General features: G+C 38.8%; 2 protein-coding genes across 2 annotated transcripts; both read left to right on the top strand.

Annotated features, from left to right (window-relative positions):
• The first annotated feature begins 31,488 nt into the window (after positions 1–31,488).
• Positions 31,489–37,209, top strand: LOC110558948 (prolactin-inducible protein homolog). The gene is made up of 4 exons (XM_021654132.1): positions 31,489–31,577; positions 35,961–36,072; positions 36,678–36,792; positions 37,085–37,209. The coding sequence occupies exons 1-4, from the start codon at positions 31,489–31,491 to the stop codon at positions 37,207–37,209; spliced, it is 441 nt and encodes a 146-aa protein (XP_021509807.1).
• Positions 37,210–60,617: 23,408 nt separating this feature from the next.
• Positions 60,618–66,238, top strand: LOC110558943 (prolactin-inducible protein homolog). Its single transcript, XM_021654128.2, has 4 exons — positions 60,618–60,712; positions 63,649–63,754; positions 65,671–65,782; positions 66,101–66,238. The coding sequence occupies exons 1-4, from the start codon at positions 60,618–60,620 to the stop codon at positions 66,226–66,228; spliced, it is 441 nt and encodes a 146-aa protein (XP_021509803.1). The 3' UTR covers positions 66,229–66,238.
• The last annotated feature ends 5,851 nt before the right edge of the window (positions 66,239–72,089 follow it).

Genomic DNA, 72,089 nt, shown 5'->3' with positions numbered 1-72,089 from the left:
AGTGAATAAATTGTAATAAATAAATAAATAATTATATATATATAAATCTCCCAGTTTGTGTTCTATAAAGCATAGTGTGGAATGCATTTCATTGAGTACTTACCTTTTTCTTAATTTTGTCAAATTTATTAATAAATTTTATTACTACTAATTGATCTTGAAAATTTATTTTGAAATGTATTATTCTATTGAGTTAATATTCACTGTTTGCTAGTATAAAAGTTAAGGAACAAATATAGTTATATAATAATAAGAGAATATTTGTTAAATTGTCATACATAGCCGGAAGATGAATGGCCACATGAGTGCAGGAAACCTGGAAAAATATGTAGCTACTTAGTCGAAGGACAAGAGAAACCAATGATGCAGTAGTCTCAGAATGAGTCTGAAGGCTTGGAGACCCCATGTGGAGCTAGAGAAGGAGCTGAAGTCTGTTAACTATGGTTCACAACAGCAGAATAAAATCACACGAGCTCAAAAATCTTCCCTTTTCCATCATTTAAAAAAAAACTGTTTTAAATGATTTACTTATTATTTTATGTGCATTGGTGTTTTGCTTGCACGTATGTCTGTAGGAGGGTATAGGATCCTGTGAAACTAGATTTACAAGTAATTGTGAGTAGCCATATGGGTACTGGGAATTGAACACAGGTCCTCTGGAAGAGCAGCCAGTGCTCTTAACTGCTGAGTCATCTGGGCATGGTACTGTATACCTTTGATCCCAGCACTCAGGAGGGAGGCAGAGGCAGGTGGATTTCTTTTGAGTTCAAGGCCAGCCTGGGCTACAAAGAGAGTTATAGGATAGTCAGAGCTGTCATACACAGAACCCCAGTCTCTAAAAACCAAAAAGCCCAGGTGCTTTCTCTGGCATGAACTCAGTGGGTAAGATGATCAGTCCTCACTTAGAAAGACAAATGGGATGTGCATTGGACTTATGACAGGAATCTACCGCAGAAGGCATCTGAAAGACTCTACCTGGCAGTGTTACAAAGCAGATACTAAGATTCATAACCAAAACTTCATCAGAGTGCAGAGAATCATATGAAAGAAGGGGAGTTACTATGACATGAAAAGGATAGGAGCTCCACAAGGACCAAATATATCTGGGCACAGGGGTCTTTTCTGAGACTGACATTCCACCAAGGACCATGTATGGATATAACCTAGAACCTCTGCTCGGATGTAGCCTGTGGTAGCTCAGTAACCAATTGGTTTTCCATAGTAAGGGGAACAGGGACTATTTCTGACAGGAACTCAATGGCAGGCTCTTTGACCTTCCCCCCACCCCCAAGGGAGGAGCAGCCCTGCTATGCCACAGAGGAGGCTTTTGCAGCCAGTCCTGAAGATACCTGATAAAACAGGATCAGATGAAAGGGGAGGAAGTCCTCCCCAATCAGTGGACTTGGAAAGGGGCAGGGAGGAGATGAGGGAGGAAGGGTGGGATTGGGAAGGAATGAGGGAGCGAGATACAGCTGAGATACAGAGTTAATACAATGTAACTAATGATAAAAAAAATAAAATTTAAATTAAATTAAAAACAGAAACCTTCTCAGAAAGAAGTATGCTTTTCCAGTTGTCCAGGTATTTCTCAAACTACTCTAATTAACAATCAAGATTGTCCATGACAGGTATTCCAGCAAGGTCACAATGAAGCAATGGAGCAGAAAGAAGGACAACTCTGGGGTGCTTTTCTAGATGGGAAAGGTTTCCATGGGATATGTATGACATATGAAGCATGGAAGACAGTGAAATCAAGGAGCTGGAGAGATGGTTCAGTGGTGAAGGCATCATACTACTCTTTGAGAAGACCTGGGTTTAGTCCCCAGAATCTGTTGGGTTTCTCACAACCACGTCTAACTCCAGCTCCGGGAGATCCGATGCCCTCTGTAGTCTCTTTGGGCACCTGTACTCACATGCTCACATGTTCACATAAAGGCACAGCACACAATTAAAAAGAAAGTAAATATTTACAAATTTTCAAAAATGCTAGAGGTGTTTCTTGTAGAAGTCCAGGTAAGTAAACCTTTTGTTTTATACAATTTAAAACTGAACCAAAAAAATATTCATTTATTCCTTCCACTTTAATTCTATGGTGAATGAGGTATTCAGAAGAGGAATCTAGTCACCAACTACTGATTTAAATAAAATCAGTAATTTTGAGAAAATAAGGAGGATAAATAGAAACTCAAAAAGATACATTATCATTTACCATAATAGAAATTGACTAAAAGCTAGCTAAAAGTAATAAATCAATCAAAGGAATATACATTTATGATTAAAACACATAAAAAGGGACTAAGAAGAGAACTCAGTGGGTAAAATGCTTACACCCAAAGCATGAAGTAAGTTCTACCCAAAAGAGCCTCATTAAAAAAGCCTGGCACACACACACACACAATATTCTTTTAAAGAACTTGAAAACAAACCTGGGTCCAGGGAGGCCTGCAAAGACTGATGCATCAGCCAAGGACCATGCATGGAGAGGACTAAGACCTCCTGTTCAGATGTAGCCCATGGCAGCTCAGTCTCCATGTGGGTACCCTAGTAAGGGGAACAGGGGTTGTCTCTGACATGAACTCTTTTACTCTTTCTTTGACCACATAACTCAGATAGGACAGCCTTGCCAGCCACAGAGAAAGAGGATCCAGGCAGTGTTGATGAGACTTGATAGGTTAGGATCAGATGGCAGGGGAAGAGGGCTCCCCTTTTCTGTGATCTAGGTGAGGGGGATGGGGGGAAGATGGTGGGAGGTTGGGACTAGGAGGAGATGAGGGATGGGACTATAATCAGAATATAAAATGAATAAATTATAAAAAATAAAATAAAAACAAATTAAAAAAAAATAAGGACTTGAACATAACATAACATAGCATGCCATGCCTGGCATGGTGGCATGTGCTTGTAAGCCTAGCACTGAACAGGGAGAGACAGACAAGATTCCAGCTTTGCCTACCCAGTGAGCTTTAGACTCTTGATATGTCTCAAAAAAGAAGGAAGATGGTTAAGGGAAAAACACCCAAGGTTATTCTCTCACTTCCACAGACTCATGTGTATATACACACATACATACATGCATACATATAGACACACATAAATAGACACAAATACACAACTACATACACACATACACAAAGACACACCAACTCACACATTCACATGCATATACACACATGTGCACACACACATACATGCACACATATATATACATGATTACATGCACATATGCACAAACATGCACACAGACACATATGCACACACATGCATACACATACATATACATACACTTATACACATATACACATACACACATAAATACGTATATAAATAATGTGATTTAAAAAATTTTTCGAAGACATAACATAATTAACACTATGTGAAAGTCCTTCCATTAAGGAAGGAAAAGCTTCTAAATGTCATTAAAAGAAGTGTCCTGATGAGAACATCACTTTAGAAAAAATAACATAATAGTAGCTTTTATGATTGCTTGAATTAAAGAAAAGAAAAGCCCAGGGCTTTGGACAGAAAACTGTTGTGACAAATGCTATGGAGAGTTGAAATGGGAAAATTATTAACCAAAAAAAAAAAAAAAGAAAAAGGAAGAAGAGCAGAGATGGACTGGGAACCATCTGTGATTTGGTTAATCTCTGAGGTCTATTTCTGAGGCTGAATACAAAGAAAAGTACTCAAGATTTCATACCTGGGAGATTAAAGAAATGATAGACACAGGATGGGGAAGGGGTTTCTTGAATATGTTTTGAATTCATTGAGTTAAAATGTTAATGTGGTTTTTAAATAGAAGCAAGCAGCAGGGCATTTCAATGAGTGTAAGAATCTCAACTTAAAATGGCGAGCAGGCAGAGAGGTGAATTAAATTGATCCCTGACACAACACCACTTCATGATTAAAACTAGAAAGAACACCCTGTCCTCTGCCTTCTGGGCAGTTTCCTGGCATGTACATTTGTGCAGACGCTGTGGGCAATTCCTGTAGAAGCAGAATCTGCCAAAAAGCACATAATGGAAGCATGAGACGGCCTGATGGCATGCCAACTGGCCTGAAGGCACTCTTGATCTTTTATCTACATCCGGGTCACTCCAGAAACCCCACTGCCAAAAGCAGACTCAGTCAGTTCAGCACACTAGATGAACCAAAATCCAAGGGTGTTAATCCTAACTTTTATGTGCGGAGGTTTCCACAAAAATAAGTTGGAATTTTTAACTGGATTAGGCACTGTGCTATAATAAAAGAGGTTTCATTTTAAAATTAGGAAGACCTAAACATTAATTTTATCTGACAACTTAATATTTGTGTCATCCATGGTGAATTAATTTCTATACTCCTTAATTTTCTCTCTCTCTCTCTCTATATATATATGTATGTATGTATATATAATTTTCTTATTATATATATATTTTTTCATAGGGCTTAAGTGTGACATAGACAGACCCACATGAAACAAGGACAGTGTATACAAAATGGGGATCTCTGTCTTCTTCCACCACATTGTCCACTCATGTAAATGACTGTGCATATGATATAGTGTATTGGTTTCAAGGAGATTCTATTTTTTCCATCTTCCCCATAGACTTTTATGCTCAAATAAAGTTTCTGGCCCCTACTATATTGTGAAGGAGTGCTGAAATATGTTTATTCTAATAGCAGGAGAACATGAAGCCAATTCTACCTTGGAAATATTTTGGCTCAAAAGTTTTTTTTTTTCTTTAAGGGATTTGGATGATTTGTTCAGAAAACAAACTCTTTCTCATGTATCAGGTACTGAGACCCTTTGATGAAAACACACCAATCACCTTCATGGCTCTGTCTCTCCATCATTACCTTGCTCATTTTGTATATTGTAAACTCACCAGGAATACAAAAATCTCTAGTAAAGGCTTTCACAAGAGAAGGATAGCACATTTTTAGAAATTACATCTTAAAGACTGCCCCCCCCATGAATAGAAAGTTACAGGAGATGGAGGTATCAATACAGACAGTGGTGAGCTGTCATGTGGGTACTGAGAACCAAACCCAGGTCCTCTGCAAGAGCCATGAGAAAATTTAACTGCTGATCCATTTCTCCAACTCCTTGAGATATTTTAATTCTGGAGAAAGTTTACTCATTTTGTTACTTTCTTCTTTTATTTTTTTATTTTCTTTTTTTATTATTAGTTACATTTTATTAACTCTGTTTCCCAGCTGTATGAATGAGCTGTATGAATGAGGGAGCTGACTATCTGCTCCCTCATTCCCTCCCAAACCCTCCCTCCCTCACCTCCTCCCTGCCCCTTTCCAAGTCCATGATTGGGAAGGACCTCCTCCCCTTCCATCTGATCCTGTTTTATCAGGTATCTTCAGAACTGGCTACAAAGTCCTTCTCTGTGGCCTAGCAGGACTGCTCCTCCCTTGGGGGGGTGGGGAGGTCAAAGAGCCTGCCATTGAGTTCCTGTCAGAAATAGTCCCTGTTCCCCTATTACTTTCAATAAAAAGTTTGTTGATTGACTATTATCTTAGATATAGTGTTATATGTCTTAATGATAAACAGGAGATGAGATATGAAGTTCCCCACCCTCTAAACTTACATCCTGTTGGAAGGATTGGCAACACAAAACACACAAATAATAAATCCTAGTATATGCCTATAATCCTAGAACTTGAGAAGTGAAGAAAAGAGGAACATGATCTCAAGTTCATCTTTGACTATCTGATAACTTTAAAGCCAATTTGGGGTACACAAGATCCTTTCAAGAAAAGAAAGAGGGAAAGAGAAAGAGAGGAGGGAAAAAGAGAGGAAGGAAGAAGAAGAGGCAATAGTGTAGGAGGAGAAGTTCAACAGCATATGTATGGTAGTAAAAGAGGTAAACTGAAAGCAGTACAATATTAATGAGCTATGTAGGCATTTCCTTTCTAATACTGGAGATGCTGAGTCCATTATGCTAACATTAATTTCTATACAGAAGTCATTGTGTACTTTGAATGTGCTTCTTTTATACAACCCAAAGGAAGAAAACAGTAGCTGAGGTAGCTAGTTGTGTTAAAAGTGGTATCTACCAAAAGTATTGGATACATAAACACAGTAATGGAATTTTTGCAAGATTTATTAAATGCCTTTATTTCATGGCTCATCTCTTCAGAGATAATAGATTAAAAGAAGTTCAAGAATATGCCACAATATTCTAGAGGTCGGCAGAATGGAATAAATGAGGACATAGTACAAGCTCTGGGGGAAGTCAAGAGGAAGCCCAGGTTAATGGTAGTAGCCAGAACACTGGTGCCAGTGGTAAAGGCAAAAGACCCAGTATTGATCCAAGAGCTTTACTGGAGACAAAAAAAACCTTTGTGAGCATAGCAGTAGCAAAGAAACACGTGCATTCTATGTGGTCCTCAAACACAAATGTCTCCAGTTGAAACAATAAATAAGAAAGAGAGGAAGGAAGGAAGGAACAAAGCAAGCAAGAAAGAAAGATTGCTTACTGATAAAAAGCTACTCAACTTCAACCAACATTCTCTGTATATTTGATGGCTCATTAAAATGTGCTGGAAAGCTTTGTAAAAACAAGTTCTTATTTCATTTTAATAAACTCCTGAGTCTAAGCCCATAAGGACAACACTCAGTATTCTTTGATTTGGATCTGGTTACAGACAGCCCAATATAATACCCACAAGCTTCTACTCTGGTTTCAAAGTCAGGCAAACTTTATTTCTTCTGGGCCCAAGCCAGTGGGGCTTCTTCCTCCTCGACCTTTCAGTCTATTTATATTTTAACCTTTTGCTTCAAGTCCTATTATCTGATTCCCATCCCCACAGAAAAATGTAACTCTGAAGTACGATTCTTCCATGACCAAACACCTTAGAACTCAATGTTAGGAACTGTGTCTTTTCAAGTTGGTAGAAACTAAACTTTCTAAAGAATAACTGATATAAAATATACCTATGGGAAATATCTATATTAACTTCAATTTTGAGTACTATATCTTTGGAGCTGATGAAACTTAAGAGAAATTTGAATGTTGTTAAATGATCTATGTAAGCATAATGGTCCAGAAGAAGGAAGAAAAAAGCTGGCCAAAGGATACAGTATGTTTGGCCAGATGTGACACTAAGACTGTATCAAGTCCAGCTAACTTTTGCATCACCAAGACAATAATAACATTATTTGAGCAGAAACCATAATTATCCTAAGGACAGGTCATGTAAACTTAAAATCATCCTGAGTTGAAGTGTGACATTTCAATGTTCAGAGAGGGATGTATGACATTCTGAATCTTTGGGCTTGGATAGAATAATTTTCTAACATAGATCTCTACCTGTCCTAAAGTATCAATGTCAAACAGTGCCTAGATTTAGCCACCTATTCTGGGGAACCATCTTAGCTAGGCTTTCTATTGCTGTGGTAAACACCATGACCAAAAGCAGCCTGGGGGGAAAGTGGCTTATTTCATCCTACACTTCCTGGTTACCAGTCAGTCACTGAGGGAAATCAAAGCAGGAACTCAACCAGTGCAGGTGAAGCAGAAACTTCTGCAGACACCATGGAGGAGCATTGTTTTCTTATACAATTCTGGACTACCTTCCCAGGGGTGGGACCGCCTTCTTCAGGATGGGCCCTCCCACCTCAGTCATTAACAAGACAACACCCCCACAGATTTGCCTCCAGGCCAATCAATCGGTTTTATCGGTTTTCTCTCTTTTTTTTTTTTTTTTTTTTTTTTTTGAAGATATGTCTAGGTTTATATCAAGTTGACAAAAAATGGCCAGCATATGGATCTCATAGTATTTATGGATCAGGTCACATTGTGAAAAGCAGTGGCCTCTTCTCCTCACCCCCACCCTAGGAAATCCATAGAAAAAGTCATAAGTGTTTATGAAAACACAAAGTTATTTTTGACAAGTAACACACAATTTTATTACCTAATAGTATCTCCACATTATTCAGGCTTATGGATTCCTCCCTAGCTTAGTCACTAACAAATATCTGAACAAAAACATAAGAAAGACTCTAAAAATTAATTCATCATAATAACTGTTCTGGCCGCAAGTATAGATAAGTTCTCTTAAATACACTTTGTTTTTTGGTGTGTGTGAAAATTATGGTAGAGTTATAGGGTGAGACTTCATGCTGCTGCCTAACAGAGTACTAAGACTGAGCAATTTTTTTGAATGTTTAGTATGAAAGAAAATTAGCATAGAGATACCAGGGAAAGAAGCATGAGGGGTAGCAGTTCTAGGAAAGCCTTATCTATGTGGAACACCATTTCAAAAAATAATAATAAATAAATAGACAAACAAACAAATAAAATGGAGTGCAAAATTGTACCCCTAGAGAATAAGCCAGGCTTTAGGAAATCTACCTTATTTCAGGACATGTGCTCTTTTTAATTTTATGGTTTATGGGAAAATCGTGAATGCATTTATTATGTCTTGATCTATTTACATACTTTTGAATGATTTAGTCATATTAATTGACACAATTACTATCTTGCTTATTATTTTAGGTGGAGAAACATTTGAAATTTACCTTTTAGTTGTTTTGAAATATGCTGTTATTCATTGCTAACTGTAGTCACTCTGCCATGCGGTAAAATCCAAAGTACACTCCTTCCTATTTAACTGCAAATACTGTGCCTTTAACTAGAGACTCCTGCCCTAACTGAAGCCTCTGGAAATGGCCCTTCTTGCTCCACATGTAAGATACTGTGGTGTTTTCCTATATATGGCTACCTAATTCTATTTTCCACCAGATTCTTTGAGTTCATCAATGTTGATACAAAGAGTAATTCAGTCATTTTGAATACTACAGAGTATACAGTGCTTATATGTCCCAGTTCTTTCCTCTCTTCCTTTCTTCTCACATACATGACATCTCAACTGCATTTTCCTCCCCCTCCGACCCTCCCAGTCCCTTCTCTGACCTAATCTTCCTGAGATCCACTCTTCCCCTATTTCCCTTTAGAAAAGAGCAGGCCTCCCACAGATGTCAACTGAGTACAGCATAACAAATTACAGTAAAACTAAGCACATTCCTTCATATTAAGGTTGCATGAAGGAAGCCGGTAGAAGGAAGAGAGCACCAAGAGCAGGAAAAATAGTTAGAGACAACTCTGACTGTTAAGTATCCCAGAAAACCACCAAGCTATCCAACCATAACATGTATGCATAGTACATAGCTCAGACACATGCAAGCTCCATGATTGTCTCTTTAGTCTATATGAGCTCCTATGAGAATCAACTGATTAGTTGATTCTATCATTCCCATGTAATAGACCCTTGTAATAATTCCATATCCTGCCTATAATGAGCATAGGATTGGCCATTACCTTTGGCGATTTTTCTGAATGTTTGTTACTGTATAAGGGTATGAAATATATACACACACAGCAGAAACCATGCTTCACCTTTTGAATTTTGATTTTTTCTCAAATTAGTCATATGTTTACATCTTAATGTCACAAGGTAATCAAAAGAATAGCAATTGATTGTCTCTAGTAGACTGTGCTGCCAAGAATTGTTTGGATGCAAGTCTTCAAAAGATTACTTGATATATTCAGCACTCACTGATGACTGTGTTAGATGGTGCTGCCTAACTTTACTTTACATATAAATAAAACATTCAAGGTATACTATGCTGAGCTGCAATGCTTGCTAGATTAGCATAATAAGTACACCTTTACCCTTGGGAAAACAAAACAAAACCTCTTATTTGATGTATCCTTGAAATTAGCCTGCTGATAATTTGTTTAAACTATTGTCCCTTCTTTCATAAGAGAGATTTTTTTTTCTCAGTGTCCTTGTTTGGCTTTGTATTTGGGAAATTATAGCTTGATAGAAAGACTTTGAAGTACTATATCCACCTCATGGTTTTCAGAGAGTTTGGGAAGAATTGACATAAGTTCTTTACTCTTAGAACTCATATTTGAAACTATCTGCTCCCTGGCTTTTCTTTTATTGTACACTTTGCCACTGACTCAATGTCATCATTTATTGTTCATCTAAGGTGAGTTAGTCTTGGTAGATTCTATATAAGAATATGAATTTATTTATATAGTTTATATATACATATATAGTAATTATTCTATTTCTTTAAGAGAATCCAATTCACTGATACATAATTGTTTATAGTAGTTTTTTAAGATCTTTTGGATTTCTCTCCTGTTGGAATGTTTTTTTTTCTAACCCTAATTTTATTTAAGTATATTCTGTCTTTCCTTAATTAGTCTTACAGTTTGTTGATTGTGGTTTTCCTTCTAAAAAATTTAATTTATTTTTACTTGCATCTTTGTTGTATTTGTTTATTTTATGGTTTTTTTTTTTTTTTCATTTCTTTGTTCCTCAGTTTGGGCTGAATTTTTCTAGGTCCTTGAAGTTTTTTGTTTACTCTTTTTTTTTCTTATTCAGCATATTATGCACATTGATTCTTTGGGAATTTCACAATATACTACTTGATCACACTCACTCAACAGCCATCAATGTCTGGCTCAGTTATTGTGTTCTTTATCTGTTTGGCTATGATTGTTTCAGTTTGTTTCTCTTTGTCAAAATTTTTACTTTGACAAAAAGGTTTTATTTTCTAGACTTAATTTAATTTTCTATCTGTAGCTTCTTCCAACTCTCTGAATTCCATTCAGGATTCTTCTAAGCAGTAGTTACTTGATCCTCAATATTGGTGCCTGTGCTTTTTGCTGTAGCTGCTTATTTTGGCTTTCACTGGTATTATTTAATGAAAATTCAGCCCTTCTAGATAGTTCAGCTTAGGGTACTAGATGGATCAGCTGAGAGCAGCTCCAAGCAGAGAAACATTGCTGTAAGATTTTCTAGTGTCATTAGGTTACTTCCTGAGCCCAGAGATACTTCAGAGTCAGATAAGATCACTAGCCAAATTGTAGGCAGTCATTGCTCTACAGGCAAGATGAGCTCTGCCATATCCTCTGATCAAACTAGTTAAGACTGCTTCCTCTGATATGGGAGGTCCTCGAGCCTTTCCATCTGACCCTAGTCTATCAGGTCTCATCAGGACTGGCTACATTTTCTTCCTCTGTGGCCTGGTAAGGCTGCCCCTTGCCTCAGGGGTAGGTGATCAAAGAGCCAGCCACTGGGTTCATGTCAGAAACATCCACTGTTCCCCTTACTAGGGTACCCACTTGGATACTGAGCTGTCATGGGCTACATCTGTGCAGGGGTTCCAACTTATCTCTATGCATGGTCCTTGGTTGGAGTGTCAGTCTCATAAAAGACCCTTGTACCCAGACTTTTTGGTTCTGTTGCTCTCCTTGTGGAGCTCCTGTCCCCTCCATGTGTTTCTATCTCTCTTTTCTTTCATAAGAGTCCCTGCATTCTGCCCAAAGTTTGGTGATGAGTCTCAGCATTTGCTTTGATACCCTGCTGGGTAGAGTCTTTCAGAGGCCCTCTGTGGTAGGCTCCTTTCTTGTTCCTTGTTTTCACCTTCTTCTGATGTCTATTCTATTTGCCTTTCTGAATGAAGATTGAGCATTTTACCCAGGTTCTTCCTGCTTGCTTAGCTTCTTTAGGTATACAGATTTTAGTATGATTATCCTATATTTTATGTCTAATATCCACTTACAAGTAAGTGTATACCATGTGTGTCTTTCTGCTTCTAGGACACCTTATTCAGGATGATCTTTCCTAATTCCCACCATTTGCATGCAAATTTCATGAGAAGAGAGAGTGAGGGTGGGATTGGGAGAGGACAAGGGAGAGTGCTACAGCTGGGATACAAAGTGAATAAACTGTAATAAATAAAAAAAGTTTAAAAAATAAAAGACACACCTTCAAAAAAAAAAAGACTGCTTCCTCTAACTGGACAGTAAAGGCTGTTTGGAATCTGTAGTGGGGAAAGTTTTGAAAGCAATACCAAGGTTCTATTAGATCTCTGAAGTTGTTGCTAAGTTTCCAAGGATGAAGTAAGTGAGATATTCCAATCTGCTGATATCTGTCCACCTGCTTTGGCATTCCAACCTTAAAAACACTCAAGCAGGGCCAGATGAACTGGATGAACTGCTACTGAACCACAGGGGTTGAGTGAGGCCATGAGTTCCTATTTGTATATATTGACAAACCCCAACTTGTCTCCCTAACTCAAATAATATTTCTCATCACTGTAACCAAATATCTGCCAGGGCAACTTAAGCCAGACTCTACTTTGACTCACAGGTCAGAGGATATAGTTCATCATATTGAAGAAGACATGACAGTGGCAGGAGTTTGCATTAGTGGCTTTGCCATGTGTCTAACGAGGTGAGAAATGCTACAGGTCTACAACTCTCAATACTCATCCCAGATGACCCACTGTTCCCAGAAGGACCTCTTTCCAAAGGCTCTACAACCATGCCAAACAGTGCAAAATGTATTTAAACACATGAGCCAGAGCAGGAGAATCTCATTTATAAACTATAATCTTAAAAAACACCTCAACAGAGAACCAGGGGAGCAGGTCAGGGATTTGAGCCTGGCAGGTTGGTAGAGTTTGCCTACGGTAAAACTATGCTGTTAGTAAGTTTCTCAGAGCTCTGCCTCCATCAGTCAGAATATAGCATCACCAACCACTTCCACACTGTTCTGTGAGGTGTTCCATCCCTACTCTGGAGTCTTGAAATGTGCACAAGGGTCCTCTTGTCTACTGTTACATGCAGCTCTGTGGTGGAAGCTGAAATCATCTTTCCAGTATTGCTTCCTCAAGATGTTTTTGATTACTCTGATACTTTTTGGATAAAAGAGAATATTTAGTTAATTGTGTCCATAATTGAGCACATGCAAATGGGAAGTAGGAATGGGAAATGGCCTTATTATCACTAGTTTTTGTGTAAATACAAATCAAAACTACAATGATATTCAAGTGCATACAGGAATACGCTGAAAGAAGCGAGAGTGGGGCTGGAAGGAGCTGAGGGAGGGGACTTCAATCGTGATATATAATGAATAAATTGTGAAAAAAGCTAAAGAAGAAGAAGAAGAAGAACAAGAACAAGAAGAACAAAAACAAGAAAAAGAACAAGAAAAAGAAGGAGAAAGAAGTGGACACATGCCCTCATCCCTAATTCAGAAGCAATCTCCAATTGATAACTACTTGCAAATGAAAATTTAGTTTCTTCCAGGGAGTCACACATGAGGAAACAAACTTTTCTTAAGGGTAGGCTGTATGATTAGCAGTATATGGCCAACAGAAAATTAATTTAGCAACATTCTTGGCAATATCTTGATTCATAATGTCATGTCAGGGCTTTTTATTTTTAAATTTTTTATTTTATTATTATGCAGAGAAGCCTTTTTTTTTAATGAGAAACTGAAAAGTGTTGGATCCAGATTGGAAGGGGACTGGGGAGGAGCTGGGAGGAGCAGAGGGAGATAATATCATAACCAGAATATAGATTATTTGATAAAATATCTATTTTTATATAATAGGGAAAGCAGCAAAGAAAAGAGATTGTCAAAGTAGAGAGCTGGTGAAGACGTGGCTTAGCTGGGCTTCAACTGCTGTGCTTGCTAGGAAAAAACTGGATATTTTGTTAGCAATAGCTAAATTTGAGTAACTGGTCTAAAGAATGTTGACTATATCCGGGCAGTTAGTTCCCTTCTAAAATACAGTAAGCTCTGTCTTAGCACTTGTTTTGAAAACTCCAAGTTGGTACAGTTGATTTATTTCACCACAATGTAAACCTCACATCTCTTCTTTAAAAATATTTTTGTTGCTTTTGAGGTAGGTCATTTTCCCCTCTCCTTCATCTATATCCTCTTAAATACCACTTTCTGATCTCTTTCAAATTCATGGCCACTTTTTTATAAATCACTGTTGAGTGCATGCATGCATGTGTGTGTATGTGTGGGTGTGTGCAAGAGTAAATATATGATCACAACATTCTCAGTCTGTAAAATATTAGATACGAGTATGTCACGTTTCTTTTTTTATTTTTATTTACTTTTTTATTAATTACACTTTATTCACTTTGTATCCTCCCATAAGCCCCTCCCTCCTCCCCTCCCGGTCCCATTCTCCCTCCCCCTTCTTCACGAATTCCCCTCCCCAAGTCCACTGATAGGGGAGGTCCTCTTCTCCTTCCTTCTGATCTTAGTCTATTAGATCACATCAGGAGTGGATGCATTGTCATCTTCTGTGGCCTGATAAGGCTGCTCCCCTTTCAAGGGGAGGTGATCAAAGAGCAGGCCAATCAGATTATGTCAGAGGCAGTCCCTCTTCCCATTACTATATAACCCACTTGGACACTGAACTGTCATGTGCCACATCTATGCAGGGGTTCTAGGTTATCTCCTTGAATAGTCCTTGGTTGGAGTATGAGTCTCTGAGAAGTTTCCTGTGTTCAAATTTTCTGGTTCTGTTGCTCTCCTTGTGGGGTTCCCATCCTCTCCAGCTCTTAATATTTCCCACTTCTTACATAAGGTTCCATGCATTCTGCCCAACCGTTGGCCATAAGTCTCAGCTTCTGCTTTGATAGTCTGCAGGGCGAGGTTTCCAGAAGCCCTCTGTGGCAGGTTCCTAGGTTGTTTCCTGTTTTCTTTTTCTTCTGATATCCATCCTCTTTGCCTTTCAGGATGGGGATTGAGCATTTTAGTCAGGGTCCTCTCTCTTGATTAGTTTCTTTAGATGTACAGATTTTAGTAGGTTTATCCTATGTTATATGTCTATATGAGTGAGTATACACCGTGTGTGTCTTTCTGCTTCTGGGACAGCTCACTCAGGATGACCTAGGTCCCACCATTTACCTGCAAATTTCATGATTTCCTTGTTTTTCATTGCTGAGTAATACTCCATTGTGTAGATGTACCACAATTTCTTCATCCATTCTTCACTTGAGGGGCATCTGGGCTGTTTCCAGCTTCTGGCTATTACAAATAAAGCTGCTACAAACATGGTTGAGCAAATGTCCTTATCGTATACTTGAGAATCTTTTGGATATATGCCTAGCAGTGGTATGGCTGGATCTTGAGGAAGCACTATTCCTCTCTGTCTGAGAAGCACCAGATTGATTTCCAGAGTGGTTGTACAAGTTTACATTCCCACCAGCAGAGGAGGTTTCTCCATAACCTCTCCAGCATGTGTTGTCACTTGAGTTTTTTATCTTGGCCATTCTGATGGGTGTAAGGCGAAATCTCAGGGTTGTTTTGATTTGCATTTTCCTAAGGCTAATGAGGTTGAGCATTCCTTTAAGTGTTTCTCTTCCATTCGATATTCCTCTACAGAGAGTTCTCTGTTTAGCTCTGTTCCCCATTTTTATATGGATTACTTGGTTTGCTGCTTTTCAACTTCTTTAGTTCTTTATATGCAACAACAAGAAACCCAGAATTGCTAAAACAATCCTCTACAATAAAAGATCTTCTAGAGGTATCTCCATCCCTGATCTTAAGCTACTGTAGAGCAACAGTAATAAAAACTGCATGGTATTGGCATAGAAACAGAATGGTGGATCAATGGAACTGAACAGAGGACCCTGAAATAAACCCACACAGTTATGGACACCTAATCTTTGACAAACATGCCAAAACCATACAAGGAAAAAAGATAACATCTTCAACAAATGGTGCTGGTCTAACTGGATGTCTACATGTGGAAAAATAAAAATAGATTCATACTTATCACCCTGCACAAAACTAAAGTCCAAGTGGATCAAAGACCTCAACATAAAACTAGACACATTAAATCGGTTAGAAAAAAAAGTGGGGAATACCCTTGAACTCATTGGCACAGGAGACAACTTCCTGAACAGAACACCAACAGCACAGGCTTTAAGAGCAACAATCAATAAATGAGACCTCATGAAACTGAAAAGCTTCTGTAAATCAAAGGACACCGTCATCAAAACAAAACGACTGCCTACACATTGGGAAAGAATCTTCACCAACCCTTTATTTGACAGAGGACTGATGTCACATTTCTTTACAGGCAGTTTCATCAGGAATAGATACAAAATGAAATAAAAACTATACAGTGGAACAAATTTACATAGAAAGATACAAAGCTATTGTGTACCTCAAAAATCAGTTTACTGGTTAAATTGACCTATAGGATTTATTTTTGTGCTTCTATTTCATGTAATCAAAAACTTTTGATACATAAACAAATATTCATTAAACTCCCGAAACACTAGTACCTTTTGTACTAATTCAAGATGTCAGACAGGGGCAAAAAAAAAAAAAAAGAGAGAATGAGAGAGAGAAAGGCATAGGAAGTTTAGGTGAAGATCTTAAATGAAAACTAGCAATTCCTACTAAAGTGGAAACTTTTATTGTTATTAGGTCAGTGGTTACAAAATCATTATAATTTCTCAGGTTTTCAGATTTCAAATAAAGTCATGAGCATAGATTAGAAAACCCCAGAATTCCTAGCAGTGATACATTAGTTGAAAACGTTACATAATTGATCAAGAAAAATGGCATTTAAAATAAATCACTCTCAGTTATAAACCTCAAAGAACATAGATTTAAAAAATTAATCAGAGAAAAGGGAAAATATGCCATTTTATATAAAATAAAATAAAATTATACTTTAATACATACATAAAATTGATTATGATCATATTCACTCCTCCTAATAGCACATCTTTTCCACCCTCTGATGTCTGCTGACATTGATCTTTTTTTCAACTAGTCCCTTTTCTTCTTAAATGTCTTCTATGTGTGTTCAGCTTTTGTGCAAGTGGCCATAGCTACAATAAATAATGACTTCCCAGATCATGTCATGTCCAGAGGACAGATTTCATGGCACCACTCCTTATCTTCTTGCTCTTACAATCTTCACAACACTTATTCCATTGTGTTCTCTAGGCCTTGAAAGGAGGACACATGTTGTGGTTAGTGCTGAATGCTCCACAGTCACCTCTTCTTCTGAATCTGAGTGGCAATGAGTCACTGCTTTACTTTGCCAATGACAAAGAGGAGGTTCTCTGACCAAGGCTGAAAGCAATACTGATCTATGGGTATAAACCTAAATATTTAGAATGCAAATTAATAATATGTCCATTTAGCAAAACATCAGCAGCTGACTCCTCCACAGGTCTTGTAGCCTTCACAGACACAAGATTTTCACAAGATTTACAGTACCTGGCATATATTCTATCACACAGATAAATCTAATCAGAAAAAAGACTGGTAACTTTTAGAATATCAGTGGCACTGCTGTATCAGTAGGAAAATCTTGTACAGTGGTACTATGGAATGCAGGGGCTACAACAGTTGTATAGGACTGTTGATGTCTTCTCTCACAACAGACTTCACAGAATCTTCTAACACTATGAACACTAGCCAACATGGAGAAAGTGTCCAGTTCATTTGTGCTTTGTTATCTCTATGTCTAGTATCCAAAGTGTATGCTGTGCTCAGCAATATTATCTGAACATATAGTTCTAGTAAGTGACCAAAAGCAATGGCAATAACGTGTATTGTTTTATTAGCCTCTCAGGAATGACTGTCAAACAACCCATATGAAGTTGTGGTTTAAAAACCCAGGCAAGAGATAGAGAAGGATACTTTATACTCATCAAGGGAAAAATCCAAAAGGAAGACATCACAATCCTGAACATTTATGCCCCAAATGCACCCACACTTGTAAAAGAAACTTTAATAAAATTCAAACCACACATAGACCCCCACACATTAACAGTGGGAGACTTCAACACCCCACTCTCAACAAAGGACAGGTCAACAAAACAGAAATTAAACAAAGAAACAATAACTCTGACAGAGGTCATGAATCAAATGGACCTCACAGACAACTACAGAACCTTTCACCCAAACTCAGAAGAATTTACCTTCTTCCCAGCACCTAATGGAATCTTCTCCAAAATAGACCATATAGTTGGTCAAAAAGCAAGCTTCAACAGATACAAGAATATTGAAATAATCCCTTGTATCCTATCTGATCGCCATGGACTAAAACTGGACCTCAATGACAAAAATAGCAAAAGGTCTACACACACATGGAAACTGATCAACTTGCTTCTAAATGACAGGTGGGTCAGAGGAGAAATAAAGAAAGAAATTAAAGTCTTCCTAGAATTCAATGAACATGAACATACCAAAACTTATGGGACACAATGAAAGCAGTGCTAAGAGGAAAGTTCATAGCACTAAGTGCCTTCAAAAAGAAATTCGAAACATCTCATGCAAACAAATTAATGGCTCACATAAAAGCCCTAGAAAAAAAAGAAGCAGACACACCAAAGAGGAGTAGATGGCTGAAAATAATCAAACTCAGGGCTGAAACCAATCAATTAGAAACAAATAAAACAATTCAAAGAATCAATGAAACCAAGAGCTGGTTCTTTGACAAAATCAACAAGATAGAAAAACCCTTAGCCAAACTAACTAAAAGAAAGAGAGAAACTATCCAAATCAACAAAATCAGAAATGAAAAGGTGGACATAACCACAGACATTAAAGAAATCTAAACAATAATTAGGTCTTACTTCCAAAGTCTATATGCCACAAAATTTGAAAATCTAAATGAAATGAAGAATTTTCTTGACAGATTCTACATGACAAAGCTGAATCAAGACCAGGTAAACAAATTGAATAGTCCTATATCCCCTAAGTAAATAGAAGCTGTCATCAAAAGTCTACCATGTAAAAAAAGCCCAGGGCCAGATGGTTACAGCACCGAATTCTACCAGACCTTCAAAGAAGAGCTAACACCAATACTCTTCAAAGTATTCCACAAGATAGAAACAGAAGGAACACTACCAAACTCATTCTATGAAGCCACAGTCACCTTGGTATCTAAACCTCACAAAGACCCAACAAAGAAAGAATTTCAGACCAATCTCCCTTATGAACATTGATGGAAAAATACTCAACAAAATACTTGCAAACCGAATACAAGATCACATCAAAGATATCATCCACTATGAACAAGTAGGCTTCATCCCAGGTATGCAGGAGTGGTTCAATATACGGAAATCCATCAATGTGATCCACCACCTAAACAAACTGAAGGAGAAAAACCACATGATCATCTCCTTAGATGCTGAAAAGGCATTTGACAAAATCCAACATCCATTCATGTTTAAAGTCTTGGAGAGATCAGGGATACAAGGCACATACCTGAACATAGTAAAGGCGATATACAGCAAGCCTATAGACATCATCAAACTCAATGGAGAAAAATTTATATCATTTCCACTGAAATTAGGAAGAAGGCAAGGCTGTCCACTCTCTCCATGTCTCTTCAACATTGTTCTTGAAGTTCTAGCTAGAGCAATAAGACAATTAAAGGAGATCAAGGGGATACAAATTGGAAAGGAAGAAGTCAAATTATCACTGTTTGCAGATGATATAATGATATACCTGAGTGACCCAAAAGTTCTACCAGGGAACCCCTACAGCTGATTAACACCTTCAGCAAAGTGGTAGGATACAAAATTAACTCAAAAAATCAGTAGCCTTCCTGTATACAAAGGACAAACGGGCCAAGAAAGAAATTAGGGAAACAACACCCTTCACAATAGCCACAAAGGACATAAAGTACCTTGGTGTGAACCTAACCAAGCAAGTCAAAGACTTGAATGAAAAAAATTTCCAGTCTCTGAAGAAAGAATTAGAAGAAGATGTCAGAAAATGGAAAGATCTCCCATGCTCATGGCTTGGCAGGATTCATATAGTTAAAATGGCCATCTTACCAAAAGCAATCTACAGATTCAATGCAATTCCCATCAAATTACCAACACAATTCTTTACAGACCTTGAAAAAAAATTCTCCCCTTCATATCGAACAACAAGAAACCCAGAATTGCTAAAACAATTCTCTACAGTAAAAGATCTTCTGGAGGTATTGCCATCCCTGATCTTAAGCTGTACTATAGAGCAATGATACTAAAAACTGCATGGTACTGGCATAGAAACAGAATGGTGGATCACTGGAATCAAATAGAAGACCCTGACATAAATCCGCACACTTATGGACACCTGATTTTTGACAAAGATGCCAAATCCATTCAATGGAAAAAAATACAGCATCTTCAACAAATGGTGCTGGTCTAACTGGATGTCTACATGTAGAAAAATGCAAATAGATCCATACTGATCACCCTGCACAAAACTAAAGTCCAGGTGGCTCAAAGGCCTCAACATAAAACCAGACACACTAAACCTGTTAGAAGAAAAAGTGGGGAAGAGCCTTGAACTCATTGGCACAGGAGAGAACTTCCTGAACAGAACACCAAGAGCACAGGCTCTAAGATCAACAAGCAATAAATGAGGCCTCATGAAACTGAAAAGCTTCTGTAAAGCAAAGGACACTGTTGTCAGAACAAAATGACAGCCTACATATTGGGGAAAGATCTTCACCAACCCTATATCTGACAGAGGGCTAATATCCAGAGTATATAAAGAACTCAAGAAGTTAAAAAGCAACAAATCAAATAATCCAATTAAAAAATGAGGTACAGAGCTAAATAGAGAATTATCTCTAGAGGAATAGCGAATGGCAGAGACACACTTTAAATGCTCCACATCCTTAGTCATCCGGGAAATGCAAATCAAAATGACCCTGAGATTTCACCTTACACCCATCAGAATGGCTAAGATAAAAAACTCAAGAGACAACACATGCTGGAGAGGTTGTGGAGAAAGGGGAACCCTCCTCCACTGCTTGTGGGAATGTAAACTTGTACAACCACTCTGGAAATCAATCTGGTGCTTTCTCAGACAACTAGGAATGGCGCTTCCTCAAGATCCAGCTATACCACTCCTAGGCATATATCCAAAAGATTCTCAAGTACACGATAAGGACATTTGCTCAACCATGTTTGTAGCAGCCTTATTTGTAATATGTAATATCCAGAAGCTGGAAACAGCCCAGATGCCCCTCAGTGGAGGAATGAATGCACAAATTGTGGTATATCTACACAATGAAATATTACTCAGCAATGAAAAATAAGGAAATCATGAAATTTGCAGGCAAATGGTGGGATCTGGAAAAGATCATCCTGAGTGAGCTATCCCAGAAGCAGAAACATACACACGGTATATACTCACTCATATAGACATATAATATAGGATAAACCTACTAAAATTTGTAACATTTAAAGAGACTAATCAAGAGGAGGATTCCTGCTAAAATGCTCAATTCCTATCCAGAAAGGCAAAGAGGCTAGACAACAGAAGAAGGAGAAAAGAGGGAACAAGTCAGAAGCCTGACACAGAGGACCTCTGAAAAGCTCTGCCCTGCAGACTATCAATGTAGATGTTGAGACTTATGGGCAACCTTTGGGCAGAGTGCAGGGAATCTTAGGAAAGAAGTGGGAAACAGTAAGATCTGGAGAGGACAGGAGGTCTACAAGGAGAGCAACAGAACCAAAAAATCTGAGCACAGGGGTCTTTCCTGAGACTGATATTCCAACCAAGGACTATGCATGGAGATAACCTAAGACCCCTGCACAGATGTAGCCCATGGAAGTTCAGTATCCAAGTGGGTTCCATTGTAATAGGAACAGGGACTGTCTCTGACATGAACTGATTGGCCTGCTTTTTAATTATCTCCCCCTGAGGGGGAAGCAGCATTACCAGGCCACAGAAGAAGACAGTGCAGCCACTCCTGATGAGACCTAATTGACTAGGGTCAGAAGGAAGGAAAAGAAGTCCTCCCCTATCAGTGGACTTGGGGAGGGGCATGCATGCAGAGGGTGGAGGAAGGGAGGGGTTGGGACGGGAGGAGGCAGAGAACCACAGGGGGGACACAAAGTGAATAAAGCGTAATTAATAAAGAAAAAAAATATTATAGAGCAAAAAGAAAAAAATCTATGCAAGCTGTCTGTAAACCATGGCTCACTGTTAACACCTTGCCCTTCAATGGCTATATATTAATAATGATTTAAAAATATATTTGAAAAGGTTGTAAAATCAATGAAACCAACCAAGAAACAAACAAACAACAAAAAAAAAAGCAACATAAGACTCACAAAAGCTGAAGTATTTTTTTTTTTGCAGATTTTTGCTGAACGAGTTGGCAGATTTGATCCATATTGTCCCCTAAATGTATGGATAATGTTTAATCACACTGATAGTTAATTTTTATTACTAATGATAGCTATATCCCAAGAGTTTCAGTGACAAGTGTTGAACTTTTTCTCCTTGGGAACACAGACCCCTGGTTTCAACATTTGTGCATCTACCAACACACAGTTTTATAATTTTGTGTGTTTTTATTAAAAATATTATTGAATATATATTGTTGCTTTATTATTATTGAGCTTATAGCCAAAATAACCATATCAATCCTGGTCAAAGCTGATAATATCTAGTACATGTAATTAAAAATTTTATTCATGAGTAAAAAAAAACCCAGGCAAAGCCTTGGGCCTGACAATAGAGCTCAGGGAACAGCCTGTTGCTCAACTCTGGTAGCTGTGACTTAGGTGGACCTGAATGTTCCTTGAGTCCTGCAGGCCTCCTCGTGAAAGGAGGGAGAACAGTGGTCCTGTCGATGGAGCTCAGGGCACAGAGTGTAACTCACTTTCGCTGGGTGTTCCCCAGGCAGGTCAGGCATGTAGAGAATTGGTGGGAAGGGCTCTACACTGCCTGTCCCTCTGACCCCCACAGGCATCCTCATCATGGTGAGTGACAGGAGTAGGAGACAGCATGTGGCTCACCTCTGCTGGGTGTGTCCCAGGTGGATCAAGCAGGTAGGCTATCTGACAATTTCTAGCAAATTGTTTAAACTTCAGTCATTCATTATGCCAAAAAAAAAAATCATCAGTTGTTTTCCTTCTTACACTCAATGTGGGTTAAAGTTGAATTGGTCACAGAAGTTACAGAGAAAATCCCAAGCATCTCGTGTATCCTGATAGCTAAGAGGAAACAATCCTCCCTTTCCATATTGCTCTGTGAATTGCTTCTTCTGCAGGCAGCATTCTCTCTATTGACACTATTTAACCCTTCCCCGCTTGCTTTACTCAGGTGAACATCAGTACTGAGTTCAATCCAAACATCAAGTACGTTGCTTGCACATGTACCTTTTCCAAATTCTTCTACAAGATCCACGTGTCTAGTGAATGGAAACATTTCCTACTTGCTTATGAATGTCAGATTACAGTGACTTTAAGGATGTTTTATAGCGGGAATAAAATCTAACAAGCCATGTTGTAGCAGGAAGAAAAGGAAAAAGTTACTGGATATTGATGAGAAATCAAACTGAAAGAAAATGAGGGGGGAGAAGGAGCTGCAAGCACAGCAGCTGTACCTTGCCTACATCAGGTAGGATCAGACGATGCTAAAACATAAGGCGGTGCAGAGGAGGCTGTGTGGAGTTCATGACTTAACACTTCCGCGCTCTTTTCTTTGAGCAAATTCTGTCCTACAGAAGAAGGTGGAAGTGGTGTCAGATAAAGACATATGTCCTGATGCTAAGAAGCAATTCTCAGCACTGCCCCCATGGGAAATGTTACACATAAAATCATTGCCTCCCATAGATCCAGTTTCCAGAGAACTCACTTGGAGGAGATTCTATGTTTCTATCTCTGTCATAAAATAAGACTGCATAAAAGGAACTCTTTAGTAAAATATGTGTGACAAATAAGCATCTACAACTTCACAATGAACTATTTTCATATTTTTTCTCCCCAAAATTTCTTCTGTATATGCCCAAATAGCCAAAGCTTTCTTTAACACTGTTTTTACAGGACACATTCACAAAAGTGTTATAATAAGCATTTGAAGTCTAGTTAGTAAAGTTATCACTGAGTCTCCAAACTTAGAAATGAAAATGCCCAAAGAATAGATGAGCAAATGCCTGTACAGTAACACTGAAAATTCACAATTTCAAGACTGATGTCATTATTCTGCCATTATGCTTGTACTGTATCTAGCTGTCCTCCACAACTATCTTACCTATACTCTTCTACTTTCCAGCTACCGTCCAGAAAACGTCTCGGAACTTATGCTCCATTTGGATGCCCAGTCACTTTGTGTATTGGGTCTTTGACTTACGTGCAGTAAGAAAAATCCAGACTGTTGAGTTACTTCAAAGTGTGACTATGAAACAAAGGGATACCGGAATCATGTTGTACTTCCAGTGGGAGTATATAAATCAGCAACACTTTTGGATAATAGTCTGCCATTACTTTTTCAAATACTTTACATATGAACTTAATCTTGACATTTTGAAATGATAAGAAGAGATAATACTTTCCCTCTCAGTTTTCTGGTCCAATATATTTTAGGAAGGACACAGAGGCATTTAACAACCATGCTTCCAAACATATGCCACCTTCCAGGACTCTTATTCCTTCTCACTCCTTCACCCATTGGCTAGAATAGAAAAAGAGATCAGTGTCCCAAGAAATACACAGAGAACTTGTACACTAGCATGATAGTCAGAGGAACAGATCTTAACCTGACACTGGTAGTGGAGACAAACAGAAGCAATTTTGTAGTTAGGGATTCTGAAGCTGAAATATGAACAAACCCACACATTCACCAACCCATCAGCCCTCACATTCATATCTTGTTTCCTCCACTTCTCCGTACCTACATCTCCCTACAGCTAACATTCTCATGATGTTATATAGGATCAGATGAAATTGGTGGTGAAGTATTCTTTAGTAGCTTAAGCACAAAGGTAAATATGGGTCGATGAGATGTCTACACCACTTCACAGATTCAATCAGTCAAAGGAAAGCCATATGCTGGTCTGCCTGAAAATGCCAGCTTTGGGAAAATAAAAATAGGGAATTTCAGTAGTAAGTGCTCTTCAGTAGCAGAAATCTCTGGGAAAAAAACCACTGACCTAACTTTTTGAATTTTTTAGAATATTACCCTCTTGAATACACTGGGGAGTGTTGTGTCTGTAACAACAACAAAAAGCGTACATGGGTGGGGATATATTTCAGTGCTAGAGTGCTTACTTGGATTTGGAAGGCGTTCAGTTCAATTTTCAGCACAACTAAAAAGGGAAATGATGTTAAAAAGTGATATTAAAAGCTATAGCTTCCCAAATAGGAAAAAATACAGACTGTGGGCATACTACATTCTACTTTAACTCACTGATTTTTTTTTATTTTTTTGTTTTAACCTTAATTTTAATTTTAAACTTATTTTTAAACTTTAATTTAATTGGTTAATTTTTACTTAAGTTATTCAGTTGTAGTTAAACTTATAACTGTATTTAAAAAGCTTTTATGCTCCTTTTTTAATTACCTAAAAATAATATATTTTTCTATTACCTTTCATATCTCTGTCATATACACTTTTCTTGTTATTCTTTCTTTATTACCTTTACCCCTTACTCATTTCTTTCAAACTTCATTAATTATTGATACTATTGGACATAAAGAAAAATGTATAAGTTATAATTAATTCAACAAATATTTTAAAGTTTCTGAAACTTGAGAGAGACAAAAGTTTAATGCAAAAATGTTTTTTTCTGTAGCTAACATCATAACTGCTCTCAAATGGGCATATCAGTTGCTGGCTTTGATCTTGAATATAAACTAAAGAGAAGACAATATATTAGATTGAAAGTAAGATAAAATGAACAATCAAAAGTGTCGGTAAAGGGATACAAATATCAACTGTGTTACAGGGACAGAAACCTCAGAGTCACATCAGATCTGTTGCCAGCAACCCTAAAGGACAAGAAAACTCGAAGTGTTATATTTTATGTGTGAAGGTAAATGACTGTCAACCAGCATTGTTATTCCAAGAAAATTAAAACAAATATAGATATAAGAATGTTTTAAGACAAATAGGAGTTAAACAATACAATACAATACAAGATAAATAAACTAGAATTTTTTTGAATATTTATTTATTATTTATACAGTATTCTACCTGTGTGTGTGCCCGCAGGCCAGAAGAGGTCATCAGATCTGGTTATAGATGGTTATGAACCACCATAGGGTTGCTGGGAATTGAATGCAGGACCTTTGGAAGAACAACCAGTGCTCTTAAGCTCTGAGCCATCTCTACAGCCCAAACTAGAAAATTTTTAATGGAATGCCATATACAGATGGGAGAAAAAAAACAGTCCTTGCTAAGTTAATTTTACAAAGTATTTTTGCCTTAGGGAAAAAAAAAGAGTAATGCTGTCCTCCATTATCTCACTCTCCTTTTCATAAGATTCCAATTCCCAGAGTGAACATAGAAGCAGGAATAATAATGAATGTTTCTAAGAGTTGCGGTGCCCTTTAAAAGAGTTTATGAAGCTACAAATGAACTTCTATTGTATTAAGTCTCTACGATTTTAGTATCGATCCATGAAGGCAGCTAGCACATTGTTGTGTGCACATGAGCACACACACACACACACACACAAACACAGAAAGAGAGTCATATTCATTCCTGTTTCTCTCAGACATGTTCTGATTCACATTGCAAAACAAAATCCCACTGCATCCTTGCTGTGAGTTGAGCCTTATAACATTTACCATCTAACTAGTTAAGAGAAAAAAGAATCAAGAGTGTAAGGGCCAAGTTCAGATTCACTTCTACACAGTTTTCAATAGAACCTTTGTCATTTTTTTGGCTGAATGATATGAACAAGTTATTAAAACTTGTGTGAGTTTCCTGTTGTAATTATTCATTCACTTTTGAGACAAGATTGGCCTCGTGTTAACTCACTATACACCTAAGGACTACCTTGAATGATTTACTTTCCTGCCTCTACTTCTCAGATCCTGTGGTCATAAGCAGTCATCAGCAAACTCAATTGCCTTTTCTTAAAGTTATATATTACTGCAAAGGCTGGTGAGACATCTCAGTGGGTAAGGATCTTGATACAAAACCTGAGGACCTGAGTTCAATTCCCAGGACACACATGATGAAAGGAGATAACAGACTCCCACCCACAAGTGGTCTTCTAATCATCACACATACATTATGTCATGTGCACACAAACGCACACAGAGACAAGTGGGAGAGAGAAAGGAAGAAAATTAAAAAATGTGATAGATTTATGCATGTATGTATGTATGTATATTGCTTCATCAAGAGGAGGGTAAGCAAATACTATGCGGATATGGACTCTGGTCTGAGACTAGTTGATTTTGGAGACCAGGTTTCCCAGTTACTAACGTTGGAGCTTATTCTCATGGGTAGGCAATGTAGTGAGTCAACACTCCAGCTCTAGAATCAGACTTCCTGAGTTTAAAACCTGACACAACTCACAATGTGTATTTACTCTGAGTTAGTGGAAAACCTTGATGCTCCTTCCTTGCTGACACCTCTTTCAACATCCTCCATATTTTATAGTTGTCAGTTTGTGTTCTGCCTCTGGAAGAGGCTGCTTAATACTGTAAATCAAAACTTTCAGATGGTAAAAATCCTGATCCAGAAGTTTGCTCCTTTGGTTACTGTCTTATAAGTTGTCCTGAGAATTTGCCTTTCTTATGCTTCAGTTGGACCATCTGTAAAATGGGATGAAATTAGAAACTGACTATATAGTATTGCTATAAGGATGCAGTGAGGGACTTCGCAGAGAATGTTTAGAACTCTGCCATGCACTTGCCGTATCCCCATGTGTGCTGCCTTCTGTGACCCCCTTTGGGGCCCACTCTTTATATGGGTCTTTGTGTTCATGTTGGACTTAGTGTCAGCTTTTTCTTTGTAAATTTAGCCTGACACAAGCTTCATCTTATTCCATCAACACTTCTTTTTGTGTCAGTCAATGTGTATCTCTCCTAGAAGCCTCTTGAGTCATTTAGTAGGGTTTTTTATCCATTTTTGAGATCTAATTAGTTTCTTAAACCTACTAGGTTATCCATGCCTTAAAGCAAGACAAGTTTGGTTCGTAGTTTTCCCTCAGAGCTATCTGCCAGCAACAATATTCCAAGAGAATTATATTATTATTAAATTTTTCATAAATTATATTCTGAAGACATTATTACATATCATTTATAGAACTGGAAAAAGTCATTTAGCATGTATGTGTGTGCATATGTGCATGTGTGCAAGTGGGAGCACACACAAGTGTGTGTGTGTGTTTGGGTGCATGTGTGATATGAAAACAGAAAAAACAAGAAGGGGCTTATTTGTGGCAAGGAAAATGAAGCACTAAGAGGAGAGAAGGGAGTAAGAGAAATGGTAGGATAGAGGGCAAAAAAACAGCATACAGTGATATACATAGATCTAAAATGTCATAGTTAACCAACTATTTTATATATTCACAATGAAAGAATTCTTACAATGAAATGAAGTTCAAAATACATTCAGTCCATGGGCTTGACTCTCTGTCTGCTATGGGACATTGAATGTTTTGCATATGTATTATCCTGGTCTCTAATTTTAAGATAAATCCAGGGAATCTTTAAGGATTCAAATGAAATGAAAACTACTGAATATTGGCAATAATGACACTTGATGCAGTGAATCTAAGAAATGTATCTCCTATATTATCTTCTATTCCTATATGAAACTGTCTGTGGATTTAGATTTTAATTTCACTCAAGTTTTTGAAACATTTTTTCCTTAGTGTCTTTTCCAAAATACCAGTTAAAACTATCCAGAGAAATAGAATATGGGAACAGGAAAAGGAGGGGCAGGAGGGAATAGGAAAGGAGATAATAGGAGAGGTGAAAAGAGAAAAGAAGGGGAAGTTAGAAGAGGGGAGAGGAGGGTAGGGGAGAAGAGAAGAGGAAGAGGGAGGGGGAAAGGAGTAAAAGAAGAAAGGAGAGGAGAGGGTAGTGGTGGGGAGAAGACAGGAAAGGACAGTCCAGAAACAGAGAGAAGAAGAGAAGAGAAGGGAAAGGAAAGGAATGGGAAGAGAAAGGAAAGGAAAGGAATTGAAAGGGAAGGGAAAAGAAGGGAAAGGAAGGAAAGGGAATAGAAAGGAAGGGAAGGGAAAGGAAGGAAAGGGAATAGAAAGGAAGGGAAGGGAAAGGAAGGAAAGGGAATAGAAAGGAAGGGAAGGGAAAGGAAGGAAAGGGAATAGGAAGGGAAGGGAAGAGAAGGGAAGGGAAGGGAAGGGAAGGGAAGGGAAGGGAAGGGAAGGGAAGGGAAGGGAACGAGAGGGGAAGGGAACGAGAGGGGAAGGGAAGGGAAGGGAGGGGATGGGAGGGGAGGGGAAAGGAAGGGAAGGGAAGGGAAGGTGAAGAAAAAAAGAGGTAGGGAAAAGGAGAATGCAAGAAAGGGTAAGGGGAGACAGGAGATGAGAAAATTGGCTCTGCATTGTAGGGCTGACATATATAAAATTTGCAAGATCTACAGGCCTATTTGACATGGTGAGAATGATAGAACTCAAATCTGAGGATGGTTTGGAAGCAATTTGTTTTTCTCACAGGGAACAAGGCTTTTAACTAATAAGATAAGGTGAACCTACATAATAAAAGGTAATCTGACTGAAATTTGGCTGATTTTAATGATACATTGATTTTTTTTAATGTCTTCTAAACAACATCTCTATTACCAGGTACCATGTTTAGTCAAATTGATTCATAAAACTATCCATCCACCCAAAGCTAGTATTGTCATTATTGCTACATATTTTGAAGGGCTATGAGTGGCACAAGTTTTTGTTGGTTTGTAGAATGGTATTTTTACCCCCTATAGATGCTCTGAATTCATGTGATTCTGTCATGATTAGCTCTAGTTTATCAAAAGTGACACAGATACACACTAAAGGACAGGACAGTGATGTAACTTTGAAAAGAGTTATGATCCAGAAAACAGCTATTTTTGGATGTCCTATATGGACATGGACTAGGTTTTTTGTTTTTGTGGGGTTTTTTTGTTGTTGTTGTTGTTCACTTCCTTGGCTAACATAAGCTATGATGGTTCTCTACTATGGATTACTCAAGCAAATAAGAAAAGAAGTTGATGTAAAGAAAATTAAACCTTAAAAGAATGTTTATGAAGGAGGGTCACTCAGACCAGGGCAAGGGAGAATAAAAATATCAGTTTTGAGGAAGAGAGGAATGTATGTGTTTCCAACTACAAACAACAGGAAAAAAAATAACTGATGTCCAGCATAAGATAACGAGGCGAGTAGCACAAAAGTAAACAATCAGCCCGTGGAAATTGTTTTGTTTTCAATTAAATTTTTATTTTTTATATTAATTACAGTTTATTGACTTTGTATCCCAGCTGTAGCCCCTCCCTCATTTCCTCCTATGCCTCTCCCCCAGTCCAATGATAGAGGAGGTCCTCCTCCCCTTCCATCTGACCCTAGCTTATCAGGTCTCATCAGAACTGGCTACATTGTCCTCCTCTGTGGCCTGGTAAGGCTGCTCTGCCATCAGGGGGAGGTGATCAAAGAGCCAGCCACTGAGTTCATGTCAGAGACAGTCCCTGTCCTCTTTAATAAGGAACCCATTTGTATACTGAGCTGCCATGGGCTACATCTGAGCAGGGGTTCTAGGTTATATCCATGAATAGTCCTTGGTTGAAGTATCAGTCTCAGAAAAGAACCCTGTGACCATATATTTTCAGCCAGAGGAATTTTAATAATTCTTCTACTCTGAGCCTACAGCTAGACTTTAATTTCCAAGCTCTCACTATAGCAGAATACATAGGTGATAAATATAGCAGAATAAATAGGCAATCCTTAGATTGATGACATTCATATTCATACCTCAGAGGATCTTCCTGGGCTCTTGTCATTCAACAGACAAAAAAGAATCCCATAATAATTAATTGTAGGGTAAAGAACAGCTTTGAGACTGTAAGACAACAGGGATATATAAGGAAGAGTGGGTCTCAATGTCATTTTGTGGGGAAAAATCCATGTGCCTGATGTCTCTTGGATATAGTTTATATTCTGTTTCAGGAGGGAGTTATTTATCTTCCTACATGCCAACTATGGAAAAAATGACTGAACATTTTAATGATGAAAGGTCTGGATGGAGAATGCAATTATGTAAATGAGTTCTGTACAATGAAAGCAACATCTCACCCTAGAGTCTTTGAGCATCTGGGTAACTTACTGTTACTCCTGAAGTAGAGGGGCTCAACAATCACAGACATCACCATGCCATCAGGTACTACAGTCATATTTCTATATCATTCAAAGAGCTCAGATCTTCCCTAGTTCTTTCAGCCACATGGTTGATAGTGGCTTCTGGGTAACTAGGCCTAATCATATTAGAACTCTAAGATAACTTTTTAGGGTCATTTCCTTTTTATTTAACTGCAAAATCATCAATGAATGTGTTGTATAGCTGTGGCTTGAGACTGGTCATCCAGAAACTCCACTGTTCGCCAAGAACAATCAGTGACTTAACGCAAGGAACAGGACACAGACTTGAAGGAGAAAAGAAAAACACAACTGTCAGCCAAGAAAGAACCTTTAAAGGTCTCTGACACTGAGAAAATAAGGAAGACTCATCACGTGTATTCTAACAATTTAATTGAATGATATTTTTTTCCCATCAAAAAAACCAAACAAACTTTTCCCCAAGAAGGAAAGATCATGAGTAAGGAGAGTGATTAGGTGATTGAATTCATGAACCTGTCTGCCAGGTTTCTGCTTCCTTGATGTGTATATAAAACCTGTGCTGAGCACCAATGCTACTACTGCTTTGGTGTCCTGTATACTCCACCATGCAGGGTCTCTCTTTCATTCTCAGTGCTGCTACCCTCTTCTTGGTCCTCTGCCTAGAGCTGGGGATCAACAAAGCCCAGGAAACCACGTGAGTAAAACACATCTTTTGTTCTGCAGGAAAACCATAGAAAGGAGTCCCCTCCAGACCTGGAAAACTGTTCATACTTTTGTCTAGCTATTTAGATGGTAAAGATCTCTATTCTTGAAGGTTCTCATGGATCTCATGTTACACTGTATTCTCTAGTAGGCTCCATGCATTCCTTTCACATTTCCCCTGGACATATAGGCTTCTTTGAGAAATAAAACCCCAATTGTATTTGATGAGTTGCTCCTAAAGAAGTAGTCTTACTCTCGCTCATCCACTGCTCGGATTTTTGCTCATAGTGCTTTGAAAAAGTTAAGAGGTCTGTGAGTTCTAGCAACTGCTTTAAATGTCTTTAGCAGGAGTCATTGAGAATGACAGCCTTTTTCACTAACCCATGGTCTCTGGTTGAGGCAGCCAAACAGGCATCATAGATATTATTCTTATGATAATCAAAAAGGTAAAGACTAGGACCTGTACTAGCATTCACATTAAGACCTGAGAGTCCCCGTTTGAAAGCAGAAGAAAAGTTGAAGGAGTGGAATGAAGTAAGAAATAAAGCCAGAGTCCAGAGTGGGTGGAGAAACAGAGCTACCCAATCAAACCAGAGATCTCTGATTGGTAGCCTATGGTGCTGGCTTGCTGGACTGTGACCCTATTGATACCATAGGAAGCTTGGCCAAATGTTTTATCCCAGGGAAATGCCAAGGTTTTAAGAAACTGATGCAAGCACCCTGAGAAGCCATGCATGTTTCAGTTCAGATGGCACTCTTCCTGGGCTAGAGTAAGTCTGTGTTGAAATAAGCCCTACAGTAAATGACTAGGCCACTCCAGCTGGCCAACAACTCTCCTGCATTTATTACCGAATGTCTCCTTTGTAGAGAAACTCTACCCTCAGAAAAACAAGGCGTGGTTAGTTGCTATATCTAATCTGATCATTCTACCAGTCCTAAACTCGTTCACAATATGGGAGGCTTTTAAAATTAATTATTTTTTTATTTATTACAATTTATTCACTTTGTATCCCAGCTGTAGACCTCTCTCTCATCCTCTCCAATCTTACCCTCCCTCCCTCATCTCTTCCCATGCCCCCTTTCCATGTCCACTGGTAGGGGAAGTACTCCTTCCCTTCCATCTGACCCTAGCAATATCAGGTCTCATCAGGACTGGCTGCATTGTCTTCCTTTGTGGCCTGGTAAGGATACTTCTCCCTCAGGAGAGGTGATCAAAGAGCCAGCCACTGAATTCATGTCAGAGGCAGCCCCTGTTCCCCTTATTAGGGAACCCATTTAGAGACTGAGGTGCCATGGGCTACCTCTGTGCAGGGGTTCTAGATTATCTCCATGAATAGTCCTTGATTGGTGTATCAGTCTCAGAAAAGACCCCTGTGCCCAGATCTTTTGGTTCTGTTGCTCTCCTTGTGGAGCTCCTGTCCCCTCCAGGTCTTTCAAATATGGAAGTTTTGAAGACACTTGGTCTTCATGTATCTTTCCTAGGAAGTGAGTCCTAGAACTGTTGGTATAAGAAGAGAAATCTAACATGGATTGCCCTAGAAAAATGGAGCTATGAATAATTCTGTCTAAGAATTCTTTTGTATACCACATAACATCGAAGGACATTAGACAAAGCTCTTTATAAAGAAGATATGACCCCTTTGGCCCCAAACAGCCTTTGCAAACTAAAGAGAAAACTTGACTCTTTGCTTAGGAAGTGTCTCAATCTGCGTAACTGCCTCCTTTGCTCTGTCCCCTTGCCTCATACCAGAATAGTGCTTCATCCCATATGCTCTGTGCACTGGTTTTTCTCTCAGTTTCTTTTTCTTAATTGTGGTGCAGATTTTATATATTCCAAGATATATACACATTCCCAGGCCCTACCCAGCATTCATGAGGGATGGTTTTCAAAGATTTATAAAATCCTACATTCCATGATTCTTTCCATGTTTCTGTGGCTATAAAGTTTTCTCCTAACAATGAACTGACTCTCTTGTTACAGTCAGTGGTCAAGGAGATGAAAAAATAAATAAATAAAACAACTGTAGGGCAGTGATTCTTTTCCTTCATACTGTTGTGATCTCTAATACAATTCCTCATATTGTAGTGACCCCAAACCATAACATTATTTTCATTCATGAAGTGTAATTTTGCTACTGTTGTGAATCTTAATGTAAAAACACATATTTTCTGTTGATCTTATGTGACCCCCGTGGAAGGGTAATTTGACCCCTAATTGGGTCATAACCCATGGGTTGAGAAGCATTACTGTTAGGTATTTGGAAATAGCACAAGACAGTAGCCTTTTTACTTTAAAATTTGTTATTTGTAACTGGGAAAAAGATTCTCTAATTTAAACAACATTGTTGTTGCTAATTTAAACAAAAGAAGATAGTCAAAGTCAACACATATTCCTGGGATTCTGATGATTAGAAAGTGTCTCATTCAAATTTTAACTTCCTTAGTACCATGCTGTAGATTTCAGCACTGCTAAGGTATTGCAAGAATGCCCAACCCTCTGTTGTCTGATCATGTATCTAGCCACAATGCATGCAGTATGAAGAACAGGATGCCAGACTCTCAGCCCAAAGCCTAAGACAGATAGACTAGCTCTCTGATCCTTTCTGCTTAGATGAAAGATTATGAACTAAAACCCAGGAAGACTAGGAGTTTTTAGGACTGGCAAATTAAGTCTAAAAGATGAATCAAGGCAAACAATTACTGAGATTGCGGCGGCTGTGTAACCTGGCAAGACTTATGCCTTGCAAGAGTGAAGCAGGTAAGGTTTGCTGCAACATGTTCATGGTCAACAAACTAGGTAGCGCTCTTATTTACAAATTTTGTAACAAATTCTTCCAGAGGAAAAAGGAGAAAATTCACTAACTTCCAGAAAACAAAGGTTAAATTGCCAGACATTTACAAACACGCACTCACACATAACCACACCCATACACTTTAGCAGTTTATACCTGTTATTTTCAGGGCATAATTGAGTGCTATACTCCCCAACCCACCAAAAAAAACCACAAAAAAACAAAACAAAACAAAAAAACAACCAAAACTATTTACCCTCCCTATAATCTAGAAACCACCCTCCCCCAATATACAAAGTGTCTACACCACTGTGATGCTCTGCAGCCACAGAGAGCATGCTCAGATGTCATCAGTTTGTTACTCGGTGGCGCGGCAACAGGTAGGATACAGGATTCCGCCCCCATAGTGGTTATTATAATCAGCACCACTGTGAATTAGGCTTTGAACAAAAGTGTGATATATGAACTTGATATTGAAAATTATGTATTTTGTTTTCTAAGACAAAGGGAAAAGGAGGTTGAAATAGAAACATGGCTACTGACAGTCTGACATCCCAAACTCAAAAAACCAACTTCCTATCTTCGAGTAACTCAGCAGCTTCCTCCAAAGAGAATGACAATATCCCACCCCCAAGAGCAACCAAAGCAACTTTCCCTCCCCTTTGGCAACAACCACAGACTGCTTGTTTTTTACCTCCTTCTACACACCATGAAGTGCCTAGCTTGGATTTCTTCTGGTGCTACATGTAAAGAGAACTGTTATAGGCACTGGGCACTGACCCTACAGCAGCAAGAAAGCTGTGTGTTGAGTATTAAAATCTGCTCTTGAGTGGCCCCTAAGCCTGAGCTTTGTTGACACGGTTCCCCTCTTCAACCTGTAGGCCAAAATTTCACTTGTCATCTGCAAGTTCATAGAGATAAAATTTAAAAAAAAAAAACATATTTAAAAAAGTGCCACCAGTCATTGTGGCATCAGCATGGTACTAAGGAAGTTAAAGTTTGAATGTAACCACTTTATTGAAAGGGTTTTTTTTTCTTTAAGTTAAATGAAACCGAGTTGAAATGAACATGATTTTGTTGACCATGTTCGTAAATTATAGATGCAACATGCATTGGTAGAATTGTGTGGTGGTCTGGTGTGATACTTCATTTACATATCCCGGTCTGTATGTATGTGCATAAACAAAAAAGCAAACTCCTGCTTTGCTCTGATTGGAGGGTTTCCAGGACTGCTGTCTGCCCCTGAGCCTTGTTTTAAGGGTGTGGACCCTTTGCTTGTATTTTGTATTAAAAAATGAGGAAAAGAACCTCTTATTACTGAGCATGTTGGCATTGTCCCCTTTATTAGTTTTTTTCCTGTTTTGGGGACATGAAGCAAGTTACTCTTTTTCTGTATCTTTTTCTTCTGTAAACCTTTTGGTTTGTTTTGTTTAAAAATGGCTTTATAAAAGGGCTTTTGTAACCGCCCCCAAAAAAAGAAAGTGACTCAATCTGTGTCACTCTCTACTTTGCTCTGTCCCCTTGTCTCATGCCAGAATAGTACTTCATCTCATATGCTCTGTGCACTGTTTTTCTCTTCCCAGAGCTATTCGTAAACCACTTATCCCTAAATTGAGTTACACAAAGTTCGTAAGGGAAAATGAGACAGTATCTGTGGAAGTTCAACTTGCTACAGAATATAAGGAATGTTTGGTGGTAAGTAGATACACAGACAAAGACTCCAATACAAATAATTGTCTGATGTCCTAGGTTGACAGGCACTTGCAGGTTTAGAAAGAACTGAAAAATCATTTGCTTATCTAATAATGGCCAATCATGGGTAGAGGTGTAACTTTGGATCTTACAGTTGGAACAAGGGAAAGTGGGAGATTTATTCAATTATCATAGAATAATGAAGAGCTGCATCTGGGGTTTGGCCATCATTCTCACAAACCCTTGTCCTGGCATGTGCACTTAAACAGCTGGCCTGCCATCTCACTGGGTCACAGAGTAAAATTTCACATGAGTCATTTCCCAGAACTCTGTCTGGTACCAAAGACAAGCCTTCCCCGAGGAAACAGCCACTGTTGGATGAATCTCTTTGCCTACTAGATTCACTTTCATCCTCCTGAATCTCACACTCAGACCCCTGAGGCATGAGTCTAAGGTGTTAAGATAGAAAGTCTGGCAAACTAGTGTATTGAATGATATGATAGTGACAAATATAAGGTGCATGTGCCTTTAGTCCCCATCTCAGCTATTTCGTCTCTTGTATTGCCCTCTTCTTTTCTGGGCTAACAGAGGTCATCTCTCCCCACCAGGTCAAAGCTTACCTTGTAAGTAATAAGCCAATTGAAGGTCCCTTCAACTATATACAAACCCGCTGCCTCTGTAATGATTATCCTATCACCGTCTTTTGGGACTTTGAAATCCTAGGTAAGTAGAGGGAACTACCTGCCAAAGAGGAAACATTAGAAACCTAAACATGGCTGCAGAACTTCCAAGTGGAAGCATAGAAAGGCAAAGTAGTGGGTGGAAAGAAAGCCCATGAAGACAGTCACTACGTTTTAATCTCTGGAAGGCAGTGTGTGTGATAAGGACTAAAAGGGAGAATGATTAGCAATGATTTGGGGAAATCAAATTCCAGGAAACAGTTATATGGCCCTAGCAGGAAAATAGGAGGACCCTATCACATCTGAGGAATGACTATTTTTGTTATCTCTTCCAGGAACTCTAAACTTTGCAGTAGTGCTTGACCTCACTGCAGAAAAGGGTATCTGCCCTAATGATGTTGCAGTGCAACCTATCAGTTTTAAGAGGTATTATGTCTATGCTACTGTGCACAAAATTTAATGGAAGCCTCTTATGTGTTTTTCAAAACCAATGTAATTTTCCCTAAGTAAAATTAACTGAAATACTGATTATAGTCTGTTAAATAAACTTCTTATACGCTTCTCCATGTATTAATTTGTGTTGCCTCCAAAATCCATCCTCTAAGACAATGAGGTACCTCAAATTTTGTACATGGTCTTTAAAAAAATATATGGCTGACATTTTACAATTTTTTATTATCCATTGACATAAAAAAGAAAGAAATGGCTGGGAGTTACCTCAGTGTGCAAGGTACTTGCCATGCATGTTAGGACCTAAGTTTGAATCTCAAGAACACACCTAAAGCCAGAAATTGTTGTGCACATTCATAATCTCATTGCTTTTATACTGAGACCGGAGGAAGATAGAGAAGTTTCCACAGAAACAACTGGGCAAGCTCACTGCAGTGTATGTGGTGAGGAACAAACGCAGATACTTTCCTAAACTGGGTAGAAGGCAAGCACCAACAGCTGGCACTGTCCTTTGATCTTCCTGAGTGTGCCATGACACAAGAACACTCACACTTATCCATGCACAGAAATCATAAAAGTGCACAAAACCTTTTAAAGAAAAAAAAACAGAAATAAGGAAGAAAAGAACCACTCTCAAAGAGGAGAAAGGTCACTACAGTGGTGGTCTAAGTTCTCAGACAAATAAGAGAAAAAGACAGGGCTGGGAGCCAAGCTGCATAGAGCTTGGCTTTTTTTCCATCCCATTTACCTCTAGGAACTTCACCTTCAGATCCCAGGAGATAGGAGTGATTTGAAACCAGGTAATCGTGGAAAATCGCTGGTCCTCACCATGAATGTGTACCACTGTGCCACAGCCTGTTGCTTCTTCTCAATCAGTTACAAACAAGAAACCATAACTATCTCAAACACTGCATACATCTTTTCTTATGAAGTTTAGGCATAGCAAATGTGGCTGACCGTAGATGAAAGCAGGGAGCCCTGAGTTGCTTCCTCAGAGAAGACCTGCTGCTGATTTTTAATAGAAACGAAGCCTGAGCAAGGGTTCAAAGTAAGTGAAGAAAATCCTGGCAGATGGTAAAGCAGGCTTCAAGATCCCAAAACATGAAAAAGTAGCATATTCTCTTCAGGCAAGCTCTCTGGTGCTGGGCATGAATGAGCGGAAGGACTAGAGAGGATGCTACAGGAAGGGACAGAATCAGAATAGCCTGAGTATGTCTGGGCAAGAACATGGAATCACACTCTCCAAGCCAGTTCTCCTAAATGAGGATCAGAATGCAGGAAAGGGAAAGAAGGTTGTTCAAAGAGATTATTTGAGATCTTATTGGAGAACTAACACCAATTGCATGTGCAAAATATGATAGCTAAAGCGCCTGTTTACTTAAGGAGCTCTTATAGCTATTTATATCTTTGCAGAAGTCCTTTTTAATCCTGATATTTTGTTTTACAACACCTTCATCAAGCATTGCCCAAGAACAATCTTCTCTTTAGCTTGGGGTTTCTTGGTTGGAGTAGGTTATTTCCATTCTGAAGAAATTTATTATGTCACAGAACTACAAACATCCATCAGTCTTGTTGTATCTATAATCATTTACATGCTCTGTAGTTTCAATTTTGTATTTGCTTAAAAAAAAAAACAAAACTCAGAAAACCACATTTGAAAGGTAATTTGGAGAAGACCTAGATACCCTGTTGAGATGTAGCACAGAGGCAGCTCAGTCTCCATGGGGGCTCCTAGTAAGGGGAGCAGGGGAATTCTCTGGAATAAACTCTATTGCCTGCTCTTTGAGCACCTCCCTCTGGAAGGGTAGTATTACCAGGCCACAGAGAATCCAGACAGTCCTGATGAGAACTGGCAGGCCAGGGTCAGATAGGAGGAGGACCTCCCCTATCAGCTGACTAGTGGAGGGGCATAGTGGGGGAGAGGGAGGGAGTATGGGACCAGGAGGAGATGAGGGAAGGGGCCACAACCAGGATACAAAATGAATAAATGATAATAATAAAATAAAAACTCAAAAAAGACATATCTAAGGTCCTCAATGTCTGTCTCTGTAGCTTTTTTTTTAAATATCTGGAACAGTTCAGGCGAGAAAGTAAACATCTATTATTTTTTACATTAAAAATTAATAACCTTTAATTATAGTAAAGATAATCATATATATTTATTATATGTTATATATTTAGACTGTTTGCAGAATACTTGGTATTTCTAGTCTGGTCCTAATTAGTTTCTATCTACAAAATAAGCATAGTTAAATAAAACATTCTTGAAAACACACTGCTTCTAAAACATAGGGTTTACTTAGCTCTTCTATCATTTTGTTAAAATTAAGTTTTACAAAATGAAATGCCCCATCTATTAAATGTATAAAATATTCTGTGTTAGATGGTCCTTGTATACTAGCAATGTACATGTTCTAGAGAGATATCTACAGTGTCTGTCTGTTGCTTCCTGTGATAGAGATTCTACTAACAAAAAATCATTAAATAGCCTATGAATTAGTATTGTATCCTGAAGCATATCAGGATACCCAAGTGCTACAACTTTCATGTTATCATCATATTGAAATATCCTCCTGCTTAAAAGAAAAAATTGTCTTTCCGGATGGGGATTGGACATTTTAGTTAGGGTCCTCTCTCTTGCTTAGTTTCTTTAGATGCACAGGTTTTAGTGGGTTTGTCCTATGTTGTATGTCTATATGAGTGAGTATATACCATGTGTGTCTTTTTGCTTCTGGGACAACTCACTCAGGATGATCCTTTCCAGATCCCACCATTTACCTGCAAATTTCATGATTTCCTTATTTTTCATTGCTTCTAAAACATAGAAGCATTCCATTGTGTAGATGTACCACAATTTCTGCATCCATTCTTCAGTTGAGGGGCATCTGGGTTGTTTCCAGCTTCTGGCTATTACAAATAAAGCTGCTACAAACATGGTTGAGCAAATGTCCTTTTTGTGTACTTGAGCCTCTTTGGGATATATGCCCAGGAGTGGTATGGCTGGATCTTGAGGAAGCGCTATTCCTAGTTGTCTGAGAAAGTGCCAGATTGATTTCCAGAGTGGTTGTACAAGTTTACATTCCCACCAGCAGTGGAGAAGGGTTCCCCTTTCTCCACAACCTCTCCAGCATGTGTTGTCACTTGAGTTTTTGATCTTGGCTATTCTCATGGGCGTAAGGTGAAATCTCAGGGTTGTTTTGATTTGCATTTCCCTAATGGCTAGTGAAGAAGAAGAAAACAGGAAACAACCTAGGAACCTACCACAGAGGGCCTCTGAAAGCCTCTGCCCTACAGACTATCAAAGCAAATGCTGAGCCTGATGGGCAACTGTTGGGCAGAGTGAATGGAATTTTAGGTAAGAACTGGGAAATAGTAAGAGCTGGAGAAGACAGGGTCTCCACAAGGAGAGCAACAGAACAAGAAAATTTGAACACAGGGAACTTCCCAGAGACTCATACTCCAACCAAGGACTATTCATAGAGATAACCCAGAACCCCTGCACAGATGTAGCCCAGGGCAGTTCAGAGTCCAATTGGGTTACATAGTAATGTGAAGAGGGACTGCCTCTGACATAATCTGATTGGCCTGCTCTTTGATCACCTCCCCCTGGCAGGGAGCAGCCTTACCAGGCCATAGTAGAGGACAATGCAGCCACTTTTGATGTGAACTGATAAACTAAGATCAGAAAGGAGAGGAGAACCTCCCCTATCAGTGGACTTGGGGAGTGGCATGCATGCAGAGGGAGGAGGGAGGGTGGGATCGGGAGGGGAGGAGGGAGGGGCTTATGGGGGGGATGCAGAATGAATAAAGTGTAATTGATGAAAAATTTAAAAAAAATAAAAATAAATTAAAAAAAGTATCAACTTCCAAAAAAAAAATAAGAAATTGTCACACTGATGAACAGCATGTATAAATATAGAAGATCTCATGGACTTTCCCCTGTCTATTTTTGCATGCCTGCTATTATTCTTTTTGTTCTGCTCATATTTAGGCAACCATGTTGTTAAAATCATAGGGGCATAGGAGGAGATGAGGGAGGGAGGTGGAATTTGGAAGGAATAGGGGAGGGAGCTACAGCTAGGATACAAAGTGAATAAACTGTAAATAATATAAAAAATAAAAATAAACATTTTAGGAGTTTATCCAAAAAAAAAAAAAAAATAAAATAAAAGTGCAATCATAGTGCCTGCCCCAACAGATGTGGTCATTTAAAGATAATCCTTATAACGAACTCAGCACAGGAATATGTTTCATAAAAATTCAATAAAGGATAACTATTTTTTCTTTAAAAAAAATCGTATGGATTTAGCTTCTGGCATGCTGAGCAGACAGTCTCAAATTGACCTTCATGACCCAGTGGCTCTTGAAATGTATCAATATTTGCTGAGCCTTAGCTGCAGGGGTTGATGTATACATAAACCACTATAGGCAAATAAGGAATTCTGAGAGTGGGAAAATATCTTCCTCAAGAAATAACAGATTATCCAATACAAAACTGTCACTCCTTAAGCGATATGGACAAATAATATACAGACTAATCATGTTGTATTTAGGAATATATTGTATACATATATACATATAATAACAATGAAAAAGCCAATATATTTGAAAGAAAGCAAGCAAGTTTATAGTGGAACGTTTAGAGGGATGAAAGGGAAGAGGGAAATGATATAGTTATACTGTAATCTCAAAATAAAACAATTATTTTTTTGCTTTTTTATCTTAATTTTTATTAATTACACTTTATTCACTTTATATCCCCCCATAAACCCTTCCCTCCTCCTCACCCAATCCCACCTTCCCTCCTCCACACATGCTCCTACCCAAGTCTACTGATAGGGGAGGTCCTCCTCTCCTTCCTTCTGATCTTAGTCTATCAGATCTCATCAGGAGTGGCTGCATTTTCTTCTTCTGTGGCCTGGTAAGGCTGCTTCCCCCTCAGGGGGAGGTGATCAAAGAACAGGCCAATCAGTTCATGTCAGAATGAGGCCCTGTTCCCATTACTAGGGAACCCACTTGGACACTGAACTGCCATGGGCTACATTTGTGCAGGGGTTCTAGGTTATCTCCATGCATGGTACTTGGTTGGAGTATGAGTCTCAGGAAAGACCCCTGTGCTCAAAATTTTGTTCTGTTGCTCTCCTTGTAGACCTTCTGTCCTCTCCAGCTCTTACTATTATTTCCCACTTCTTTCATAAGATTCCCTGCATTCTGCCAAAAGTTTGGCCATAAGTCTCAACATGTGCTTTGATAGTCTGCAGGGCAGAGCCTTTCAGAGGCCCTCTGTGGGAGGCTCCTAACTTGTTTCCTGTTTTCTTCTTCTTCTGGTGTCCATCCTCTTTGCCTTTTGGAGTGGGGATTGCACATTTTAGCCAGAGTCCTCACCTTGATTAGTTTCTTTAGATGTACAGATTGTCGGAAGTTTATCCTATATTATAGGTCTATATGAGTGAGTATATACCGTGTGTGTTTTTCTGCTTCTCGGATAGCTCACTCAGGATGATCTTTTCCAGATCCCACCATTTACCTGCAAATCTGGAAGGCACTAGAATCAATAATGTAAGTCAGAATTATAAATTCTATATGTTTCTACTTATAAGGGATAACCAAAACAGTCTAAAGTCATAAAGATGGATTTTCTGCATAGCTAACACTACGGGTGTCTGGTAAAAGAAGTGTTTGAGGTCCTATCATTGTCTTTTTATATACCTCAGTTTCTATTTGTTTTGCCAAACAATCTCCATCAGCCACTATTGAATCTGTTCTAGCCCAGTGCCATGGTGTCAGTGAGCAGCCGATGGCATGAGAACAGCAGTACCCACCCCTGTCCAGCCATAAGGAGTTGTGGGTGGGGTAGAAATGCCCCCTCTCCTCTCATCACCACTCTGCTCCTCACGACCTGTAACAGGCCAGAAGAGCTGACCCCACCACAATCCTGGGAAGCATGAAAGAGCTGGCCCTGAGGGTAGGAGAGCTGGAGAGCTGACCCAGTCCCTCAGTAAGTAGAATACTGGGGAGAGTAGGTGTGACACGTGGCCTGAGCAGCACAGTAGAGATGGCCCTGATGGTGTGGATGTGAGTGAGCTGGCCTTGAGGGCCTGATCATGGGAGAACTGACCCTGCAGCTTGCCAGACATGTGGTGGCATGGGCTCTAGGAACTGTCCCAGTGCCTCTGCACCTACTGAATCACAACATGCACCGTCAGGGAAACCAGAGATAAACAGAAAAGTGGAGAAAAAATTTACCACAATCTGCAAAAAGAATTATAGTTGATGAAAATAGAAAGAATTGGAAATCAAGAAAACAAGAATACATCTTTGAAATTCAAAGAGATAAACTACCAGATCTACTTTAAATCAATACAAATGTAGAATATCTTTTAAAAAAACATCAAGAAAACTTATACTTGAGTCATTTATTTCAACTGACATGAATTGTTTTCCATGGGATATTTTTACGTAATTTATTAAAAATTGTCATACAAATATTTACAACTCTTAAATTTGACAGTTGTTTGTAAGGGTACAAGAGATAAAAATAATATTTTTTGTACCAATAAGACTAATCTTTTCAATACTAGAAAACTTAAAAACATTGAAATGTTCCTTACATGTCAAGAAGATAAATAAGAACTCTCTTAATATATAGTTTTTCTCTGAATAAAAATTATTAAAAGTGCTCTGAAATACTTTTCACTTGTATGACTGAACACAACGCTTCAAGACACAATATATGGTAAATGGTCTGTGGAGAAATAAGACCCTTCAAACATCTATTGGTATTCAAATGTAAAACTATGGAGACTGTTGGGAAAACCCAATGTTCAAACTGTACACAAATATTTCTCTTTGATACGGTGATTAGACACCTGGGCATTTATTGTACAGGCAAGCATCCCACTGTATATAACTGTTTGTGGGAAGAGTTTTCCAGTTAAGTAAATTTGTGGTAAAGTTTAGAAAAGACTGAACCACCTGCCTAAGAACATGCTTGGGCTGGACCTAGATCCCCCCCCCCCCAGACACACACATATGTAGCAGACGTGCAGCTTGGTTAACATATAGGTGGGTTCCTTAACAGTGGAAGTAGTGGCTCTCTCTGACTCTGTTGCCTGCCTCTGGATCCCCTTCCCTAGCTGGGCTGCCTTGTCTGCCCTCAGTGGGAGAGGATGCTCTTAGTCCTGCTGCAACTTGAGGTACCAGGATAAGTTGGTACCCCTTGGGGGGGGCTCCCCTTCTTTGCATAGGGGAGGAAGGAATGGGAGAGGAGGCATGAGGGTGGGATGGGGAGCAGAGGAGGAAAGTGGCTGGGGTCAGTCTGTAAAGGAATTAAATAAATAAAAAAAAAAAAATGAACCATTTTAGTGTGCTGATGCCTTTAATCTCCGAACTCACTTGGTGGAAGCAGGCAGATTTCTGCTAGTTCCAGACCAAACTAACCTACATACTGAGTTCTAGGACATCCAGAACTACATAAAGAGTTGTGTCAGAAAAAAAAAAATGTGAACAGGTGTCCATAAGTGTGTGGGTTTATTTCTGGGTCTTCTGTTCGGTTCCATTGATCCACCATTCTGTTTCTATGCTAGTACCATGCAGTTTTTGTTATTTTTGCTCTATAGTACAGGTTAAGATCAGGGATGGAGATACCTCCAGAAGATCTTTTAGTGTAGAAGATTGTTTTAGCAATTCTGGGTGTCTTGTTATTCCACATGAAGTTGAGAATTTTTCTTTCCAGGTCTGTAAAGAATTGTGTTGTTAACTTGATGGGAATTGCATTGAATTGGTAGATTGCTTTTGGTAAGATGTCCATTTTTACTATATGAATCCTGCCAAGCCATGAGCATGGGAGATCTTTTCATCTTCTGATATCTTCTTCTAATTCGTTCTTCAGAGACCGGAAATTTTTTTCATACAAGTCTTTGACTTGCTTGGTTAGGGTTACACCAAGGTACTTTAGTCATTTGTGGCTATTGTGAAGGGTGTTGTTTCCCTAATTTCTTTCTCAGCCCTTTTGTCTTTTGTGTACAGGAAGGCTACTGATTTTTTGGAGTTAATTTTGTATCCGGCCACTTTGCTGAAGGTGTTTATCAGCTGAAGGCGTTCCCTGGTAGAATTTTTTAGATTTAACATTTTCTTTGACAGATACATTGATTTCTTCCATTGTATCTTCCACACCTGAGATTCTTTCTTCCATCTCTTGTAGTCTATCGGTTATGCTTACCTCTGTAGTTCCTGTTTTTTTCCCTAAGTTCTTTCTCTCCACAATTTCCTCCATGTTTTCTTTAATTTTTCCAATTCAGTCTTCAGGTCTTGAGCCATTTTGTTGATTTTCTTCACCTGTCTGACTGTATTTTCCTGTTTTGTTTTTTTTCAATTCCTTCAGCTGTTTATGGCCATAATATGTTTGTTTTTATCTTCCTCTATTTCTAAAGTTTTTTTTTCCTCTATTTCTAAAGTTTTTCTTCCTCTAGATCTTTACACATTTTATTTGTTTTCTCTGTTATCCTCTTCATGAGCATAGATGTTAGGTCATCTTCTTGAATTTTATTAATGCTAGGGTGGCCAGGTCTACTTGCCCCTGGGTAACTGGGTTTTGGAGATGTCATATTGCTCTGTCTTTTGCTGGTTGAGCTTTTCTGCTGGCCTCTACCCCTTGGGCTATTGTAAGTGTTTGGAGTTAGTTTCTCGTGGTTCCTGGAATCCTGTGGTGGAGAGAATCCCCTTGGCAGGAAGATGGAAGCCTCCTCAGCTTTTTGGGTATAGAAACTGTATGGCTGGTGTTTTTCAGGAGTTGCCACAGCTTACCTCAGGCATCTAGATATCTAGGTCCCTTTCTTAAACACACATTAAATGAACTACCTTATTACCCCTCCCATACACTCATTTGTTTTATTTATATATAAACAAATATATATATATATATATATATATATATATATATATATATATATATATTCTGCATGCTAGTTTCCTTAACTTGCCTTCTGTCAATCTTGTTTAATTTTGAAAAAAAAAAATCTCTTTATTTCATTGATATATTGTAACTTTTAAAGTCTGTATTTCATGAAGTTAAGGAAAATGAGTAGGCAGATTTCATTGACCAGCTTGTCTTTCTTCAGTGACTGAGACCTAGGAGAGAGTACCAGGAGATCAGAAGATAAAGAAGATAGAAGACAGAAAAGATAAGAAAGTTTGGGATCAAAAGGTCTTGCAAAATATATGCCTATGCCAAGTAATCTTACTATGATGTACAGCATTCTATATACTCTTGGCTGTCCAAATATGAGATGAAGTCAACAGAAACTATCATATAAATGGAAGACATCAGCTAGAAGCTTGTAAAAAAAATGCTGCACAAGGGAAACACAGGGAATCACACTCTGAGCATGTAGCACCCTTGGAACTAATAATCTTAGCCTCCTACAGTGAGGAGTTGGGTTCTCACTGTCTGTATGTACATCAAGGCCTCAGGGAAAAGCTCCCAAAGCTCTGATCTTACTTAACTATTGGCTCTGCCAATCATGTTCCTGGTTTTGAGAAGAAACTATAATCTTTCTCCATACATCAGTGCCTCAGTTCACCAGGCCAGCTTTCAACAGCAGATAAGATAGGGTAACAGAGGGGTGAAACATAATCAAAGTATCTCACATACATGTATGGAAAAGCCTCCTTAACTATCCTTCATCAAAGACTAACTCAATCATAGTTTACCCTCTAAATATTCAGTACAGGGCATTGGAGGAAATATGGGAAAAGACAGCGAAGATTCACTTTGGCGGTATTAAGGTAAATTCATACAGTAGAAGCTCCCTAAGATATATACATAAATGGAGGCAATCCAAATGAAACCACCAAATAATCAGAAAGGCAGAGCCCTAAATAGGGCTTGTTACCAAATGAAACTCTTAGTACCAGGATTAGATTACAGATAATTGTAATGTTGGCCCAAAAAGTCCAATAAGAATCCCCAAATACCCTACGGTGTTCCAAGTCTATTGGTTATATGTCATAAACTGACAGCAAGACTCCATTGGTGAAGACAACACCTACACAACTCACTGAACATGGAGAAGTCAAGCTGGTGCCTAAATAGAGACTATCACAACAACATTCTAGTGCCTTTGGTATAGAAAAGTACCCTGCTGCTACCAAAGGAGAAACACCAACACCAATCCAGACACAAAACATTTGTGCTACAGTGGAGTTCTGCCTACAAAATATGGTGATGCAATGGTGACACAAATCTTGTGGGAGTAACCACAAGTTGTTGATTTGACTAAGTCACTTTCCATGACATGGATCCCATACTTGACACTGCATAGGTGACAATGAACTCGAGACTAGATAGCCCAGGGACCTAGAATAAAACAAGTACTACTGTTTCAAAAATAAAAACAAAGCACAACAGAATGTATCAATAAAATGACTCCTAATGACATTCCTTTACACTCATAGATAAGTACCTTCTTCAGCCATTATCAGAGAAGCTTACTCCAGCATAGGGAGACAAATACAGAGACCCATAGCCAGATAACATGCAGAGAGAGAGAGAGAGAGAGAGAGAGAGAGAGAGAGAGAGAGAGCTTGAAACATTCAGGCCTAAAAGGGATGTCGCCATCAAATCCTTCCCTTGGGTTCAGGTTACTCTGCAGAGATGGAGGCAGAGTATAGGAGCTTGAAGGGATGGGAGACACCGGGAAAGAAACCTCTAAAACAACAAGATTAAAGTTCCTATGAACTCTCATAGACTGAGGCAACATGCACAAGGCCTGCCTGGGTCTGCACCAGGCCTCCTGTGTATATATTGTGGCTTCCAGTTTAGTGTTTTTCTAGGACTCCTGAGTGTGAAAATGAGTGGGTCTCTGTATTTTATACCTTCTTTTGGGCTCGTTTCCTTCTATTTGTTTTGTGCAATTCTGATATGGTAGTTTTTATTTAATATTGTTTTATTATTATCCTGAAAGTCTGTTTGTTCTCTAGTAAGAGATAGAAAGGGAGTGGATTTGGATGGGAGGGAAGTGGGATGGATCTGGGAGAAGCAGAGAAAGGGAATCTTTAATAAGGATATGTTATGTGAGAAAAAAAAACTATTTTCAATAAATGAAAAATAAATAATTTATATATATATATATATATCAACAAATAAAAACAGAGTCAGATTTTCAATCCAGTAGCCCAACCAAACAATAACACACAGCTTTGTCTTTTCTCTTCTATTCACCATTACTTCTGTGACAGATGGGCTTCATCTCATGCTGTTAGGATTGTGGGGTAGGAGTTTGTGCTGTTGTGGAGATTTGTGTTTATAACACGTGGCTTATAATTTAAGATAGGGTTTTGATTGCTTGCATGTGTTCTTTTGTCTGTGGGTCCTCCCAAGAGCCTTTCATCTTCATATTGCAATCCATGGTCCTACCTCATGAATTCATGAAAATTATAGAAAGGCTAGCAATACGATTTGCTGTGCATGAGCCGATCTGTTTAATATCAATGATAATCCACAGTTTTCAGAAGTGTTCTGGATGTGTTACAAGAGATAATTACCTTAATATTTCATTGGTTTTCATTTGCAGAACTTCGGATGTTGTCAAAGTGGTCAGCACCATAGAAGTCAGCCTTGTGGAGATGGAGGAGAATGATGATCTGTGTAGAGATCACATCATGACTTATGTGCAAGGACAAATGTGTGCACTAGTGTGTGAATATAAATTACAGAAAATGTGAGCAGGAAGCAAAACTTACCTGAAGCATATAACTGAATTTGTGTTAATGAATGTGTATTTTAATTTTCCATGAAACAGATATTGAACAGTTCTCTTAGAGTCATTTCTGAGTGTAGAGTACCTCATAATTGATGGAGTAAAACATACTAGACTGTTGTTTTTCTCTTTTCATGAAGGTAACACGTTTTGGGAGTGACTCAGTTCTAACAATAGTTAATGTATTCTGTGGAATTTTGGCAGTTTGGAATAAGTCATGGAATTTTTACTCAGCAGGAAAGAATGTCATACATTCTCTTCCAACTATGTCTTCAGGGGTGTTATTCATAATTCAGGAACTTATTTATCTATTGCAATAAATAAAGCTTACTTACCTTAAAGTCTTATCCTTTTTCTAGTTTGTTCATATTGCAAAATTGATCATGGTGTGTTGGAAATCTGGGGATTTGAGGGCACCAGAGAAAACTCTAAGAGGAGCTTTTGTGTCACTAAAAATAGCCGAAAGTACCTTAGTGATATGAGAAAACAAACAGTAGACAACACAGCAAGTGCCACGTCACTACACATATGAAGAGATGATAGAGTTTGACTTTATAATCATATAATTCATACAATAGATTTGAAAACAAGTTGTTGGTTCCTTTTTGTCACTGTGCTGAAAGAGCACGGTCAAAAGCAACTTTGGGAAAGAGGTATTTGGGCTTACAAGAGTCCATGATGGTGGGGACACATGGCAGCAAGTAGCAGCATGGTGACAAGAGGTGGAAGCTGAGAGATCACATTTTCAAATCAAACAGGAAGGCAAAAGAGTGAACTGGGGAGTGGGGGAGAGTCGACATACTTTCAAAGCCCACCCTCAGCTATACACCTCTTCCAGCGAGGCTCTACCTACTAAAGCTCCATTACTATCTCAGAAAGCACCAACAACTAGGGACTGACTATTCCAATACAGTCACCAATGGGCTTCATTTCTCATTCAACCTACCATGTCTCTTTATCTTTAGTTATTTAAGAAGAAAGTTAAATGGCTTTCATGTCAGGGGATGAGGAGATCGGACGATTAATTTGGAACACAAGTAAGTGTACCTGGTAGGGTGTTTGACACAGTCACTGACTTGGATGCTGTTGTTAAATTACATAACAGAGGCACCTTCTCTGTTTCTCTGCCTCTGAATAGCAGACAGGTTCACGTGGTATTGAAAAATTCATGTATTGTTGAAGGATGACCACAGTCAAGCTCTCAGAATTGTTGGCATAGTCTGGGCTTGCAAATCAGCTAAGTAGCCCTAAACTAGCATTTCAGATTCTGCGTTCCAATGACCAAATTCTCCTGAAGAAGCATGGGCTTTCTTTGGGAGCAAAATATCATTCTGCTCCAGAGTGTGTGTGTGTGTGTGTGTGTGTGTGTGTGTGTGTGTGTGTGTGTGTATGTGTTTGTGGTTACACTTATGTGTATGTATGGATGTGTGTGTGCATGTGTGTTTGGAAGCCAGAGCTAATCTACAGATATCTTCTTCTATTGATCTCCACTGTATTTTTTGAACAAGGTTTGACACTGAACCTAGAGTTTCCTGTTTCATCTAAACTAGCTGCTATCAGCCTCCTGGAATCAGCCCATCTTGTGCCTGCAAACTTTTCTCCTGTGCTGAGCCTACAGGCACATTCAACCACTCTTGGCACTTTACATCAATGCCAAGGATTCAAATACATGCCCACAAGCTTGTGATATAACTGAATGAAAGAAAAGAAATAAAAAGGAAGGACATGATTGCTCCCGGGTATGGTGGAAGTTTCTTTTACACGAAAAAAAAAAGAGCTTAGCCAGAGGAGGCAGCATCTGAAAGTTTCCAGAGTGAAGATAAGTCTGAACCCCTCCATGTAAGCCAAGGAATGGGGGTTGGAGAAGAGGAGAGCCAGCAGAATAAATGGTACATGAAAGAGCCTGGCCACAAAATGGATAGCTTATGTCTGGAAGGGCACCTAGGGAAACAGCAGCCTAGCCCCTGGGCTGGAGAAGGTTAAGGTAAGAGATAGGGTTGCCAACCATACTCAGCAACAGGTAGGGACTGAGGGATGCTGGGAGAACCTGGTTGCAGGAACACTTTGATATGGTAAATAGGACCTAAGCTTTTTGTCCTAGTTTTGAGACCTAACAGTAAGCATCTTCCCAGCAAGCCATCTACCCAGACCTGACTTATTTTTGACATATAAATGTATGACTTGGTTATAGCACAGTTTTGCTTTTGAAAATTTCCTACTTTTTCAAAACTTTCCATAAGCATGTACATTTGATGTAGTTTCATGTGGAGCAAAACACAAACTCTTAGTCTTTTGTGATCTTATTTTTCAGGAGTTATCATTGTAGACAAAAGCTCTCAAACATTTGTTAAGAAGACAATTCTTTCTATATTTATTAATTGCCTAATATATATCATATGTATAACTTTATGATATTGTACTTTACTTCTGGCACAAAGTCTGCTACTTCAGTCCTGTTCTGAGTTTCTGGGAGCAAGCGTTGTTTTCCTATAACATCTTCCTAGAATACAGCCCTGTTTCTACAGTCATGAATTAGCCTCTGCTTTTTAAATACTACTTTCAAAGTAGGTTAAAGTTTTTTCAAAAAGAAGTATATTTTCAGCATCCAAACAGTTAATTATATAAGATTTACTCATTTAACATTTGACACATTCTCTTTTATCTTCCATAGAGATGTATTTTTATTAGATTATGTATTAACCTAATATTATCGTTTCTTTTCCTTTTTTATTTTATGAGAACCATAATTTATTTAAGTATGTTTTAATCGACATATGCTATGAATTTTTTTTTTCTGACAAAACTCTTTATGTAGTCCTAGATGTCCTAGAACTCAGGATGGAGATTAGTTTTGGTCTGGAACTTGCAGAAATCTGCCTGCTTCCACCAGGTGAGTTCAGGGATTAAAGGCATCAACACACTAAGGTGGTTCATTTATTGTTTTTAATTTATTTAAAAGAAGCCAAAACCATTCAATGGAAAAAAAGATAGCATCTTCAACAAATGGTGCTGGTCTAACTGAATGTCTACGTATAGAAAAATGCAAATAGATCCACACTTATCGCCCTGCACAAAACTAAAGTCCAAGTGGATTAAAGACCTCAACATAAAACCAGACACATTAAATTGGTTAGAAGAAAAAGTGGGGAAAACCCTAGAACTCATTGGTACAGGAGAAAACTTCCTGAACAGAACACCATCAGCACAGGCTTTAAGAGCAACAATCAATAAATGGAACCTCATGAAACTGAAAAGCTTCTGTAAAGCAAAGGACACCACCCTCAAAACAAAACGACTGCTTACAGATTGGGAAAGAATCTTCACCAACCCTTTTTCTGACAGAGGGTTAATATCCAGTATATATAAAGAACTAAAGAAGCTGAAAAGCAGCAAACCAAGTAATCCAATTAAAAAATGGGGAACAGTGCTAAACAGAGAATTCTCTGTAGAGGAATATCGAATGGCAGAGAAACACTTAAAGAAATGCTCAATGTCATTTGCCATCAGGGAAATGCAAATCAAATCGACCCTGAGATTTCACCTTACCCCTCAGAATGGCCAAGATAAAAAACTCGAGTGACAACACATGCTGGAGAGGTTGTGGAGAAAGGGGAAGCCTCCTCCACTGCTGGTGGGAATGTAAACTTGTGCAACCACTCTGGAAATCAATCTGGTGCTTTCTCAGACAAGTAGGAACAGTGCTTCCTCAAGATCCAGCCATACCACTCCTAGGCATATATCCTAAAGAGGCTCAAGTACACAATAAGGACATTTGCTCAACCATGTTTGTAGCAGCTTTATTTGTAATAGCCAGAGCTGGAAACAACCCAGATGCCCCTCAACTGAAGAATGGATACAGAAATTGTGGTACATCTACATAATGGGATATTACTCAGCAATGAAAAATAAGGAAGTCATGAAATTTGCAGGTAAATAGTGGCACCTAGAAAGGATCATCCTGAGTGAGCTGTCCCAGAAGCAGAAAAACACACACTGTATATATCACTCATATAGACATGTAATATAATATAAACCTACTAAAATCTGTACATTTAAAGAAACTAATTAAGAGAGAGGACCCTGAATAAAATGCTCAATCCCCATTCCAAAAGGCAAAGAGGAAGGACATCAGAAGAAGAAGAAAACAGGAAACAAGCTAGAAACCCGCCACGGAGGGCCTCTGAAAGGCTCTGCCCTGCAGACTATCAAAGCAGGTGCTGAGACTTATGACCAACTTTTGGGCAGTGTGCACGGAATCTTATGTAAGAAGTGGGAAATAGTAAGATCTGGAGAGGACAGGAACTCCACAAGGAGAACAACAGAACCAGAAATCTGAGCACAGGGGTCTTCCCAGAGACTCATACTCCAACCAAGTACCGTGTATGGAGATAACCTAGAACTCCTGCACAGACATAGCCCATGGCAGTTTAGTGTCCAAGTGGGTTACATAGTAATGGGAAGAGGGACTGCCTCTGACATAATCTGATTGGCCTGCTTTTTGATCACTTCTCCCTGAGGGGGGAGCAGCCTTACCAAGCCACAGAAGATGACAATGCAGCCACTCCTGATGAGACCTAATTGACTAGGGTCAGAAGGAAGGAGAGGAGGACCTCCCCTACCAGTGGACTTGGGAAAGGACATGCGTGAAGAAGGGGGTGGGAAGGAGGGGAGGAGGGAGGGGCTTATGAGGGTATATAAAGTGAATAAAGTGTAATTAATAAAAAATAAATAAAGAAAAAGAAAAAGAAAGAGTCTTAGAGATTCATAGTCTAAGTGACAGTAGCCCCTCCCAATCCATAGGCAACACTGATAAATAAATAAGTAAATAAATAAATAAATAAAAGGCAAAGGAAGAAGATGCCATCTCAACCACAGAACATCTCCAGATCCTGTAACTTCAGCAGTGTGTCTCAAAGAGTATCATGGAATAAGAAACACTGATTTCTGGGCTATCCCAGCCATCTACTCTTAGGTATCACCGTGCTCTTTATTATGGGATAAGAAAGATTCCCAAATTTCAATGGCAGGTTTCCAAATCTACAGATCACCTAGTCACTGTAACTCTCCTGGAAATTCTACAGCTTACATATTCTTACAGCAGGAGGTGATTACAAATTAACTTTGAAAATGGAGTCTGCATCCCTCTCCATACCTGAACTCCCCTTTTACGGACACGGAAGAGTAACTGAAGTTATAGACTCAGAGAACTAGAATGACAAGACCTTTGCTAGAAGCTTCTGAAATATACTCCCTAACAATTAAGGTGAAAACATTTTCTTTCTTTGGAAGAACAAACCCACAAAAAGCAAAGCTGTACAAGTTCTTGCTCTCTGATGATATGGTTAAAATTATATCAAATATATCTGCACCCCTTATTCACATGTGACTTCTTCATAAATATAGCCCTTGAAATTTTAAGAAATTTAATTTGTATGAAAGGAAGGACTACCATGGAATACAGGACATAAATCAGAAGAGTTGAGTAACAATAATATACTGAGTCATTACTCAAATGTAGAAAAAATTTTGAATTGGGGTTCTCTGAGTTATGATGGGGCAAAATTTTCTAAAATCTAACAGAGAACAGGAAGTGATCAAATTTTAAACATCTCCAGAGTGAAGGCAGGTTAGGAAGCAAATGCCAAAAAAAGCAAGACAAAAGAAAAAAACAAAACAGATTTTATTCAGAAAAATTGGAGCTGGAGCAATCCTAATAACGTAAGAGGAGAAGGGGGAGTTGCCTGATGCTCCTGGCACCATGCCTTCCTACTGTGTCCTCAAACTGTGAGCCAAAATAAGCCTTTACTTCCTTAAGCTAACTTTACCGAGTACTTTTGGCACAGGGACAAAAGAAGAGTAAATAAAACACCCTCTTCTGGCCTCCATTCTCTTGTTATCCTTTTCATAAGTTTCTGTTGCCCAGAATAACCCGAGAAACAGGACAAATACTGTTTATGAGAGCTGGGTTGTCTTTTAAAAAATTTTATGGAAGCTACAAATGAATTTCTGATTTTAAGTCTCTGATTTTAATATTAATCCATGAAGGCAGCTAGCATACTGTTGTCTGCACATGAGCCCCCACACACATACACAGAATCATATTCCTGTTTCTCTCAGACCAGTTCTGATTCACATTGCAAAACTTCAAAAGAAAACTCGTTCTCCATAATCCCACTGCATCCTTTGTGTGAGTTGAATCTTATAACACTCACCTTCTCACTCAGTAAGTAAAAAGAAATAGAGTCATGACTGTAAGTACCAAATCCTTATTCACAGGTTTTAATAGAAGCTTTGTCATTCTTTGTCTGAATGATATGAACAAGTTATTAAAACTTGTGTGTTTCCTGTTTTAAATATTATATGTTTATTTAGCCATTTTTTAGACAACTCTAACTTGTCCTTAACTCATTACATACCTAAGGATGACCTTGAACTTTTAATTTTTCTCCTTCCACCTTCCAAATCCTGGGGTCAGAAGCAGTCAACAGCAAACCCAATTACCTTTCTTTAAATTATATAATAGTGGAAAGGCTGGTGAGACATCTCAGTGGGTAAGGGTCTTGATACCATAGCTGAGGACCTGAGTTCAATTCCTAGGACACACATGATGAAAGGAGATAACAGACTCCCACCCACAAGTGGTCTTCTAATCATCACACATACATTATGTCACATGTACACACAAATGCACACACAGAGAAGGGGAAGGAAGAGAGGAAGGGAGAAAAATAAATAAATACAATAGAATTATGTATGTATGTATATTGCTTCATCAAGAGGAGGGGAAGCAAATACTATGCAGATATGGACTCTGGTCTGAGACTAGTTGATTTTGGAGACCGGGTTTCCCAGTTACCAACGTTGGAGCTTATTCTCATGAGTAGGCAATTTAGTGAGTCAACACTCCAGCTCTAGAATCAGACTTCCTGAGTTTAAAACCTGACACAATTCACAATGTGTATTTACTCTGAGTTAATGGAAAACCTCAAGGCTCCTTCCTTGCTGGCACCTCTATCAACATCCTCTATATTTTATAGTTGTCAGTTTGTGTTCTGCCTCTGGAAGAGGCTGCTTAATACTGTAAATCAAAACTTTCAGATTGCAAAAATCCTGACCCCAAATTTGGCTCCATTGGTTACTCTCTTATAAGTTGTGCTGGGAATTTGTGTTTCAGTTGGACCATTTGTAAAATGGCATGAAATTAGAAACTGACTGCAAAATATGACTACAAGTTGCAGTGAGGGACTTCGCAGAGAATGTTTAGAACTCTGCCATGGACTGCCATATCCCCATGTGTGCTGCCTTCTCTGACCCCCTATGCGGCCACTCTTTATCTGGGTCTTTGTGTTCATGTTGGATTCAGTGTCACCTTTTTCTAGCCTGAGACAAGCTTCATCTTAGTCCTCCATCCCTTCCCTTTGTGTCAGTGTTCACCTCTCTTGGAAGCCTCTTGAGTACATTTAGTAAGTAGGGTTTTTACGTGTTTGTGATATCTAATTAGTCTCTTAAACCTGCTGGGTTGCTCTTGGCTGAAAGCAACATAAGTTTGGTTCATATTTTTTCCTTATGAGATACCTGCCAGACAGGGTTTCTCAACAATAATATTGGCAAGAGAAAGACATTGTCATCAACTTTTGTCATAAATTATATTTTGAAGACATTATTACATGTCATTTATAGAACTGGAACAAAATTATTTATTGTGTGTATCAATGTGTGTGTGTGTGTGTGTGTGTGTGTGTGTGTGTGTGTGTACTATGAAAGCAGAATAAACAGAAGGGGCCTTATTTATGGGGAGGAGAATGACCCACTAGAAAGAGAGTATGATCAGGAGAAAGGGTAGCAGGGAGGGCATAAGAGCAGCATACACTGATATTCATTGATCTAAAATGTAATTGTTAAACCTATTATTTTATATATTCACAATGAAAGAATTATTACACTGAAATAGAGTTCAAAATAGGAAAAAAAAAAAAAAGGAAAACCCCATAGGGCTTAACACTCTGTCTGCTATGGGACACTAAAAATATATATGTTTTCCTGGTCTCTGTTTGTAGCTTAGCCCAGGGGTAATGAGTAAGAAAAGACCCTCCTGCAGCATGTGCAGCATTCTGTTTCTCAATCTTCATCAGCACAGTGAGGGTAGCAGCTGAGAAAACTGTAACAGTGATCAAATGCTTGCCGTTTGGTGCACAGGCCAGAGGAGTTTCCAAAACCAATCCTATTGCCACTAAAGTGAAGATATTTAATCAACATTTGTCTATATTTATGTCAGCCTAAAAAAAAAAACTAAAACTCCTTTGCCAGGATGTCTCTGTGACACAGTTGGAGTTCTGTTCCAGTGGACAGAGTCCTTGTCATTATCCACCAAGATGCCTTTTACCAAGCTGTGCAAAGTTACTGAACATTTTAATGCTGAAAGGTCTGATTCCAGAATGTAATTATGTAGTTCTAACCAATGAAAGCAGCATCTCATTCTAGAGACTTTGAGCATCTGGATAACTTACTCTTACTCCTGGAGTACAGAAGAGCGTAACAAACACGAACTTCACCACGCCAACAGGGACTATGGTGATACTTCCCCTTCATCCAAAGAGCTCAGATCTTGCCTAGTTCTCTCAGCTATATTATTGGTAGTGGTTTGGGGGTAACTACTTCTAATCATATTACAATTATAAGACAGATAGTAATTTTGCTACTCTTATGAATCATAATGTAAATATATGTGCTCTCTGATGATCTTGGATAACCCCTGTGGATCTGTCCTTCCTAAGGGGCTGCAACCCACAAATTGAGAACCACAACTCAGGGTGAACAGTAGATAGACTTTCCAGTTTAAAATGTGTTATTTCCAGGTTCTGACTATTACGAATAAAGCTGCTACAAACATGGTTGAGCAAATGTCCTTGTTGTGTACTTGAGCATCTTTTGGATATATGCCTAGGAGTGGTATAGCTGGATCTTGAGGAAGCACTATTCCTTGTTGTCTGAGAAAGCGCCAGGTTGATTTCCAAAGTGGTTGTACAAGTTTACATTCCCACCAGCAATGGAGGAGGGTTCCCCTTTCTCCACAACCTCTACAGCATGTGTTGTCACCTTTGCCATTCTGATGGGTGTAAGGGTCATTTTGATTTGCATCTCCATGATGGCTAAGAACATTAAGCATCTCTTTAGGTGTTTCTCTGCCATTCTATATTCCTCTACAGAGAATTCTGTTTAGCTCCATATCCCATTTTTTAATTGGCTTGCTTGATTTATTGCTTTTTAACTTCTTTAGTTCTTTTTATATTCTGGATATTAGCCCTCTGTCAGATAGAGGGTTAGTGAAGATCCTTTCCCAGTCTTTGGGCTGTCGTTTTGTTCTGATGACAATGTCTTTTGCTTTACAGAAGCTTTTCAGTTTCATGAGGTCCCACTTATTGAATGTTGATTTTAGAGCCTGTGCTGTTGGTGTTCTGTTCAGGAAGTTGTCTCCTGTGCCAATGAGTTCTAGACTCTTCCCCACTGGCTCCTTTACCTCCCCCTCCCACCTTGAGGGAGGAACAGTCTTGCTAGGCCACAGAGGAGGGCATGGCAGCCAGCCCTGAAGATACCTAATAAGCTAGGGTCAGATGGAAGGTGAGGAGGACCTCCCCTAGCAGTGGACTTGAAAAGGGGCAAGGAGGAGATGAGGGAGGGAGTGTGGGCTTGGGTGGGAATGAGGGATGGGGCTACTGCTGGGATATAAAGTAAATGATGTGATTAATATAAAAAAATAAAACTGAACAAAAAAATGTTATTTATACTGGTAAAAAGGATGCTCCATTTAAGACAATATGTTTGTTTCTTAATTGAACAAAAGAAACTTTCAAAGCCAACACACAAAGATTTCTGGAGATTCTAATGCTTAGAAGTTGGTGAGGTCCTCATTAGCACAGGAGACAACTTCCTGAACAGAACACCAACAGTATAGATTCAAACTATACCCTGCCTTTCTTTGTTCTAACCCCTTGCCTCATTACAGAATAGTATTTTCTCCCATATGAATGTTTCTGCTTTCTATGCCCTGTTTTTCTTTTCCCAGAAAGGTTCTGAAATGCAGTATATTTGATTTAGAACTTCTAATGTCAGCAAAAGAAAATGAGGAGATCACTTTGAAAATTAAACTTAAAACAGACTATAAAGAGTGTTTTGTGGCAAGTAGATACATAAAAAGTGACTCCAATATACACAATTGATGTCTTAGGTAGACAGGCACTCTCAAGTTTAAAAAGCAAAGAAACTGGCCTTCAAGAAGTATTTGTTTATCTAGTAATATCCAGACATGGACAAAGGGAGTAACTTTTAATCTTACAGTTGGACCAAGTGGGAGCAAGAGATTAATTCAATTGTCATAGAGTTAGAAGGGGCTGCAGCTGGGACTTGGCCTTCATTCTCACAAAACCTTGTCCTGGCATGCACACTTAAATAGTGGCTTGCCATTTCACTCGGTCAGAGTAAAAGTTCATATTACTCATTTTCTATAACTCTGGCCTGTACCAAAGGCAAGCCTTTCCCCCAGGAAACAGCCACAGTTAGATGAATCTCCTTGCCTAGTGATTCACATGCATCCTGCTGAATTTCACACTCATATTTCTCAGGCATGAGTCTGGAGGTGTGAAGAGAGAACCCCTGGAAAAACTAGCCTGTGAAGCTTCTTGTTGAATTCCTCTCTTTATATGGTCATTTCTGCTAACTTCATCCGATGTCTCTCCAGCAGAGTATGTAAGACCTGTACTTCATAAGATTGCTTGGCATACGACATATATTTTTCAAGACGTTCTGATTCCAAACATTCTTATTTTTTTCTATCCTCTATCCTTTATATCTTCTGAACTCTCTCAGGACTCTGCTATGGAAGAATGTCTTGCTGGTCCAGGAAATCCTCAATTTCATGCAATAGAAACTTAAAAAATTACAGGCTGTCAATACACATTTATACACATATAATTCTACACATATAATTTTTTTTTTGCAAAATTAAACAAGGTTGACAACAGCCAAGTTAAACAATAGAGAATGAACACTCAAAAAAAAAAAACCTTACATATAACAAAAAAGTGTAAGGGGTGGGGAAGTAAGGTGCCTCATTTAATGTGTGTATAAAAAAAGGAAACTTAGTGAATCATGGTTTCTGGTGTTTGACAGTAGCCCCACCCGATCCATAGGCAACACTGATAAAAATAAAAGGCAAAGGAAGCAGATGCCATCTGAACTGTAGAACATCTCCAGATCCTGTAACGTCAGCAGTCTATCTCAAAGAGTATCATGGAATAGGAAACACTGATTTCTGAGCAGGTTAAGAAGCAAATGCCTCCCCTGGAAAAAACAAAAACAAAACAAACAAAAAACAGATCTTGTTCAGAAAAACTGGAACTGACATAATACTAATAACCCAAGAACATTCTAATCTCATACTGGCAAAAAAAGAAAATCTCTTTATTTATTCACTATAATCCGATTTGACATTCCAGCTGAATGCCAATTAACTTTGTTACAGAAGAACAAACAGGATCCCAAAATATTATGATTTTAGGTGAGTACACCTATCTGCCCACCTGTTTTCCTGTCTTCCTGATTCCAATAAAAGGGAGATCTGGGTTTGAGATCCTCAAAACTCACAAGTGTCAAATCTTACAGGATGACTTCTTTTCAAATTCTCTATCAGCCCCGAGCTGTTATACGTCTCCTGACTGTGTGCTTACTTCTGGAGACGGCCTATGGTGAGGACAATTGGTAAGACTCTTTTTTTTTTCCTCATCGACTTCCTAGAAATATGTTCTCACTTTGATGGGGATACATATTGGATCTCACTGTTTTTAGGTTTGTGTTTCACTTTTCTAAACTCTGAGGCAAGATGTAGTTTCTCAAGCCTTTGTCTTGAGACCAAATGACTGCTTGACAAGTAAAAGGATGTGTTCAAACTGATTTTTCTGCATTGATTATTTCACTATCATCAACACTGCAAGTATGAGAGGAGAGGTCGCCTTGGCCTATATTTTGGGGTTAAGCTCTGCATAGGATATAATTCATCTCTAATTCTCAATGTGGTGTGTGGAATCAGAGGACTGCATGTTGAAGACTCTCCTGGGGAGAGGGCGAACATCTTGTCTCAAATAACAAAAAAGAAATCTAATAAATTATCCACAAAAAAAAGTATATAAATTGTACCATAAAAACCCATGTCTCATCAACTCTAATATTTAGGGCTCTGTTGATAATACCTGGAGAAGATTTGTTTAAACAAAAGAAAAATGCAGAAACTTGTTAATATACCCTACTCTTCTAGCCTTGTTCCTTTATACAAGGTTCTTTGTGTGATAAATCTATTTTCTACGTTCATATCTAAAGTGAGAATGAAATATCAGATTCCAGTTCCTACAAGGAGAAAATGTTATGGAAAAGGCTTGATGACTTTTGCTCAAAAGGAAGCATTGAGTTACAGGGGGGAAACCAGGGTCCACTAGCATGTGGGAAAGGAAAATCAACCAGATGGTAATGAATCCATGGAGCATTCAAGGAAGTTTTTAAAAATTTATTTAATATTATTATTTATTACAATTTATTCACTTTGTATCCCAGCCTAGACCCCTCATCTTCTCCCAGTCCCACCAACCCTCCCTCACCTCCCCATATGCCCCTTCCCTAGTCTCCTGCTAGGGGAGGCCTTCCTCCCCTTCTATATGACCCTAGCCTCTCAGGTCTCATTAGTGCTGGCTGCACCATCTTCCTCTGTGGCCTGGCAAGGCTGCATCCCCCAGGGGGAGGTGATTAAAGAGCCAGACACTGAGTTCATGTCAGAGACAGCCCCAGCCCCCCTGACTAGGCCACCCACTTGGAAATGGGGCAGCATGTAGGCTTCATCTGAGCAGGAGATCTAGGTCTTTTCCATTCATAGTCCTTGGTTGGAATACAGTCTCTGCAGGACCCCCTGGGCCCTGGATTTTTGGCCTTGTTTGTCTCCTTGTGGAGCTCCTGTCCCCTCCAGGTCTTTCTATCTCCCCCTTTTTCCATAAGGTTCACTGCACTCTGCCCAAAGTTTGGCTATAAATCTCAGTATCTCCCTTGATGCCCTAATAGGTAAGTCTTTCAGAAGCCCCTCTGTGGAAGGTTCCTGTCCTTTTCCTACTTCTGATGTGTATGTTGTTTGCCCTTCTGTATGAGGTTTCCCCTGGGTCCTCCTTGTTGTTTAGCTTCTTTAGGACAATAGATTTTAGTATGCTTATTCTATATTATATGGCTAATATCCACTTATTAGTAAGTATATACCATACATGTCTTTCTGCTTCTGGGTTACCTCACTCAGGACGATCTTTTCTTGTTTCATCCATTTCTTGCAACTTTCAAGATTTTGTTGTTTTCAGTTGCTGAGTAGTATTCAATTAATGGGACCTCAGGAAACTGAAAATCTTCTGTAAAGGATAGGGCATTGTCAACAGAACCAAACGATATCTTACAGACTAGAAAAAAGATCTTCACAACCTACATATGACAGAGGGTTAATATCCAGAATATATAGAGAGCACAAAAAATAAACACCAACAAACCAAGTAATCCAAATAAAAAATGGGGTACAGTGCTAAACAGAGAATTCTCTGTAGAGGAATATAGAATGGCAGAGAAACACTTAAAGGAATGCTCAACGTCCTTAGCCATCAGGGAGATGCAAATCAAAACAACCCTGAGATTTCACCTTACACCCATCAGAATGGGTAAGATAAAAAAAACTCAAGGGATGACACATGCTGGTGAGGATGTGGAGAAAGGGGAACCCTCCTCTGTTGATGGTGGGAATGTAAACTTCTACAACTTCTTTGGAAATCAATCTGGAGCTCTGTCAGAAAATTAGGAATAGTGTTTCCTCAAGATCCAGCTATACCACTCCTAGGCATCGGAAAGATGCTGAACCATACACCAAGGACACCAACTGTGTTTATAGCAGTTTTGTTCATAATAGCCAGAAATTGGAAATAACCCAGATGTCTCTCAACTGAAGAATGGATACAATGGAGGGAGTTTTATCTGCCATAGAAGAAGATTTCTGTAATGAATCGGAGGATTGAGCAACACAAGAAACAAAATCAAGATGATTGGAGTTGGGAATCTAACTTTCATCAATTATAATTTTTGATGTCCCCTACTTAGGACCTAAAAACTGGTAAGCTGAAAAAAAAAAACCCACAAAAAGAAACAAACAAACAAAAACATTGAAGTGAATCAGTTGTTACTGTAAAGACAGGTTCATTTATATGGTCAAGTTAGCACATCCTTCTGCATGTTCTACTTTTAGAAGAAAGAGTTCTGGAGAATTTTTAGATAATTGTAGATGGAAAACAGAAACTTGAGTACCCCAAAGTAGATTGTGATATCACAAACTTCCATCATGGAATGAAGACAGAAAAAGATAAATTAACATTGCCAACCCAGATTCCCACTCATCTGGTGACCTCTGAACTACATTTGTTTCTCCCTGTTGGCTGTGTGTGTTGGCTAGACACACGGACTACTTTGAGAGAAATCACGTGCAGAAGGTCCTTCCTGAGTAAGGTGTTGAACTTTACAAGCATTTCCCAACAGTTGACCCAGTTGCTTTCTTTGCCTTTCTATACAAAAACAACCTGAGATTTTTACATTCATATGATTTTGTGTTTCTGTCTTTTCTACCTCTACAGGATCAATAATCTACTTTCAATAGATATTAATGTTTCTCCAATAGATGAGGCAAATAAGCTTGAAGTACAACTCACAGTTCAAAATAATGTGAAAAAATGTATGGTGGTAAGTGAATAATTGAGTGTTAACATGAGATAAACGTACTATAACAAAGAAATTTCAATGATTTATTATTTTTTCAAATATTGCTCTTTTAAGTTTTTCTATGTACATGGATTTGAAACTCAGATAAATTGTGTTGGAAATGGATGTGTTACAAATTCCATTCTAAAGGTAAAGTAATAAGATTGTGAAGGAGTTTGGTGAGTAGGGGTTAAGAGTCTTCACAAACAAACAAGATGAAAATTTAGAGGAAAAATTATTGGAAGAGTGAAAAATCACGTAAGATGGCAATGAAGCAAAGATAAAAATGACTGAGTGACAGTGACCAGGAAATGCTATTGGCCTTACATTCCTACCTCTACTCATCTCCTGACTCCACCTCATGCAGTAAAGATGGAGAGTCAAGAAGATACAGATCAGGATACTTAGGCAGATGTAAGAAATATAGGAGTGAGGTGACCTTGTGCTGTCCCTCAATGTGAGTGTTTACTTGTCTTCCCCTCCCCCAAAGCACAGATACACACTGTCTCAACCTTCATTTCTGGGTCTACTTTCTTCTTCAATTGTTCTAAACTCTTTACCTCTTGCTCAATTTCTTTAATATTTCCTACAACATTATCTCTTTTGTCTCTTAGAAAAGAGGTACCAGAAGAAGTTTTGAGGTCTGGAGATAACAGTTCAGGGTTTACAACCACTTGTAGCTCCTTCAGGGCATCCTGGGTGGCTCACAGCCCTCCAACACTCTAGTTGCAAGGCCTCTGACATCATCTTACGGTTTTTGTGGACATCAAGCACACACACATATTCTCACACATAAAATTTTTAAAATTAAATCTTTTTTAAAAAACTAAATTAAAAATATAATTACAAAGAAGGAAAAAAATTTTAAGTTGTGCCAAAAGCTATAACAGAAACACAACAGTCCCTGCTATATACACAAATAAAAATGATGCTAGAAATGCTTTTTGATCTGGTGTCCGGCAGATACTTTAAAGTTCCCACTAGTAGGTTTTTACCAGAGTAGGTTGCTTAACCCTTGCAATGGTTATATATGACCATTGACTAGAAGATTTATATCTTTTGGATGAAGAGAAACAATGCTAAAATACTAGCCAAGAATTTTTCAATCTGGGACTGTTTCTATTTGTACAAGAAACATGTTAGTTTAAGTTTGAAATGATACTTTTCACCAAGAAAATTCAAAGACCCACAACCTCATGCAAGTAACACGGGTTTCAATACTTTCATCTCACAATCACAGAAAGAAAATCAGTGTAACAAATACTCTATCACAAAGCTAGAAAGCCAAAATCAGAGAGTTGGAGTTATAACCTCTGCTGATTAGTCTTTGTCATGCTCAGTTCACCACAGCAGAGTAGAGAACCTTGAGGCTATCAACTTAAAACCCTTCTTGGTTCTTGAGAACTTTGTATCATTCCTTTTTGACTCTGATTTAGAGATCTTCAACCACAGGCTAGATGAAAACCAACTAATGTCCTGAACATAATGCAGCTCCACTATTCTTTGGGACACACACACACACAGAGGGGGGGTGAGGAGAGACCCATATATAGTTTCATTCCATTAGATGGATACATGTAATATTGAATGTAATGTTGACAACTCTAAAGAAAAAAAAAAAAAACACCTAACTTTTAAATGAGTTTTTCAGTATGCCAATAACAAAAACAAAACAAGAATCTGTTGGTTTTTTTCTTACATTGGATGGGGCAAAATTTAAGTTTGACATATAAATTCCAGAAAATATGTTAAGCATCTAGAATATCCTGATACCCAAGAGCAAATACTTAGTCCTCTCTTCCCTATATTTTCCTGTTAATTGATTATTTTGTTTAATGGTCAATCCCAGGCTGCTTTCTCTGTATTGACCCTAACCTTTTCCTGCTTTCTTTACTCAGGTGGAAGTCAGTATTGAGGACAATCCAAACATCACATTCCTTTCAGCTCATGCAACTTACACTGCTTGCATTTGTAGCTTAAACAACTACTTCTGGGACATTCAAATCTCTGGTAAGTGGCAACATTTCCTACCTACTTATGAATGTTGGATAACAGTGAATGTCAGGATGTATTAGTGCTAGAAGAAAATAAGAGAAACCAGGTTGTAATAGGAAGAAAAGAGGAAAAGTGACTGGAATATGGATGATAAACCACAATGAAAGTGAATGAGGGGACAGAAGACACTGAAACTAAGGGAAGAGAATTTACTCAGCAATTACTTTTTACATTGAATACAGTAATAAAATTAGACTATGCTAAAACCAGCAGGGGGTGTGGATGAAGCTATATGGAGTTCATGATTTAATACTTCTGCTTTCCTTCCTATAGCAAATACTGTCTTAATAGGAAAGGCAGAAGTTGTTACAACTGAGGACATATGTCCTGATGATGAAGACATATTCCCAGTAACTTCCTACACAACGACTGTTTCACATGAAATCCTTGTAACAACATGAACTAGATGACCCCCACTCCAGATCTATGTGACCAAACTACCTGCAGGGAACAGTGTTCCTTTCATGTATGCATATCTGAAGTAAAATAAAATTGGGTGAAATGAACTCTGGTAAAATATCTATGTGATAAATAAACTTCTACAACTTCACAATGAACTTTCTGAATTTTCTCCCTAAGTTACTGCTCTATCTGCCCAGATAGCCAAATGTTTCTTTAACAATGTTTTTCGAGGACACCTTCACAAAAATGACATAATAAGCATTTGAATTCTAGTGAGTGAGGTCAGAACTAGTTCTCACCACTTAGCTACATCCAATTGTCCCTCCATACTATCCAATCTATACCTTTCTTCTTTTCATCTACTGATCAGAAAAAGACTCAGAGTTTCCGATGCATTTGGATAACAAGTCATTTTTTGTGTTGTGTCGTTGACTTTCTTGCATAAGAAAAATTCAGAGTTGAGTGACAACAAAGAGTTGAGTCTTAGTATGAAACAAAGGTCTGCTGGAAGCATGTAGCCACTGAAGGTTGAAGCTTTTGGAAAATGGCCTGGCATTACTTTGTCAAATACTTTACATACATACCTGATCTTGCAGTATGTTCAAAAAATTAGAAGTGATGATAAATGATAATACTTGCACTCTCTGTTTTCCAGTCCAATATGTTCTCTCTATTGAGAATACAGTGGCACTTAACAACCATGCTTCCAAAATACTTGCCACATCTTCTTTTATATATATATATATACATTATTATTATTATTATTATTATTATTATTATTATTAGTTACATATTAGTAACTCTGTATCCCAGCTGTATCCTACTTCCTCATTCTTTCTCAAGCCCTCCCTCCCTCATCTCCTCCCTGCCTCTTTCCAAGTCCACTGATTGGGGAGGACCTCTTCCCCTTTCGTCTGGCCCTGTTTTATCAGGTATCTTCAGAACTGGCTGCTAAGTCCTCCTCTGTGGGCTAGGAGGACTGCTCCTCCCTTGGAGGGGGGGGAGGTCAAAGAGCCCACATCTTCAAAGATTCTTGTTTCCTCTCCTTCCTTCAGCCATTGCCTAGAAGAGAAAGAAATCAGGGTCCCACGAAGTACACAGAGAACTTGATAGGCTAGCTTGATATCAGATCTATAGATCTTAATCTGCACTGGCAGTGAAGACACACAGAAGCAGTAGTGTGATAAGGGTTGTGTCTGCAGCTGAAAGGTGCATAAACCAATACATATGCCAACTCACCAACCTTCACATTCACACCCCACTTCCTCCACTTCTCCCTACCGACACCTCCCCACATCCAACCTGCTTACTGCCAGAACATGTTGTATAGGGTCATAGAAATTTGGTGAAAAAATTTTCTCCAGAAGCATAAGTAGAGATAAGTATAAATATGGGTAGACAGAATCTCTATAATACCTCAGAGGCTCAACAGAAGCCCAGTACAGACTTGCTAATCTGCCAACTATAGAGAAATGAGAAAGGAAGGATTAAATAGAAAACTGTTTTCACTAGCAGAAACCTCTGGGGTTACAAAGCTAAAGAGAGAATTCTCAAAAGAGGAATATCGTATGGCAGAGAAACACTTAAAGAAATGCTCAACATCCTTAGTCATTAAAGAAATGCAAATAAAAATGAACCTGAGATTCCACCTCACACCCATCAGAATGGTTATGATAAAAACTAACGGGCTCTATCTCCCCCTTCTTTCATAACATTCCCTGCACTCTGCCCATGGCTATGAGTCTCAGCATCTGCTTTGATACCATGCTGGATAGCGTCTTTCAGAGGCCAAGTGGATACCCTAGTAAGGGGAACAGGGACTGTCTCTGACATGGACTCAGTGGATGGCTCTTTGATCACTTCCCTCTGAGTGGGGAGCAACCTTACCAGGCCAGAGAGAAAGACAATCTGGAAGGCTAAGGTCAGATGGAAGGAGAGGAGGACCTCCCCTATCAGCGGACTTGGAGAGGGGCATGGGCAGAGATGGGGGAAAGAAGGTGGGATTGGAAGGGGATGAAGGTGGGGGCTACAGCTGGGATACAAACTGGATAAACTGTAATTCGTGTAATTTTTTAAAAAATTTAAAAAAGAAAAAAACTCAAGGGATGATGCATGCTGGAGAGGGAGTAGAGAAAGGAGAACCCTCCTCCCTTGCTTGTGGGAATGTAACCTTGTACAATAACTTTGGAAATCAATCTGGTGCTTTCTCAGAAAATTAGGAATAGTGCTTCCTCAAGATCCAGCTATACAAGGTCCAGTCCATGCATGGTCCTTGGTTGTTGCTTCAGTCTCCACAAGCCCTTCTGGGCTCCAGTTACTTGGATCTGTTGGTCACCTTGTGGCACTTCTGTCCTCTCAGGGTCCTTCTATACTTCCCCCAACTTTTTCACAAGACTCCATGCACTCCTCCCAATGTTTGGCTCTCAGTCTCTGCATCTATTTCCATCTCCTGTTGGGTGGAGCTTCTCAGAGGACAGCAATGCTAGTCTCCTGTGTGCAAGCATAGAAGAGTATCATTTATATTTGTTTCATTTAATGTAAAATAACTTCACTATATAATCCATTCACAGAGACTGGAGATACATTCCGCTAAAGCCTTTAAGTTTAAATTAGTACACTAAACTTTGTGTGGTTAGCTTGATATGTGTGACTAAGATGGTTTAGTTTTTATAGTATTGCAAAGAAACAACCAAAACACAACCAAATACTTTTTAGTATTTACACAAACTGGTAAATACCAAAAGGTGAGATACTGTTGTCAGGAGGATGTTGCAGTCAATTCTCCAACAGCCATCTTCTGAAATATCCATTTATAACAAAGTCTTACAGAGATGGTATGAGCTGTTTTTCTGTCATCAATGCAGCAGGAAATGCCAACAAACATGAGTGACCTAAGTTTGGAGCTTTGGGTTGGCATGTTTCTTAGCCATATTTGGTTGGTATAAGTAACATGTTTATCATTGATAAGAAAACTGATAAATCATGATGTTGTTTGAAGTAAAATGGTTTTCTTTCCTAAAGAAGAATTCTTTCTTTCATAAAGCAAGAATTTACCCTAATTAAAGTGTTTTGAGGCAAACTTTGTATGTCTGAAAATTTTACATGCCAGTCTCCGGAACTTCTTGGGTTTCATTTCAGATTATGTTTGGAAAGAGATGTTGGATCATCTGTATTTGTGTGACATGTTATCAAAGCTGCAATTTTAAAACAAAATAAAAACATGTCAGAAAGATAACACAAACTTGATTAAGAAAACTGATTCTTGATTCCTCGTTAAGAAATCTGTGTAATTTTTTATTCATCGTTTCATCTCTTTTTTTTTTTTTTTTTTTTATCAGTTACATTTTATTAACTCTGTATCCCAGCCATGTCGCGATCCCTCATTCCCTCCCAGTCCCTCCCTCCCTCCCTCATCTCCACCGTGCCCCTTTCCAAGTCCACTGATAGGGGGGACCTCCTCCCCATTCATCTGATCCTGTTTTATCAGGTATCTTCAGGACTGGCTGCAAAGCCCTCCTCTGTGGCCTAACAGGACTGCTCCTCCCTTCAGGGGTGGGGAGAGCAAAGAGCCAGTCATAGAGTTCCTGTTAGAAATAGTCCCTGTTCCCCTCACTTTGGGAAACCAATTGGTTACTGAGCTACCACAGGCTACATCTGAGTGGAGGTTCTAGGTTATATCCATACATGGTCCTTGGTTGAATGTCAGTCTCAGAAAAGACCCTGTGCCCAGATATATTTGGTCCTTGTGGAGCTCCTATCTTTTCGCCATCAGACTAACTCCCCTTCTTTCTTATGATTCCCTGTACTCTGCCAAAGGTTTAGTCATGAGTCTTTGCTTTGAAAACACTGCTAGTTAGAGTCTTTCAGATGCGCTCAGTAGACTCCTGTCATACGTTCAATGCACATCCCATCTGTCTTTCTAAATGAGGATTGATCATCTTACCCCATGTCCGCTCAATTGATTATCTTTTTTAGGTGTATAGATTTCATTATGTTTATCATATCTTATAGGTCTATATAAGTGAGTATATCCCATGTTTGTCTTTCTCCTTCTGGGATATTTCACTCAGAATGATCTTTTCTAGATCCCACCATTTGCCTGCAAATTTCATGATTTCCTCCTTTTTGAATGCTGAGTAGTATCCCATTGTATAAAAATACCACAATTTCTGTACCCATTCCACCGTTGACGGACATCTGGGTTGTTTCCAGGTTCTGGCTATTACAAATAGAGCTGCTATAAACATGGTTGAGCAAGTGTCCTTTTTGTGTACTTGAACAAACTTTGGGTATATACCTAGCAGTGGTATAGCTGGGTCTGGAGGAAGCACTATTCCTATTTGTCTTAGAAAGCGCCAGATAGCTTTCCAGAGTGGTTGTACCAGTTTACATTCCCACCAGCAGTGGAGGAGGGTTCCCCTTTCTCCACAACCTCTCCAGCATGTGTTATCGCTTGAGTTTTTCATCTTGGCCATTCTGATGGGTGTAAGGTGATATCTCAGGGTCGTTTTGATTTGCATTTCCCTGATGGCTAATGAGGATGAGCATTTCTTTAAGTGTTTTTCTGCCATTCGATATTCCTCTGTCAAGAATTCTCTGTTTAGCTCTGTTCCCCATTTTTTAATTGGATTACTTGGATTGCTGCTTTTCAGCTTCTTTAGTTCTTTGTATATACTGGATATTAGTCCTCTGTCAGATAAAGGGTTAGTGAAGATTCTTTCCCAATCTGTAGGCAGTCGTTTTGTTTTGATGATGGTATCCTTTACTTTACAGAAACTTTTCAGTTTCATGAGGTCCCATTTATTGATTGTTGCTCTTAGAGCCTGTGCTGTTGGTGTTCTGTTCAGGAAGTTGTCTCCTGTGCCAATGAGTTCTAGGCTGTTCCCCACTTTTTTTTCCAATTGATTTAGGGTATCTGGTTTTATGTTGAGGTCCTTGATCCACTTTGACTTTAGTTTTGTGCAGGATGATAAATATGGATCTATTTTCATTTTTCTGCATGTAGACATCCAGTTGGTCCAGCACTATTTGTTGAAGATGCTGTCTTTTTTCCATTGAATGGAATTGGCTTCTTTGTCGAATATCGAGTATTCATAGGAGTGTGGATTTATTTCTGGGTCTTCTATGCGGTTCCATTGATCCTCCTTTCTGTTTCTATGCCAATACCATGCAGTTTTTATTACTGTTGCCCTGTAGTACAGCTTGAGATCAGGAATGGAGATACCTCCAGATGATCTGTTGTCGTACAGGATCGTTTTGGAGATTCTGGGTTTTTTGTTTCTCCATATGAAGCTGAGAATCTTTTTTTCAAGGTCTGTAAAGAATTGAGTTGGTATTTTGATGGGAATTGCATTGAATCTGTAGATTGCTTTTGGCAGTATGGCCATTTTCACGATGTTAATCCTACCAATCCATGAGCACGGGAGATCTTTCCATCTTCTGATATCTTCTTCGATTTCTTTCTTCAGAGACTTGAAGTTTTTCTCAAACAGGTCTTTCACTTGCTTGGTTAGAGTCACACCACGGTACTTTATGTTATTAGTGGCTATTGTGAAGGGTGTTGTCATCTCTTTTAGAAAAGACTTTTGCATGCCTGTATTGCCATGTCTTTAATAAATCAATGGGTGTACCCAATTTTCTTTCCAAAAAAAAAAAAATCCAGCTATACCACTGGGCATGTATCCAAAAGATGCTCAAGTACACAACAAGGACATTTGCTCAACTATGTTCATAGCAGCTTTATCTGTAATAGCCAGAATCTGGAAACAACCTAGATGTCCCTCAATGGAGGAATGGATACAGGAAGTGTGGTACATTTACACAATGGAATACTACTCAGCAATTAAAAGCAAGGAAATCA

This window comes from Meriones unguiculatus, chromosome 3, assembly GCF_030254825.1.
Source record: "Meriones unguiculatus strain TT.TT164.6M chromosome 3, Bangor_MerUng_6.1, whole genome shotgun sequence".
NCBI classification, from domain to species: Eukaryota; Metazoa; Chordata; class Mammalia; order Rodentia; family Muridae; genus Meriones; species Meriones unguiculatus.
The sequence above is the reverse complement of the archived record's forward strand: the minus strand, read 5'-3'. Positions and strand labels throughout refer to the sequence as shown.

What these genes read in the sequence shown, in the direction of transcription:
- LOC110558948 (XM_021654132.1), top strand. Translation starts at nt 31,489, where the DNA reads ATGCAGGGTCTCTCTTTCATTCTCAGTGCTGCTACCCTCTTCTTGGTC. An exon ending in AATATAAGGAATGTTTGGTG is followed by an intron (nt 36,073 to 36,677) that starts GTAAGTAGATAC and finishes TCTCCCCACCAG; the next exon opens with GTCAAAGCTTACCTTGTAAG. An exon ending in TTGGGACTTTGAAATCCTAG is followed by an intron (nt 36,793 to 37,084) that starts GTAAGTAGAGGG and finishes TATCTCTTCCAG; the next exon opens with GAACTCTAAACTTTGCAGTA.
- LOC110558943 (XM_021654128.2), top strand. Translation starts at nt 60,618, where the DNA reads ATGACTTCTTTTCAAATTCTCTATCAGCCCCGAGCTGTTATACGTCTC. An exon ending in ATGTGAAAAAATGTATGGTG is followed by an intron (nt 63,755 to 65,670) that starts GTAAGTGAATAA and finishes TTCTTTACTCAG; the next exon opens with GTGGAAGTCAGTATTGAGGA. An exon ending in CTGGGACATTCAAATCTCTG is followed by an intron (nt 65,783 to 66,100) that starts GTAAGTGGCAAC and finishes TCCTTCCTATAG; the next exon opens with CAAATACTGTCTTAATAGGA.